Raw genomic sequence first — 72,089 nt, 5'->3', positions numbered from 1 at the left:
GTCCCACTTCCCCATTTGTGCTCTGTCTAAATAAATAAAAAATAAAAAGATTCTCTACCCACAAAAAGTCTGTCTTAATTGGTGTAGTAGTGAGCTTAAGCACTGATATGTTGTAGAAGTTCCTTACCTGTTGTTCCTACACAGCTAGGGTTGAGGACCATTGCTCTAGACTTATTTAAAAAAAAAATGTGTCTTCAATGCTCAATACTTCAATACGATTACTCTTAGAAAACTGGGAACAGGACTCAGGACTGAGTCCACAGATATGAATCAAATGGCCTCAGCTGTTGAAGAGTCAAGGAGACTAGGCTTGGCAAAGCCTGTGCTTGGTAGATCCCATTCACTTACCCTAGTTTAACATGTTTTAACTCCATTTTTTAAAAAACAATCTTAGAATTCTAGGCTATGGTTATATTAATAAGGCTGCAAAAAAGGAAAAGGAACAGAAAAAAATGAGAAATTGCAGACCTCTCATTTTTTAAACTCATTTGTTAAATAAAAAAGGGGGAAGTTTTCATTCACTGGTTCCTTTTTCTTAAAAAAAAAAAAAGAAAAGTCTGTTACCGTTTATCTTACGAGATTTCCAGTTACTGCTTGGGAACTTTAGTAGTTACTAAGAGGAACTTTGTGGTGCTCCTCAAATATTTGAAGACCGTACCATGCCTGCCTTTCCTAAATCCTACACAGAGGGGACAGTAGAAAGTTCAAGGTCAGCTTGCTGCCCAGCTCTGGAGTTTCAAGGAAGGCAAGCCTTGGCTTCTGTAGGGCTCTCCTGAGAGAGATAACCTGGAGGTAGTCTAGAGAAAGGGTTTACTTTGCTTACTTACACTGATCTTCCCAGAAACATTCTCCAAGGCATAAAACATCCCTTTTACTGTGCAAAAGGGACGTGTGGCCAGAGTATGTAAATTTAGTGCCCAGACAGGTAGCAGCAAGAGGGCATTTAAAATTAGTGATGCTTGCTAATGGCTGAGCTCCAGCCACACTGCTCTCTATCCTACAATATTTGAGCAATCCTCATATTTTATTTTTATGTCACCAAGTCCTGTTGAAATAAATGCTGGATAATAAAGTAGGACTTCATAATGAGTGATTGGTAAGAGGCTCGCTGGTCTTCAAGGGGTAAGGGTTAGTGATCACACCTGGCTTGGCCCATTTACACTAACACTCTCAGGTGGACTCTTGCGTAGGGACAACACTTTCCTTTCTCTTCTGCTACAGAAATCTTTAACATCCACTTTCATTCCACCAATGGGAAAGAATTCTAGAATGAAAACTTAGATCTCAAAGGTCTTTGAGTCCTTTTCAACTCAATAAAAGTGAGAACCAGCTGACAAAGGGTGAGGGCAGTCAGGGCTCAGGGAGAAGTCCCGGGGAGACCTAAGCCAGGGCAGTAGAGACACAGACCCCTGCAAATGCCCAATGTGCAGCCACAGGAGAGCATGTGGGCAGGAGAAAGATATTGGGGGGGGGGGGGGGGGGGAACAGAATATGATGCAAAGTCTGGTGAGAAAGAAAATTCGATCATAAGAATTTGGACCCAACAGGGCCAAGCCCCAGCCATGGAATACTGGAGATGATCAGTAAAGGGAGTCATACTTACTGGAATGAAAGAATGGGTTTTCTTAAATATTTCCCCTCCCTTTATGGAGCCTGGCATCTCCAGTATTAAAACAATTAAACGGGAGCCATTTGTCATATAACTCAACCCTGAAGAAAACACTCTGTTAGCACAATAAGCTGGAGATTACACCTCATGGTCTAAAAGGTCTGAGTGCATGTGTTAGATATTTCAATACTTCCCTGAAGCCCAGGAAAGAGGCGCCACTCTTATGTGCCTTGTGCTTTAGAGCACCTGGCATATCACAGACTTAAACAAATTCTCCAGGGAACACACAGGTGGCTCTGTCACTGGAGATCCAACGCTCAGCACCAGCATAGCAGGATCCACAACCACAAACACCTGCTTCCATGACTCACCATTCGAAGCCCCCAAGAAATGCTTCTCACATATCTTAACCCTATGACTTCAGATCAAAAGGCAAATGTACCCGAATTCTGTGAAGGTTTGTGGGTTGTTGAAATCAGAGACAAATACTGACTTAGGTAGGGAGCGTCTGAGTGGCAGAAGTGCTCAAATAAGAAAAAAGACTAATTAACTTGTCAAATCCTTCCTCTCGGATAATCCAAATACAATAGGTTCCTGAATAATGAAATACAGTTTCCCCAGGAGTACCATGAACCTGTTTTCTTGCTTCTCTTCACGTTCCGATTCATAGGTCTGGAGGTATTTATGAATTAGATCAGCTTTTGAAAATGAAACATGGTGGTTTAAGAACCTTTATAATACTGAGTGTTTCATAAATTTGTGTATGTGTAGGCTTAGGCGTAATGTGATTGAAGTATTGGCAATTAGATGGACATTGAACATGAAAAGCCCAAAAACTTTATCATCATGAAAATACTTAAGACTTTATTAAATATATAAATACTAAACTAAAATAATTCAAAACTTTATTTAAATAATTTTATTTGAAATGATTAGATTTATTATGATTTGTATGTTTTCTTTTAATTATGTTAGATAAGTTTGTCATCCAACATTTAATAAGTATATGAGGTTTTTGGAAAGACTACATGAAAAATTATTTTAGCTTAAAATTTTTATATTTAATTTTTAGATGAAAATGTCTAAATTTTATGCACATTAAATATAATTGCATTTGATGGTTTGATCCTTTAGTATTAGCTTTCCATTGTTACTGTAACAAATTACCACAGCTCAGTGGCTTAAAACAATATAAATTTGGGGCGCCTGGGTGGCGCAGTCGGTTAAGCGTCCGACTTCAGCCAGGTCACGATCTCGCGGTCCGTGAGTTCGAGCCCCGCGTCGGGCTCTGGGCTGATGGCCCAGAGCCTGGAGCCTGTTTCCGATTCTGTGTCTCCCTCTCTCTGCCCCTCCCCCGTTCATGCTCTGTCTGTCTCTCTCTGTCCCAAAAATAAATAAAAAACGTTGAAAAAAAAAAATTAAAAAAAAAAAAAAAAAACAATATAAATTTATTATCTTGCCATTCCATAGGCCAGATGTCCAACACAGCTAAGTTCAAGAACTGCATTCCCTTCTGGAGGTTCCAGGGAAGAATCCATTCCTTGCCTTTTCCAGCTTCTAGAGTCTACCCACATTCCTTGGCCCATGGCTTCCTTCCTCCATATTCAAAACCAGCAACTGCAAGTTAATTCCTCACCTCCTATCTTATTGACTGTTATTCTATGGCTTTATCTTCCTCTCTGACTGCAGCTGGGGAAGATTCCCCTTAAGGACTCATAGGATTAGATGAACCCACCTGGATACTACATCCTTAACCGTAATCACATAGGCAATGTCCTATGCATGGCAAAAGGATCCAAGGTTTAGACATGGAGATCTTTAGGGGGCAATTATTCTACCTACCAAAATAATTGAGAATGAGCACAAGTCAAGATTATAATAGCAATAGAATATATGAACATGAAGCTCAAAAAAGAAAAGTGAAATAAAAAATTACTGTAAATCTTTAAAGAGACAGCCTGCTTAAATTTTTAACAATTGAAAACAATGGGAGTGAATAGACATCTCTTGAGTATGACACACATTACAAATTCTTATATAATGGATATTTAATTACTGATCGAAACTATACCAACAGGCAATAGAATTATTCTTATCAAATCCATAACATGAAAAGGTCAAAATTCCAACTTCACATTCTTAACTAAAGGAAGACTTTCAATCCACATCAGAGACTATGTGAGACTATCCATGTGCACTCCTGCTGGGAATCTGAAAATATTGGAGGTAGGTCAGCTTCACCCTAAGGCCAGCCCTCTCCTCTCCTCCACACCCTCTCCAGCATCAGAACTGGACTCAAAGAAGGACAAAACTTAGAGAAGGGAGCAAATAGATGAAAAAGGAGCTGGCAGGGGTAGCAGGGAGGATGCAAGCAAGAAGGTGTTGGAGATAACTCTGCTCTTGGAAGGGTGGACACAGGGAATGGAGAACAAACTGAAGAGCCAAAGAGAAGCCACAGCTAATCAATGCTGTTCTGTTAAGAAATATCACCTGTCAAAAGTTCTTCTAGAATATTCTACCTGATTCCATGTAGGTGTTCGACCAGTGAATGGTAATGCCATTTTGGGGGAGTTTTTTGTTTGTTTCTGGGGTGGTTTTGTTTTGTTTTGTTTGTGTGTGTGCTGTGTGTGTGTGTGTGTTTGCCATTTTTAGATTGTACCATCCCCTGCTCCAAAACAAAGGGAGAAGTGATGGGTTTATAGTGTAAATTTCCCACCTTATTAAACATGGGGAAGTGGAAAACTAAGCCAAGAGAAGAGGAGACTTTTATCTAATTATCCTTGTCCACAGAATGTTTGCTAATTCCTTCTCAAGGAGTAAATGACGAAGCTACCTCACTTTTTGTAGGATGTGTTTAGTTAGTTACACTTTAAAATATAAGTGTTATGGGGGCTCCTGGGTGGCTCAGTCGGTTAAGCATTCCACTCTTGATATCAGGTCAGGTCTTGATCTCAGGGTTGTGAGCTGGGCTCAATGCTGCATTGGACTTCACACTAGGCATGAAACTTACTTTTAAAAAGTCTATGTATCTATATATCTATGTATCTAATCTCCATGTGTGTGTGTGTGTGTGTGTGTACAAAATCAGTTAATTATTCACTTGTAGTGGAAAATGGGCCATTCTAAGGTTAATCACTTGCTATTAAAAATTCCAGGTAAGAATCATAAAAGAACATTTATTACAGCAAAAATAACTACATCTGGATAGGACTCTAATCACCAGCTATTAATCAATGCTCAGAGAAGGATAGTTCATCTTTTATTCTAGGCTTCATTAAAAGAAGCAGCAGAAGTGCCTGTTCACATCTCTAGATCATTTGCTATTGACTTGTTTTCTTTTTGTTGAGTTATAAAAGCTTTTTATATATTCTGGATACAAAACCTTTATCAGATATGCAAATATCAGATTTTTTGCAAACATTTTCTCTCAGTCTGTGGTTTATCTTTTCATCTTCTTTAATTTTTTTAATGTTTATTTATTATTTTTGAGAGAGACAGAGACAGAATGCGAGTGGGTTAGGGGCAGAGAGAGAGGGAGACACAGAATCCAAAGTAGGCTCCAGGCTCCGAGCTGTCAGCACAGAGCCCAATGCAGGGCTTGAATTCAAAAACTGTGAGATCATGACCTGAGCTGAAGTCAGATGCTCAACCAACTGAGCCACCCAGGCGCCTCTATCTTTTCATGTTCTTGATAGTGTCTTTCAAAGACCAGTTTGTAATTTTTATGAAGCCCAATTTATAAGAGTTTTTTTTTCTTTCATAGGTTTGTGGGATTTTTTTTTGTCCTAAGAAATATTTGCTTACTTCAGGCTAAGTACACTAATCAAAAAAATTAGTTCATACATTTTCTTCCAGAAGATTTATAGTTTTAGGTTTTGATTTTAGGTCACTGATTCATTTCAGATTGCAAATAAGCACAAAAAAAAGATGTTTAAAAAAAATCATTAGTCATTAGGGGAAATGCATATTAAAATCACAAGGAAATACCACTTTACACATATTAGAAAGCCTAAATTTAAGGGGAAAAAACCCTGACCATAACAAGTACTGAAAGGGATGAAAAGCAACTGAAATTCTCATATAGTGATAGTAGAAATACAAAACGGCACAACCACTTTGGAAAACACTTTGGAAGCAGCTGTAACGACATGGAATTTTGAGCTGGAAAAATCTTAGAAAATAAATGTATTTCACCCCCTCTCCCATCTCTCCACCCTGAGGAACTTTCAGATGAGGAATATGTGCCTCAAGGAAAAACCTGTCTGTATCTTCCACCACAATTATTACCCTGAACATACCATAATCACACTCCTTACTATCATCTGTCTGGTGTGGGTATTTTTCTCTCTTCATTGGTTTTCTTATTGCACAATTATTATACATATTCTCACTGTAAAGATTTAAACAACATAAAGATAATAGAATAAATTATTAAGGTTCCTCTTCATCCTTCCCTGGCCAACTCCTGTTTCCTCATGAAAATAATTCATTATTTTAGTTTGATAAATGTTCTAGCTCTTTTTCAATGTTTTTACATATGTGCACGCATGTATATACAGAAAGACAGATGTGATTTTTGCAACATAAATGGAACTGCACTATAAATATTCTTCTATGACCTACTTTTTCAACCAAGTTACATGTCTGAGATATATATATGTGTGTGTGTGTGTGTGTGTGTGTATACATACATATATATATGTGCACACACACACACACACACACACACACACACACACACATATATATAAAATGAGGCCCAGGGAAGAACTTGTCTATAACCTCTAGTACACTTTCCTTTCTCTATATATACATATAATCCATTCTTTATAAAATTGTAGAATATTCTAAAATACGCATGGGTCATAATTTATTCTACTTATTTTCCTATTTATAAGCATTTAGATTTTTTCCCTAACTTTTCATAATTAAAAACTATACTACAATTAACACACATATATCTTTGTGCATCTTTGTGCAACGTGTACATTTCCTTAGTACGGGCTTCCAGAAAGGCAATGGCCAAGAGATCAAAGGGTTTTAATATTTTTATTTTGAGAAGTACAGTTACACTTAATGATCTACCAAAAATCTGTAATGGTTTACATCCATATCAACAGTGTAAGAACGTGTCTATTTCACTGCTTTATTACCCTCACTGGTTATAGCCAATACTTTTAATTAATGCCAATCTGAGGGATGCAAGATACTATCACATTGTTGTTTTAATCTGCATTTTCCCAATTTCTAGTGAAGTTGAACATTCTTTTGTTTTATGGATCGCTGGCTTTTCTTCTGTGAATTGACTGTTCATATCGTTTGGTTTTATACTGTTAGGTTTTTTTTTCCTTTTCATTTATATGAGCTCTATATTTATTCAGAATGTTAATCATTTGTCTTTTATATGTGTGGCAAATATTTTCTCCCAGACGAAATGCTTGTCTTTTTATCTTTGTTTTTGGTATCTTTCATCTTATAGATATTTTAATTTTTATCATAATGTTGCTTTACTCTCTAATTATGCACATCTTAATCATACCTGTTACTTTAAGGTCCTTAAAGCCAAACTGTAGACACACGTATGTTTCATTTCCATTCCCTGAGAAACACATTAAAAAAAAGAACTCTGAAACTTTGTCTAGTCCTTTATAGGATAATAGGTGATAATCAATCATTGGAGAATTTCAAAAAATCATTTAAAAGGAATTCTTCACATTAGTAACTGGCTTGAAAATGTTTCTTGGGTGAGAGTATGGACTAGTTAACATCAGGAGCAGTAGACTGGGTGGGCAGGCACTGGGTGGATGGTGGTACAGGTACTGGAAGACATTCCAGTTGGCTACGTACATAGTTCCTGAAAATGATCAAGGCAGACAACTGAAGGCAACACCAGCTTTGGGCCACCTGAGAGAACGATAACAAAGTACCGAAAGAGCTAAGCCCAATACAGTGATGGCCAATCTGGGAGCAGGCAGTACTGACAAGACAGATAAGCAGGTGGACTGGCAACCTTCATCAGGGAGATGTGTTCCCCAGGGAGGGGTTCAAGGTCACTAGGGGGGAAAGAGCAGGAATTGGGTTCTCTACCAATGCTTCTCAAACATCAGTAGGTAGATGAGTCACATGGGAGTCTGGTCAAAATGCAGATTTGGGTTCAGTGGGTCTGAGGCAGGATGTTAGATTCTACATTTCCCAACAAGATCACAGATGATGCTGACACTATTGGTCCCTGAACCATGCTCTGGGTAGCAGAGTTCTAGGAGGCCTATATCAACTAGGCATCGAGAAGCCTCACATTTCAGTGGCAAAATGGGATAAGAATGTGAAGAGTAATGTAATGCAGACATCAGAATGTGAGACAGCTACTTACGTCCCTCCTGGTGGCATTTGGGATGGCTTCCTACAATGGGGTAGGGCTGATCCTGTACAGGAGCCTTAGGCTATGGGAAGGGTAGGACAATAGGCTCCAAGATAGGCAGGGACTGAGCAGTGACATCCAATGCTTTGGAATCTGCACATGAAGAGCTACTCATTATCTGTGTTCTGAGCACCTTGAAGCCCTTTCACATATTGCTAGTTCCATTAATGCAGCTCTTTGCTATTTCTACTTTCCCTTCCAGCTGTCCACATTTTGGCTTTTCACACCTCCATCAGAAGACGGCCAGAGGAAACAAAATATTAGAATAAAAACATGCTCATTTGTCTACCTGTTGCCAAGCCTGGACAGGGTAGAAATTGAAAGTATTGAAAGTATTTTTATGAGAAAAAATTCCAAACTTTTTTTTCCATGTGGCCCATTTAGGTAAACAAAAAGATCAAAGACCCACCTACAATTTGAGCTTCTACTTTTCAGCAGAGAAAGAACTCAGTGCTTTAAAAAATTAAATTAAATTGTAAGAAGAGCAAGACAAATATAATGAAGACAGTACCAAATTTTTGTGTCTACAACACACAAATCCATCATGATGAAGTCGCTTTCAATGACACACAGGGAAAATTAAAATCTACAGAGTTCTGTATTATTTTCTTATAAAATGATTGTTTCACAGCCTGCCAGGAAGAAGACCTCATGCTAGGGGGACTGCTGGGCTCAGCTGGAAGCTTCAGGACTGCTCTGAGAAGCCTTGAAACTCCTTGGGGAGCTTGCAGCCTAGATAAGAGGAGTCTCCGCCTTCCAGCCCTCGTTTTAACAACAGAAGCTCTGTTTTCATCAGCCCACTGCACAACATTAATGACTGGTTTCCAAGGCTAATACAGAGTCTGACAATCACCAATTCAGAGCTACGATTCTATGTATTATCTCTGAATTTGACTTACACTATACCATCACTCATAAATATAGGCAATGCAGAGTTAACTATATAAGTTTATAGAGGGAATATTCTCAAATTCTTTTATGAGATAAACTTGTGCTGCACACTACTTGGATCAAGAACTACTACATAAACGCTGAGCACAGTGTAATTGGGAATAATAAAGATACTCTAATGAAGCATCTTGAAAGGGAAGAGCCTCAGGTATGCTGAGAGGTTAGGTATTTAAGTGTAATGCTCCTGGCTTTGATGGTTATTTTTAAATACAATTTCATTGCTGTGCATCTATAAATTAGTATCCAGGAGTAGGAAATGATTCTATAGTAAGAATGAGATGCTATAGATAATGGTACTGAATGAGATACTATAGGCAATGACATAGACTTTCACATCCTATTATTCATGGGAAGAGGTCAATAATGCACGGCATCATATACTAGAGCAACCGAGTTATTGAATGTTTTCCAGACCTACTTATATAATCAGCCACAATGTCAAACAAAGGATAGGTTCTCATAGTAAAATGATCCAAGTACAGTAATGGTAAAGGTGAATCTTGAAGGATTTTCCTCCCTCTTTTCTGCAGTGCAAGAGCCTAAATAGCAACTTTTGGCAGAAAGCTGGTGCTTACTAAGTTTTCGTAAGGTATCATTTTCCAAGTAAATTTATTTCACAAAGACCTACATCGCTGCCATCCTTCATAGCAAACAGTTGATTCAGCCCTGCTCTAATGGCAACAGTAAGTGAGGTTCTCACCCTCAGAATCAGCTGAGCCTTCCTGAGATCATTTTATTTTAGCTTTACTTGGTGATTATCATTTCATGCCTATCTCTCCATCAGATTGTTAGTTTGAAGAGAACTGAATTAAATCTGTCTTCACCACTGTATACTCATTACCAACACAGTGCCTAGAGCACGGTCACTGAATAAATATTTATTGAGACAATGAATGTACTTACCAGGAAAACATGTGACCTCTAAGGCCCAGTTCAAGGTCTTTAATAGCTTCGGCAGCAAAGGATCCTTCTCTATTATACATTTCCTTATTTGTGTTGTGTCTCCTTCTGGCCCTCAAAATTTGTTAGGACCTTTTTGTGTGTGAATGAATATAAACTTTAAAGCACCTAAGATGACACTTTTCACATAATAATACTCAATAAATATTTATTAAATAAACAGATGAATGAGATTACTGGATTTTCTTTTTATATATAATTTTTTTAAGTTTTCATTTATTTATTTTGAGAGAGTGACAGAGAATGAGCAGGGAAGAGGCAGAGAAAGAGGGGGACAGATGATCCAAAGCATGTGCTGACAGGAGAGAGCCTGATGCTGGGCTCAAACTCACAAACCATGAGATCATGACCCCAGCCAAAGTCAGACCCAGGTGCCCCCAGGTGCCCCCCAGGTTCCCCCAGATTATTGATGTTACAACTAAGATGTTACAACTCTTATGAAGCTACTTAGCACATTATTTGATATAATAAAACTCTGGTTAATTATGGAGGCCTGTGTAGAAAGTTGTAGTTTCATAATTTTTATTAAAAAATAATAAGCATGCATGTGTGTATCACTGTGCACAATTTACAGTGTGTGTCCGTTTTGCTTCTTGGCACATAAACCATGGAAATCCTGAAAACAAAACTGCCACCTCACAGCCACTGCCAAGCATAGGCATTTTTTAATCCTTGAGGTTTTTCAACACCTTAAGTAATGCTTTTTCAAATGCAGTAACACTGATATGCAGACCTACTTATTGTCCATGCACAAAGCCATTCCACAATACGATTACGATATGCCCTCCTGGATGTCATTAAAAATCAGTGCCTTATTTTTCTAGGAAAGGTTAGCTGAAGTCCTGCATGAAAGCAAGTGTTGTAAAATACAATTCTTCAAGCCTCCTTTGGCTTCTTGGGTCCATACAACAACCTTGACAGTCCACTTCCAAAGTCAAGGTATGCTTCTTACAAAACCCACACATCTTTGAGTAACTTGTTTTGTTCTTAACACATGTTCCCAGGAGCTTAATAAATACTATCTTTACAATTGTTCAGTGGCAAAATAATGAATCCTTGGTGTACGCTCATCCTCTGCTTTGCTATTAGAGGAGACACATGCAGACCCTTTTAACCAAAACCCAATTCAAGGGCAGAAAGCAGTTCTAAAAACTGTTAAAATTCAAATACTTAGTAATTGTATGTGCAGCACGTGCGTTGCAGAAAGGGCTATTATTTTGAAAGATAAATTGCACCTTGTTGAGGAATTTCAAATATCATCTGAATATATTTATAACTGAAATGCTCCCAAGTTTATGAAGAGCTCTCAATGAAACTGCAACCTTGTATAGACAAGTGTCCATGGAGGAACAATTTCAAAACCATCTCTTTTTTTTATTTCCTTGTGAGGTCTCTAACAATCTAGGGCATTAAAGTTGATGAGTAGGTCAGACTTCAACTCCTCCTGCCTCTCTTGCCTTTCATTTGTCCATATTTCAAGCTTCACAGAAATGACAGCTTTTACACTTTACCTCATATTGCTTCCCTTAGCTCCTCCTTTTCCTAGCGAATCTCTGTTTTACTGTTTACTTAAAAAGGTCATTATTCAGAAGGGAAATTAGTCAGCACATAATCCGAATAAGAGGAAACAATTTTAAGTTAACCCAATAAGAAGTTTGTATTTAGAGACCATTTGGTGGTTTTATCTTCACCTAACTTTTATAGATCCTGTTTTTAACTAGTTAAATGACTGTTGAGATCACCTAATTTCACTGAGCTTTCACTTCTTTGTATTGGACAAGACTGGATTGTGTGTTCCAGCTCTTAAGACTTAGATATCAATCAACCACCCTGGAAAAGTGAATTCATGCAAAGCCCATTATTATTATGTCTAGAAGGTCAACCTTCCTTCAAGCGTTCTCATGTATGCAGTGACCAGAGGCCAGCCTTGATCAACTGATGGAAGAAGTACCACTAAAAGTGCCACTAAAAGATCAGAACCATCTGGTGCTGGATAAGAGTATTAATGGAAAAACGTTTACTGAAAGAACCTTACCAAAATAGCCAATTACCTGGTGTCTGCTCAAATAAGGAATCAATTAGCAGTCAAAATCTGTAAAAACAACAATGGCTTTGGCAGGGGCAAATCTACTGGACTTCTTCATGTCTGGAAGCAAATGGACTCAGCAATAAGCCTTCAGATTTTGGGTCCAAAAGTAAGTAACAATTCACAGGAATAATTAAGGACAAAAACGAGAGCATATTTGTGAGAATTAATATAAGTCTAGGGAAAATTCATATTAAAGAAGCTTTACAGAAAACTAATATTTATACCCAATACAAGGGCATCATACTATCGAATAAAACTCTCTGGTTCTGTCCTCTCCCTTCTTCCTATTTTTTTTTTTTTCCATTTTTGAAAGAGAGAGAGAGAGAGGGAGAGAGCCCATATAAGCAGCGGAGAGGGGACGAGGGAGAGAGAGGGGTGGGGGAGAAAGGGGGAGAGAGGGAGACAGAGAGAGAGACAGAGAGAGAGAAAGAGAGAGAGAGAGAGAGAGAGACAATCTCAAGCAGGCTCCACACTGAGCATGGAGCCTGACGCGTGGCTTGGTTCCACAACCCTGGGATCATGACCTGAGCCGAAATCAAGAGTTGGACACTCAACCAACTGAGCCACCAAGGCACACTGGTTCTTCCTATTGTTTGATTCCTGGGCCTCAAAATTCAATATGGAGCACCTGGAAAACTAGAATAGTTGTAGATATTCAAATCCAAGTGAATATACTGGCAGTACTATATATCATCAAATATAATATAAAGACAAAGATTCCTAACATCCCCCAGCCAAACTTTCTTAAAGACTGTTTGGGGAGATAAAAATATAACAGTAATGAGAAAGGATGGATCTTTGAGAAGATTGGGAAAGATAATGTGAGATATCATCTAGAAAAGCTCTGTATACATTACTTTTGTTCAGATTTAAGATTTAGCTTACTCCTGCTTTGTCACGAGGCATCATAAAATCTTCAAAGATTCTTCAAGCCAGACATATCTCTGTCTCTTCTATGTTATCCTGGATCCTAAGTTATTCCACCTTTTATACTACTATTTCATCATATATAATACTACCCTCTTAATATTTCAAGTATGAGTGATGACTTATTTCCCAAAGATACTGCAAAATTCGTGAGTTCAATTTTGGAGATTTTTGTTTTTATATCATTATATTTTAGTCAGATTTTAGACAGTTAGATTCTCTGATTTCTCTAACAAGATCTCTGTCTTTTGTATTTTAAGAAATCTTTCTCTATTAAAGACAATATAAGGTAGATCAGAAGAGAACTTGACCTCAAAATATATAGAATGTGGAATGGCCACAGAAGCATTTGGAGACCCTATAGAAAGCAGGGTCTTATTATTACCTCTATTGTTAGAGGTATTGATGATAGGGTTTATGCCACAAAAAATCAGATGGTCTCTATTACAATTACTCCTTGGAATAGCAAATTAAGGGCAGAACACCCTTTGTAAATTTCTTCATAGAATCTACTGAAATAAGCTTGTATTTGCTTAAACTTTGTCTCTTTAGTAGTCTTGGTTCCTACTACCTTGGAAGAAATAAAACTGCTTAAAACATTAACAGAAACTATACACTTCTGTGGCAGAGATAATACTGTGTATTCAACAACACATTTCTTTTCCTTCCTGGATACTCAGAAAGATCTAATTTACCCTCCCTCTTGCATCTAATCAAAGTGCTGTGAGTACTTCTAGACAGGTAATGTCTAGAAGGAATGTGGTAAGGATGGTTGGGTGCCAAGTTAAAAGAGCCCAGATTTCTGATTCACTGTTTTTGAAAAGAGCTCACAAGAAGAACAGCCTGACCAAGAACATCTATCTGCATTGCATTCTATGAGAGCAAAAACTGAAGTTCTATTTTATGAGCCATGAGATGTCAATGTTCTGGTTATAGTGTCTAGCATTAATTATCCTGACTAGAACAACTTGCTTGTATCCACCAGGTAGAGTACTAAATAAATGCTTATTGAGTTTATGACATTTTTCATATTCTAATGCTTGCTAATTCCACTTTAATTCATTTCACGAGGTGACCAAGGCCTAAAGTAGTCTACCCAACACAAACCAAACATCAAAATCATCCCAAACCTTCTAAAATACAGCTTCAGAGATGCCACGCACAGAGATATTGAATCAGTAGGTTTTCAGATGGAGCCCAGAAATCTATACTTGTCATATAGTGAATCCCATGTGATTCTGAGGTACAGCAGCCAAGTTTGGAAAGCCTAGACTACAGCTTTACAAGAGGAAGATAAGGACATACACCATGTCTTTCAGCACCGAGGACAATGACTTTACCACAGAATACATTCTACATTCAATACAAGCTTGTAGTAGATTTGTTAACAGATGCAGGGGCTAACTCTGACAAAATAATGAAGGCAACAATGATTTACACTGAAACAATTTTGCTTTTTCTTTTATTCTACAGGTGTCTAGAGCTCTGTGTTTACTTTCTCCTATCTCCTATCAAAATCCACTCTATCGGGTGGGGGGGAGGGAGTGGATTCCTTCACTACTTTATACACTGAATAATAATATTGGTGTTGCTCAAACTATCCATGAAAAGGGGCCCACTGAAGCTAATACGTTCATAAAATGGAATAGAAACAAATTATGAGAAAATAAAATTTAAAAATCAAAGATATACAAAATACAAGTCCTAATTTTTTTATTATTGGCTTCAAGAGACTTAAAATTACATTTCAAAATATAAAATCAAAGCAAATATAACACAGGAGAAAATAAGTATCATGGACTGGCCCAGTCTAAAGACTAAACTTTACTGAACACTACAAATTATTAAAAAGCAAAATCTTCTACTTGTGGACATTTCCATTTCCACTGACAAAATATGTACACTGCCTTTATTTTAGAAAGCCAGCCATTGGCTAGCTACTGGTTTGGGATAGGGGTATTGAGACAGAGGTGTTTCCCAGGCCCTTCAGAAGTCAGGATAAAGACATCTAGGCCTGTGCTCAGGATTAGGGAGTTGGCTGGGGCATGGGAAGCAAGCATAGGTCCTGAGAGAAAACAGATCAGCAGCAAAATCTTAACAGAATTTTCACACTTTGGCTATGGTGAACTCCCAAGCTCCTCATTCGAAGCAATGTGGGCTCTGACTTGTACCTTTGCTTTCGTTGAGCCAGCTGTGATATTAATATCCTGTTGTCAAAATTCTACTAACATGTGAAGGTACCAAACTTTTAAAATGCGGAAATTTTGTAAATGTAAAATTAAGCTAAGTGAAGTAATTTTGTTCAGTAGGGGACATATTTGCTATCATATGGGGAGAAAGTTAACAGGGAACTGAGATTGATAATACCAACAAGAAACAGAAACAATATTTTAAAATTAAATAAATGGGTCATTTAGGGACCAACTGACAGATTCTTAATAAAGACTATAGAATGTATTAAACATTAGACTGTATGGAGAGAATGTTTGTAACTTTAATACGACAATTTTACGTGATGAGAAAAACTATGGACTTTGATTTATTGTTTATTGGCACAGTTCTAGAATTATATTCCAGCATTCTGTCTCTGAGACCTTGGACTTGAATGAAGTTGGTGACAGAGTAGAAATAGTACACATATTAGTACACTGTTCATTAAATTGTGGAATAGTTGACAATTTGCATTCCCTCCTGCTTCCCCCTCCCCATATTGGTGCCCTTGACACAGTTTGGAAGCCTCCTCATCTTATCCTCTACTTCAGGTCGTCTGTTTGTCCCCATTCTCTCTAGGGTCTCCTTCCCTACCCCACCACTTTCCCTCCCTGCAATTTTGCAAGCTATCTCTATCCTCGTGATTTGGTTTCAGCTTGTAAAACTGTGTCTTTTCCATAATGCAATCAAACCAGAGAGCCTCTGCTTCACAGGTGGGTCTTGTGATCCGCAGACTCTTGTGAGTCTTTGTCCAGTCTCTGTTAAGAAAGTAAAAAAGAACAATGGAAGCAATTATCCTATTGATTTCAGCTATAAATCCTATTTTGCCCGAGTTGTACGAATGATGAGTATTATGTGAAAATGCTGCTCTCTAGTGCAACAGAACTGCAAATAATCCCATCCAACATATCCCAAAAGGTTCAAATCGAACAAAACAGAGGTAATATGGTAGCTGAATCATAACCTAAGTATGGAGAAGAAAAGGGAAATTCCAAGCATAAGGAAGCTGTAGTGGGAATAAATGTGCTTAAGGAAATATTATTTTAGTTACTTAAACAGGGGTCACAGATAAGAATATTACCAATCCATCAATAGATAATTACTTACAGCTTACTATACACTCAGGAATGAAGTGTGAAAACAGAAGAAGTATCAACATGGGCTCCAACTTCAAATAGTTGTTTGCAATTAGGTCCAGGTGAAAAGATAAGAAACACAAAAGTACATATTTGAGAGCTGGGGAATGTGGTACAGATTCAGTAGTCATATGCCACATTGAGCACTTGAAATGTGGTTAATCCAAATTGGGATATGCTGTAAGTATAAAATATAAACCAGATTTCTGAAGCTTAGAATGAAATAACAACATCTCATGAATAATCTCAACCTGATTGCATGTAGAAATGAAAATATTTTTAAAATAACAGATGAAATAAAATATATCATTAAAATTCATTTTACCTGTTTCTAGAAAATGTAAAATTACATATATGCCTGTATTTTATTTGTTAGAGAGCATGGCTTAAAAAACTGTATTTCAAAGGAATGGGAGCTTAATAGAGAAGGGAATAATCTGGGTCCCCTAGAAGAAATGGCCCTTGAATATGTTTTGCTGAACTTGGAGACAGCAGAGAGAATAAAAGGTGTGTCAGATCTGGGAAATGGGTGCTGGGATAAAAGAGAAGGTAAGAAAAGAACAGAGAGAGAAGACCCAGTTTGGGGGCAGGGGCGGGGATTACAGAGAACACGCTGATGAGGATGGAAGAAGAACAAGATAGAGGGAGGGCAAAGAGACGGAGTCTTTAAGGCCAGCCAGAGGCTTAGAGTACCTCAGAAGTAAGGCACCCCTTGAAAGGGTTTGAGTAAGGGAATTTTTGGATGAAAGCTGCAATTAAAAAAGAAAACTCTAGCAGTCAGTTATTTAAACTCTCATCCTATTAGAAGGTTCTTATATCATTATTAAATTCAGATCCCCAAATAATAACACAAAACTAATACCACAAAAACTCAGCCACCCGATTCAATATGAAATAACAACACATTCTCACATGTCCAATTAACCTTGCCCTTCAAAGTTTGGTGGTGTGTGTGTGTGTAAGTGAGAGAGAAAGAGAGAGAGAGATTTTCAAAGGCTATCACACACAGGTGCTGTGATCTCTAACAGGGAGGGCAATAAGAGAATGGAAAGTAAATAGGAGGCCTGGAAACACTTTCAGATGATGCACCTGAATTAACAGTCCCTTCTTTCATTGTCTATAAAAGAAGCTGTCTTTTCCTGAAAGCCCTTGGAAATGATGAAGTGCTCATCGATAAATATCACTTCCCTTTAAATCATAATGTTTGCCAGTCTGTCTTCCCCTATCTCACTCTTTATGTTGGTCCAGAATGTCACTGTCACAACTATCTGGGTGAACAAGATTGTGAAATGTGGTCATAAAATCAGCGATTATTTTTAAACTCATCTTTGTCACATTGTGATGCTCCACAAAACACCTTTCCCTGGGCTACGATTCATTTTAATTGATCCCATCAGCACCATATCTATATCCTGAGTGCCTTCACAATACCCTCTATTTCCAGAGAAGCCCATCAGGTTATGGGTTTGTTAGTAATAAAAATTACCAAGAAGCAGTCTGTGGACGATAAGAGCAATACAAATTCTAAGGAGAGGTAATAAGAGAAATAATGAGCATCCTTCTCACTCCTTGGAAGTGAACAATTCCGAGCTCCCCGAAGCAACACTTAACCTATTGTATTAAACAGTAATGGACAAATATTAAAAATGTTGATGTCAGCATTTAGAATCTGTTGGCTTCAAAATGTCATTTAAAAGTTAAGTTCTCCTAAGTATTGTTTATCACGTTTCTTTCTACAGTGTTCTTTTCTTACTAGGACAGAGCCTTAAACCCCAGAAGAATAATTTTCCTCCTGTCTTAATGATTTGTTTACTGGTTCACTCCAGAGTGTGAGCTGGAAAAAAGGGAAGTGTCATAAAGTCTTTTATGTACCAGGATTTTCAACGATGTCACAGTGGTAGCACTTCCCATTGCCAAAACTATTTGCAGAGCTGGACAAATAAGCATCCAGCGAGCTGTTATGGGGACCTGATCGCTAACCAGACCACAGGCTGCACACATTTCACCTTCTCCCAATCTTCTTGGGGTGTGTACCCGCTAATCCTTTATGATATATAAGAGAGCGAGGAAAGTGATAGAACAGCCCCAATGACACAGACAGCTCTTTTTCTCTCTAAACAAGAAGAATTAGTTGGACTGAAAGGTGGGCTATTCTAGGGGAGTGAGAAAGAGGTGACAGAATCAGAAGGGCCTGAGAGGGCCATCATTTTAGACTATTTCAGGAAGGAAAATAAGTATAATGTGCTTGAAGTGACTTTGAAGCTCTCTTCTGAAGAAGTCCATGCTGAACTGGGGGCACCTTGCAAGATGCAGATTCTGGAAAGCTAAGAAGACTTGGCAAAAAGGAGGCAGGAGTTAATGTTGTCAAATAGGGAGTACCAGTCTTCTGCCCTCCCATGTTTAGGGCATACAGCCAGCATTACTCAATCACAGCACTGCTATCACAACCCTTGTCAATAAAGGGATCCAGGCACGAACTACTGATAAATGGGCATTTGCACTTGAGGTGAACTCCATTTACCATACTGTTTGGACTTTAGGCTTAAAAGTGAAAGGAACCACCATTTTCCTTTGCAACTTGATTTATCCCATGTCACTTGGAGAAAGGCAGGCAGGCAAAGCTTCAGAGCAGAGCAAAGATAAGTTGATATACAAATACCAAAGACATAATTATTAAAAAAAAAATTGTCAACTTCTGAGTCCCCACACTTAAAACGTGCCAGGTATTCTAAATGTCATTTCTAATCCCCATGATAACTCTTTTCAGGGGGCATTATTATGATTCCCACCAACCCCTCCTTTCTGTGGAGGAGACTGGGACTTGGAGAAGGGACCTTCCCCAAACCAGAGCTCTCATAAGTAGCAGAGCTGAGATGAGAACTCTGATTCTCTGATCCCAAGTCCCAAATTTACTATTCTAAGCCATTTCACAAAGTGGGAAGTGGTTTTAGAGTTATGAACTTATTTAACATTTATCTTTTATTTATAGGAAGTGATAGATGTCTATTTATAGAAGTGATATAAAATCTTCCTTTAAAATACATTGTATTTATGGGGCACCTGGGTGGCTCAGTCAGTTAAGTGTGTGACTCTTGATTTTGTCTCGGGTCATGATCTCACAGTTCGTGAGTTCGAGTGCTGCACCGGGCTCAGCACTGACAGTGCAGAGCCTGCTTGGAATTCTCCCTCTCCCCTCTCTCTACCCCTACTCTGCTCATGCTCTATCTCAAAATTAGTAAGTAAATTTTTTTAAAAATTAAATAACAAAATAAAATGAATTACATTTCAAAATCCAACACTGATTTAAAGAAAAATATAAGAAAGTTATCTCAGATATTTAGAAGGATATGGCAAAAGGCACTGTGTTAATACATCCATTTACTAGGAAATCAAAGTAAAATGGCTTGAAATAGTGATTTTTACTGATCACTCCTTAAAGCTCACACAAAAGAGTACTCAAACCTGGATACACAGGGTGAACAAATAGCTTGCTGGCCTACTGGGCTTCCTCTTCTACACTCTTGGGACACTCCTATGTTAATCAAGCACTCACAGCCTGGGAAGGAGTTTCTATTCTCAGTAAACTGAAGCTGCCGTCAGGAAATTAAGAGGTATCTATTTTGCACTTTATTCCCTTAAGGTCAGGATCTGTGCTTTTAATAGTGACAATTAGCTAACATATATAATTAAGCCATGCAAGTGAATGAAGGGAAAGCAAGGGGAGGAACCCAGGAGCTAGTTTCCTTCTCCAGACATCTTACATAAACAGTACTCAAAGACTGACCCCCAAAGGTGATTTCTTAAAGTGTCAGGAAGGAAGTGCCGACAATAGGGCAAATGTTTTGAGGACAAGTAGAGTTTCTGTAGAACTCCTGAAATAACATGATGTACAAATGTTCTCATTACCTCCAAAGGGTAACCCATTCATAACTCCAGTAACAGCTGATGTTTGTCAATATAAATTTCCAGAGTGACTTCCTAATTTTTTTTCCATTTTGTTTACTTTGAGAGAAAACTCTTAACAACATCAAACCACCTCTGGCCAATATCATCCACTGATATCAGCAAATAGCACTAATATGACTCCTCAATTCTAATTCCCCCCCACATTTCAACATTTCTGAAATTACATTATACCTTACACCTGAGTGACTATACATTCAGTGTGGTCTTTCTTTTTCCTTCCTCATCACATCTCACACTTCATTTTCCCCTTGGCATTGAGTAAATATAATGCGTTAGTGGGAATTACGCTCAGTCATAATTTTAGAAGTATGTCTAGACAAATTATAGACAAATATAAGCCTCTCTACATATTATTGGCTTTGAAGTCATTTCTTTTTTAAACCATTAAACACTAAAACACGTTGTTAGGGAAAACGCATTTGAACAAGAGACCAAGCTGGTAGAAAGAAAGAAAAAATTATATAATCAAAAGAATGCCACTATGTCCCAAAGATTAGAGTCACCTTACTATCAAGAAAGTCTAGAGCAAGGAGAACCACATAATTCATAAATTAAAATTTCCAGTACTCATTTATCTTTATTTTTAATAATTCCATTTGTGTTCATGTGTTAGATCACAAGGTCATGTGTTACTCTTCATCCTGGCTTCTCATGTAAACTACAAGTAAGTTTTTATGATAATGATGTGTGGGGTTAGCTATTTATCTTCCCGACAAAGAGATACCTACAAAGAAAAAATTATTCTGCCTCTGAGATGGGATGGCATTAAAGGAATGTTTTCCAGATGCTTTTATAAAAAAAAAAAAAGCTTAAAGAATATATGCAACATAAAATTTCAATGTAGGCAAAAAACTGTCAAAAAAAAAAAAAAGTCAAAACAAAGGCTACTTTTGGTGGGAAGGGAGGGGATTGTGATAGAGAAGGGGCTTGAAGATTTCTTCTAGGCACAGGGAGGCTGGCAGTGTACTTTTTCTTGACCTGGATGGTGATTACACAGGTGTGTTTACTTTTTGATAATTCACTGAGCTGTGCCTTCTTCCATATATGTGCCATATTCTTCAAATGAAAAAGAAGTTTACAAAATAAATGCAACAGATACAGGATTTCCTATAATATATTATTTGTTGACCAAAAAAAAGGGGAGAGGATTTATTCTGCCTTCAGGTAAACTGAACTAGGGGCTTTAATATTACATTGACTACAGGGTAAATGTTGACACTAAGGACATTAATCTTGATGCTCTCCCAAGTCATTATCTGTTCCCTAGCATTATCAGAATAAAATATATCTCTATAGAAATAACAATTTCTGGTCAATCTCAAAGAGTAACACTAAGCATGGAAATCAGAAATATTGATCTTGTGTTGGTATAAAGATGTTTCTATTGAAGTGAAATCATTTCTGTAAAATTGTACACTTGCTGTTCTAACACACATAACTGGTCCTGGAATTGCACTGTTCAGGAGACACTCACAAGTGAAAATTACTTCTTTCAATAAGCAGGTTCCAACAGGATCGTTTTGGGGTATGGATGCTAGATTCCTCTATCTCAGGTTACCCAGGTTACTGAGGACTGAGAGTGGCTCAGTAAGTACTAACTCTTCCTGCCCCCAGCACAAAACAGGAATGATTCCATGAATGGGTGCAGCTTTGGACAGGGGTGATGACAAAAGGATGGAGCACAAGAGGTCTTATGTCCCTGGGGACCAAAACTGGGAGCACCAAAAACATGTGTCTATTCTAACCACCAACAATACGTATGGGACATTAAATTGATTCACATGCCAAATTTGCTGGCTCCATCACTGACTTTGGGTGGTGTCTGTTACAGAGCAAACAAAGACATTGAGGGTGCAGTGTCTCTTCCCACTCCCAGCCTGACTCATGTTAGAGGGAAAGGGTTGGAATTTCCCCTGAAGGTTTTGCACTCCTGTTGAATAATGCCCCCGCAAAAGGTGCATCCATGTCCAAATCTCTAGAAGCTACGAAAGTCACTCTATTTGAAAAAAGGGTCTTTGCAGATGTAATTAAGGATCTTGAGAGGAGATTATCCTGGATTACGGGAGTGGACCGTAAATTCAACGACAAATGTCCTTATAAGAGACAGAAGAAGAGAAGGAAAGGTGAGACTGGTGTGGCAGAGGTAGTAGTGACATGGCCGGGAGCCAAGGAAGCCAAGGAATGCACCCAGCCACCTGAAGCTGGGAAAGACAAGAAAGGCCTCTCCCCTTGAGCCTTCAGAGGGAATAGAGCCCTGCATTCTGGGCTTCTGCCCTCCAGAACTATGAGGAAATAGCGTTCTGTTACTTTAAGTCATCCAGGTTGTGGTACTTTGTTATGGCAGCCCTAGAAAACTAACCCAACTCCCAAATACACACCTAGAGATGCTGCTCGTCAAGAAGCACACAATTCCCTCCTGAATGAAAAATACTCATCCTTTGGTAACTTGCAGGCATTTAGTGTTTCTCTGGGTGGCAAGTGGTAGAATATCTTCCCAGAGGAACCCAAGAGACAGGGTGTACCAGGGACAAGTCACCGCCCCCGCTCTCCTCGTGCACGGATGCCTCTGATGGACAGGGTGTGAGTGCACGCTTGCACTTTTTTATGTCTAAACTATTTCACTGGATGAATCATTATGCAAATCTGATCAATTCAAATACCCAAGAGTAGATGATACTGTTTTCTGGCTGCTGAAAGGAGCCTAGCTATTACTGGCAGTTACCAAGTAATGTCTTTCAACTCAGTTTTACTGAAAAAAATAATTAATTATCAGGAATTAGGTGCTTTCTGCATCTGCATCATTCTTACTCACTTATCTCAGGCAACACCTGCAGGCTCTTCCCTGTTTCTCTGTTCACTCAGCTCATTCTGGTCCTTATCACTCATAGAAACTTCTGCATCTGCTAGGTACCTGGAAAGGTTAAGCCTGTATCTCTCTTCTCTCCCTGCTTGACTGGGCCCATGCCTTTCCCATCCCCTCCTCAACACTGCCTGAGTCCCACTCATCTCCCTTACCCTAGTTCACAGCATAAAACCTTTTCAAAAAGATACAGAAGCAGCAGGTAAATACAAATGCAAACAATGAGATATCACTTTACATACATCAGAATAGCTACTATCCAAAAAAAAAAACCCAGAAAATAACAAGCATTGGCAAAAATACAGAGAAACTGGAACCCTTGTCCACTATTGGTGGGAATGTAAAATGATGCAGACATAGCAGAATACAAAAAAAAAAAAATTTGAAAATAGAATTACCATATGATCCAGCAATTTTCTGGGGATATACCCAGGATAATTGAAAGCAAGGTCTCAAAGAGATCTTTAAGCCATGTTCATACCAGCATTGTTCACAACAGCCCAAAGGAGGAGGCAGCACAATGTCCATCAATGGATGAATGGATAAACAATGTATGGTTTACACATACAATGGAGTACTATTCAGCCTTCAAAAGGAAACAAATTCTACATGCTACAACATACATGAACCTTGAGAAGTGACTAAGTGCTAAATGAAATAAGCCAGTCATAAAAAGGCAAATAGGTATGATTCCACTTACACGAGGTATCTAGAGTAATTAATAGAAACAGAAGGTAGAATGATGGCTGGGAAGAATGGCAAGTGGGGAGCTGTGGTTTAATGTGTACAGAGTTTCAGTTGCACAAGATGAAAAGATTCTGGAGATTGGTTGCACAGCAATATGAATATACTCAATGATACTGAATTGTACACTTAACAGTGGTAAATTTTGTTATGAGTATTTTACCACAAATAAAAATTAGAAGAGATATAAAATATTTCAATTAGATAATAATACAAGCACCTACCCAGACTTGGAGCTCTTCTCCCACTGTCTGTATCCCTATCCCTTCCACCTTCCAAAGTTGGTGTGCATCTGGGTCAAGCATTATTTCTCTACTTTTACTTTCCTTCTACTTACCCCCAACCCATATGTAGTATCATCCTGATACATCTCAAAAACACAATGTTGCCTGGAAAACAGCAAGTTGCAAAATACCACTAATGTAAATGTTAAAGTCACACAAACACAAAAGGTAACTTTGAGAAGAAGTGACTGTCCCCACACCTACAGACTAGACACTACTAGAGCGAACTTTCCTCAGACTTAACTTTCTAAAACATTTGAAACAATCTGCCTGCTTCTTGATGAGCAGTGTCTGTACCTCACATTCAAGGTCCTATTTTTGTTCCCTTGCCTACTTGGTCAGATCGCTCACTGGATGCCCCTCCCATTTAGCCTGGCTAAGACCTCAGTCTTTCCAGTTATGGCTTCACCTCCTGGGCAACACCGTCATAGACAACTTATGGATTCAATACCTAGCCCTGGGATCCTCCTGCCTGTGTGTTCATTGCCACACATGCCCCTACCAGATCCCAATGGGTGGGCCTCAGAAGCTTCAGTGATTAACAGATGATGTTGAAAATATGCATTTTTATTTTAGGTTTATGTTAAGATTGGCTTTATGCATTATGGAAATACCTGAACAATTAATTAAACTATCAGAGAAAAAAATCGAATCAAACACTGACGCCGAGACACAAAGCTGAGTGTTTGAGCCCTTTTTATGGCAAGAAACTAGCAAGTTATCTGATCATAAACACTTTACTTTTTCATATTCATCCTCAAGTCCATGTGTGACTTGGATGACCCACTCCCAGGGATGGAAAAATTATTTCACTTTTGTATAGAAAAGATCTTCGGTTTTTAATGAAGGCTTCATGGTCCAGTAATCTGACCTAAAAATCAGAAAGCCAGAAAGATGTGTGACAAGCTTAAATGCTTTCGCTCTTTACTTTTCTGCATAAGGTAAGTAATTTTTATAAGAGACTACAGTGCACTCTGTATATCAGCATTTTTGGTTTTGCAATTGAACTACATGAATGCAATGGCGCTGGTAAGCAAAAGCAGGGCTGATGTGGTTTTATAAGTGTCTAACAAATCCATCATTTTGCTCCCAAGTGTCCTTATTTCCCTTACATAGATCTCAGACAATGTAGTTCACTGTCTTCAGAAACTATGAAGACCTCTGACTTTATAATCTTACACCTGAATCAAAACTCTGCTCCAACACTCTTTAGTAATGGGCCCTGAGAAAATTGCTTTACTTCTCTGAGGCTTGATGTGTCACGGGTATAATGAGGTTAATAAAAGCCACCTGACACGGACTGACCACATTAGTGGTAACCTAGCTGAAGCATGTAGCACAGTGTCAGGCATATCATATCATGACCAAGGTTTAACACAACTCTTTTGACGCCATTTCATGAAGATCAAATAAAGGTTAAGGATAAATGCAAAGAATCTGTTAATTTGGTTTTTTGTTGCTTTTGTGCGTGTTCATTGGTTTGTTCCTGTTGTGGCTGATTTGATCAGTTGTTTCTCTAAATTAGTGAAATCGATCTACTGGTTTGGCTATTAACGTGAATCACAGCCATTTACAATTAATCCATATTTACAGTATCGCGATGGAAAAAATTCCCTTTCTTCCCTCTAGGTTCTGTGGCTGACCTAATAATTAAATTGACATAGGACAGATTACCAGGGGAAAAACAAATTTAATTTCATATGTACCGGAGCCACAAAGATATGAGACCCAAGGGCAAGTCAGGCCGTTGAGGAGGCTTATACGCCATCCTAAGCTGGGAAATCAGGTAGGGGCCTGGGACTTCAAAAGGGAGAAGGGTATTCACAGAACGGCAAGAAGAGCAGGTGTTTGGTAACTGATGTTTGCCCTGCCATCTCAAGAGGTCATTCAGATAAAAAGCTATCTCTGGTAATAGCTCTTTCTAGGCCAGACCCCCTATCTAAATTCTTTTAGGTAGTTAAGGGAGAAGTAAAGGTTTTTCTTAAGTCTGCTCAGTCTTGATGGACTTCGGTTCAAGATAATCCTCATACCAAAGTGGTGGATTTGGGGGTGGCAATACCTGCTCCCCTTCAATGGGTTACTACTAGATAACTTTCTAGGGAAAAAAAAGATGGCAGCTGGATCCCCAGTTCACACGTACACCAGGATAAACTCCAAATGGATCAAACACTTATAACGAAACAAGAAAGAACTACAAGAAATATGGAGAATTTTTTATAAACTTAGAGTAGAGAAGGCCTTTCCAACTATGACTCACAATTAAGGTGTCATAAAACAAAAAAAGATCAACCAAACAACTACAAAAAAAAAATACCAAAGCAAAAACAAAAACAAAAACCATGTGGCAAAATCAAAAGACAAATATAATACTAGAAATTAATTGCAACTCATTCTCCAAAGGGCTAATCTCCATAGTTGTAATAAATTGCTAGAAATAAAAAAAAAAAAAACCCACAGACCAATAATCCAGTAGAAAAAACTGGGCAAAATATAAATCAGGGGGAACAAGGAAATACAAATGATCCTGGGGAAACATATTAAAAGATTTCAGTTGTAATCACAATAAAAGGCAATGCAAATAAAAACAAAGCAACAATATAGCACACCAAGTTACAATATTTTGCCTATCACATCCTCAAATATCCAAGCTCAGTTAAACATCTGGCGAATTTGTGGGAAATAGGGACTCTTCATTCACTATCAGGGGGAGTGAAATAATACAACACCTACAGAGGGAAAATTGGGAATCTATTTAAAAATTATAATTGCATTTATTCTAGCAACCCTACTTTTGGGGATTTATCTTAAGGATATACCTGTGCACTTAGAAAATCATGTACATTATTCACTTTGTAGTAAAATTGTAAAAGCATGACCTGGAAGCAATTCATACAGCCATCTAAAGGTGACTGGTTATATAACTATCATTCAGCCACAGAATGGAATATTCTGCAGCTCTTACATGAGGAAGACCTCTGTACACTGACATGGAAGAAAAACAGATGGTTGAATGAAAAAAATACAAAACTGGCCACAGAGTATGAGAATGTTGTCTAAGAAAGGAAGGTGATATGGAAACATATGTATATTTTCCTGCATTTTCATAATGAGATACCAGATGAACACAAAAAAATGAATAGAAGAAAGTGGTTTCCTACAAAGGGCAGGAGGAACAGAGCAGATGAGGACTAGGGTGGAGCAAGATTTGCCAGTGTATTAATTTTAACATCATTTGGATTTTTTAACATGTGAATATGTTATCTATTCATAAGATTAATCTTGATTTATTGACTGATTACCCGCTACATAGAAAGCCTGGTGAGTGGCACTATAGTCACACTTTCAAACCAGCTAGCATGAATATTTGTAAGCATCTATGTGCTAGACATGATGTGCTGTACACACTCATGGGAGGTTGGGGAGGAAGAGAACTCATGGTTTATAAATTACATGCGAGTAAAGGTCCCATCCTTGACTTTGTACTGCTTTTCCTCAGGGCCTACCATGGATATCATCTGAGGTGACACAAAACATATATAAGGATAACTATCAACAGTACAGAACAGTGCTAAACAAATACCGAAGGAAAAATGTTCTAGACCAGAAGAGGGAAAAGTCCCAGTGGCCGAACTGGTCCAGAAAGGCTTCAGAGGAAGAAAAACTTGAAGTGGGCCTTGTGTATCATATAAATTAAATCTTTCTCACAAAAGTTCTTCAGTAGAAAAAGTTTTTTTCAGAACCGTTCTGATTATGTTGATTTTCCTGAAGCAGGTGAGAGAGGAGCAAGGAGATAGGAAGCACATGCCCCATCATTTCTACTCAGTTCTCAAAAAAGTGAGTAACATTGCAACATTAGCTTTTCCTGGTCATGTTAGTCCTTCCTCAAAACGAAATTAGTACACGGAAATGAGAGTTGGATTGCAAGTCACAATTTTAAAAATCTCACTTCTTCATTTTATTCCTTTCCAATTTAAAAGTTTCCATCATCTCAGGGAAGCTTTTCTCCTTGACAGCTTTCACAGTCATTTTCTCTGAATGGGTTGGCCAGAATCAAGAGAGGAATCTTAAGTTTCCATTCCTGTCCTACACCTACAAAGTGGTTTTACTTTGTAAATGCTCTTCAAGCTGCAGCAATTAAAAGAGGGAATGCCATCTTGAAGGAGTCATTTGTCAAGACTCTCAGGATCATACTGTCCATCTATTACCTGAATGGCCTCTTTGGCACAGCTTAGCTCACCCCTGAATGCTTCCCAGGAGAGGAACTCTCTACCAATGTCATCTTGGTGCAACTCTGTCAGAAGTTCTTATGCTGAGATGGAAAAACTCTCCTTTCTTCAACTGCCTGGTTCTACTGCTAGCCCCAGAACCCTACAGACAAGACAGATTCATCTCACAGGAGTTAAACTAGGCACGCCAGAAGAATCACCCCTCTTACATTAGCCTGGAGTCAGCGTATTGAGGTGGCATAGGGAAGGGCAGTAAATAATGTCTTGTTGTAGGGGCACCTGGGTGGCTCAGTCGGTTAAGCATCCGACTTCAGCTCAGGTCATGATTTCACTGTTCGTGGGTTCAAGACCCTGTCTGTGCTGACAGCTCAGAGCCTGAAGCATGCTTCGGATTCTATGTCTCCCTCTCTCTCTCTGCCCCTCTCCTGCTTGTACTCTGTCTCTCTCTGTCTCTCAAAAATAAATAAATGTTCAAAAACAATTTTTTTAATTAAAAAAATAATAATAATGTCTTGTTGCTGTTGTTCCTGTATGGTTCTAAACAAACCTGTATCGGGTATGCATTTAAGTTAATTAGGTAACAATATTTTGATTAATTGCAAAATAGGGTATGTTGAATGTACTAGTTAGTCATCTAGTTAACCAAATTCACTTGAAAAATAATGTTTTCAGAAGTGTATCTTAAACATGTAAAATAAGTAGAATAAATGTCTTCCGAGCACACACTCCCAAATATTTCAGTAGTTCCCCGTTAGTTTAGGTCCAAGGTACTCAAGGAAACAATTCAGAAGTGATAATCAACAGACAAGCCGCCTTCTCTTCCACCAAAGTAACGGCCACATAGAAATGAGGTCTTTGAACACATTCCTGGAGAAGAAGACTTATTTTGAATAAAGTGCTATCACCTAGGTTAGTAATACCCCAAGCAAGTTTTATGGCTCTCTAAGGAAAGAATTAGCCTACTCATTTGGGAATTTAGTGGTGTTTGGAATGCAGAAAGTGACAAGGAGGTTGGAAATGGATTGGCTTTGGGGCTTGTTCTGCTATATAAATAATAATGAACCTTTTCCGACATGAAGTAATATGAAATGAAAAAAAATAAAATAAAATCTGTCCCTAGAGTATAAAATTACCTCATAACCCAATTTGCATTTCTCTACTCCAAGCATATTTTCTGGGAGTTCTACTTAGAGAGAGAAAGCTGCTGAATGATAATTAATTTTAACAAGCACTTGGCACACAGAGCTGGACAGTACACAGGCTGCCTGCCCTAGAGCGAGTAGGAATTTGAACTCTACTTTTTACGGTGTTTTTTTTTTTTCCATAATGACAATATTTAGGCATGAAAATGATCAGGACTTCAACTTTACTTTGTTCTTTCTTTTTTTTCTTCATTTGGATTTGTCATCCATTTAATTCAACTTAAATGCACAAGCAGTTTGTAAACACTGTTAAGAAATGTGGGAGATAATTGGATCATGGTGCAGCAACACCAGAAGGGCATTAGGTATTTGCTACTCATCAAAGAGACCATTCGTTTTTCTTTTCTTTTTCCCCCTGTGTTCAGAAAAGAAGGAAAAAAAAGTGCACATCTCCTGACTTATAACTTATAGTTCATTGGTGAAAAAAGTGCTTTAGAATGAGATCTTTATATCATTTCCCATGCAGTATTTTCATTCTTTCCTGAAGCACTATTTGGTAAAAGCAAGTGATAGTCTTGAGATGTGATCATCAACGTTCCAGCACTATTTCTCGTTTATACCCCTGCACGTGGAATACTGGCAAGCAAATAAGGAGTCGTTTCTGAAGAGGATATTAATTTTGAGAGAACTAACACTTTGATTTGATAGTAATAACTCACCTCTCATCTATCCATCTAGCTTACTGTTCTATACTAAATTACGCGTGTCTACAGGTTTATAATGTATATGAAAAATTGCAAAATCTTAATTTTGACAGAAAAGACATTCTTTAATTTCCCAGGCAAGCTACTAAAAAGATGAATATCTCTCTATGTATTTTCAGATGAAAAATAATGACATACTAATCCATGCCTTCTTATAGTTTCGAAAACAGACTCACTACCTGTGACTCAGTTCCTTGCTCTCACAAAGGGAACTAATTAACCTTCATGATTAACAACTCATCAAATTCCATTGCTTCTATAAAGGCAATATTTTTTATCTTTCATAATCACATTTAAACTCATAATTAGTGCCATGGATAAAACTGTAGGTTAAAAATAATGTCTGAATTTCTTAACCTCTTCCTTTGGAAGTTCATGAAATGTTTATCTAGAAATCTTGACGCTTAAGTGGTCTGTTATTTTTGTCACCTACAAACACAATAATGTTCAAATTAAGCTTTTCCTTATCAGGATCCCTTGATCTTGTGCCATATTTGGAGCTTAGCAAAATTCTGCAAAGTCAAATCTATGTATAGATTAAAACAATTTTCTTAATTTATTCTTGATTCTGATGGGAACTTTCTTAAATTGCACTCAATATTTACTGAGAATCTAATACAATCAAGGCACTATGCCTAGAAACAAGGGGAAGACAAAGGTGAATAAGAAAAGGTCCCCGCCCTCAGGAAGATTTCAATCTGGTGAGGACATAGATTATATTCATTTTACATTGTTAGTTATAGATCTGCCCCAAACTAAAGGTATGACCTTGAGAGAGGCCTTCTTGTTCTTGCCTTCTCAATCTCTTCATCTATAAACTAGGGATCAGGCTTAGATTTATTCTAGAAACACCAACTGAGCATCTACCATGGGATAATAGTGGCTAACCCTAATGAGCAATTACCATGGGGCAGGTTGCAGGGTAAACATTTTATGTGTATTATCTCATTTAATCTTCAAAGCAATCCCAGTTTTCAAGGGGAGGAAATTGAGGCTCAAAGATGTTAAGTGACTTGCCCAAAGATACAAAGTAGCTAAGCCAGGATTCAAACCTAGGCTAGCCTGACTTCAAAGCTGATGATGCCTTTAAACAGTATATTGTGTTTTTGCCACTATCTTTAATGGTTTCTAATTTCTTTACTGTTAAGTTTTTTATTTTAATTTCACTGTAGCTAACATACAGTGTTACGTTAGTTTCAGTTGTGCAATAAGTGATTCAACAATTCTATACATTACTCAGTACTCATCATGATAAGTGTGCAAATAGTGTCTAATTTGAATATTATATGATCATTATTTGCCCTAAAATTGTAAAATGTAAATACAAAGAGTTTGATTTTAATATTAATAGCAAGAGGAGTGGAGGTTAAGGGTGCATAACTGAATGTCACATTGATTCCAACCAAGGAAATCCAAGGAGACTTCCTGGAGGAGGCAACATGGGGCTGCAATTTCCTCTCACACACACACACAGAATGAACTGGAGCAGTAAGGGCATTCCAGGCCAGTGTATTATGTGAGTGGTCACAAAGCTGTAAACGCTCATGGATCTGCAAGCAACTAGTAGAAAGGGCAGTAAGAATGAGGCCTTGAAAACTCAGCTAGAGACAGACTGTGGACAGCCTTTAGTCATGCTAAGGACCCTGAACACTATGGGAAATAGGGAGCAACTGAAAGTTGTGCATGAGAGTGAAATGATTGATACCTTTTTGTTTTGAGTTTATTTCTTTGGTTTGTTGTTTTCAAATATTTACACCCAATAAGAACAGTGAGCAAAACTGCCAAACACAAAATGAACATCCAAAACTAGTGATACTAAACACTAGCAACAAAATATTTAAAATGTCATTTTCAGGGGCACCTGGGTGGCTCAGTCGGTTAAGTATCCAACTCTTGATTTTGGCTCAGGCCATGATCTCACAGTGGCAAGATTGGGCTCTGTGCTGGGCATAAGGCCTGCTTAAGACTTTCTTTCTCTCTCTCTCTCTCTCTCTCTCTCTCTCTCTCTTTCTCTCTTTCTGTCTCTCCCTCTCCTCTTCCCCTACTTGCTCACTCTCTCTCTAAAAAAAAAAGTAAATAAAAAAGTAAAATGTCATTTCCAGAAGAAAAAATTTTAATAGAAACACAAAATATAACTTGGGGAAAATGTCAAAAAATATGTGAAGCATCTTTTCCATGAAACTTATATAACCTCATTAAAGAATATATGAGGAGTTGTAAGTAGAGCGATACGCCACGCTTATAAATGTAAGGACAATAAATTGACCTATAAGTTCAGTACAACTCCAATGAAAACCTCACAAAGGTTACTTGTGGAAGGTTAGAGGCCAGTCATTACAGTCATATGGAAAACAAAGGGTCAAGTTTGTCAAGAAAATTTTGAAGAAGAAAAAGGGTAGATGTTAAAACTTCACAGATGTCTGATTAAGAGGTACAAATTTCCACTTATAAAACAAATAAGTCACAGAGATGAAAAGTACAGCAGAGGGAACATGGTCAACAATATTGTAATAACTCTGTAAAGCGACAGATGGTGACTTCATTTATCGTGGTCAGCAATGAGTAATATATACAATTGTCCAATCACTATGGTGTACTCCTAAAACTAATACAGCATTGTATGCCAACTGGACTTCAATTAAAAAAAAAAAAAAAAAAAGATGTCAAAACATTTTAAAACTAAGTGACCTGAGATTGCTCCCAAGGACAGTTATTGTTTTGTTTCTTTTTTGTGCTAACAAAATTGTGTGGGAAAGGAGGTAGGAAAGATGACATTGATGACACAAAAGACATGAACTCTGGAGCGCCTGGGTGGCTCTGTAGGTTAAGCATCTGACTTTGGCTCAGGTCATGATCTTGTGGTTCGTGGGTCTGAGACATGCATCGGACTTTGTGCTGACAGCTCAGAGCCTGGAGCCTGCTTCAGATTTTGTCTCTGTTCCTCCCCCACTCATGCTCTGTCTCCCTCTCTCAAAAAATGAGTAAATGTTAAAAAAAATTAAGAACAAAAAAACGACATGAGCTCCTCACCCACTTCAAATCAAAGTGATCCTGAACCTGAAACACTATCACTCTGGCCCTTGAATAAGGACAAAGGCCTTTTTCAAAAGAAGCCCTTGCCTGACAGGAGCCTGGCCTAAGGATAACAATTCTTAGTAGGAATCAAGTTGCAGTTAGCCAGCTGGCATTTATATCTGATATGTACCAAAAACAAAGGAGTCATAAGATGAAATTGTAAGCCCACCTATGGGCCTGGGTCATATAGCCTGTGACAAAGTTGAGAGGCAGAAGCCACACATGAAGTAACTAAAGAACTTACTTAAAAGCAACATACGAGTAAGTGTAGTGAAGTACAAGCATAAATGAAAAAAATGCTGAGAGCTGCAAGTGAGGGTTCCGACAGGCAGATGGACTCAGGGAGACATTCTGAAATGGGCCTGGGAAGGGTCTGGCTATAGAGGGAGTCACTGCCACTTATCTGCCACTACTCCACTGTGACTCAGGCATTACAGGACAGCACCAAAACTATCCCCCTGCACTATCCACTGCATCTAAATTCTGTCAAATTATGACAAACTTACCAAGATATAACTTCAAAATCTGTCTTCCTCTACAAGAAATTGGCTAATGAACTTGTCTAAGATTTTTTTAAATGTTTATTTTTGAGAGAGAAAGTGCAAGTGGGGGAGGGGCAGAGAGGGAGACACAGAATCTGAAGCAGGCTCCAGGCTCTGAGCTGTGCGCACAGAACCCTGCATGGGGCTCAAACCCACCAACTGTGAGATCATGACCTGAGCAAGAGTCAGATGCTTAATCAACTGAGCCCCCCGGGGGCACCTTATCTAAGATTTAAGAAATCAGTAGGCTTGTCTTCCAACTTGTTCTCTTTCTTGTTATGGGTTCTAGGATGCTGCAATTAACTAGGAATTTCTTCTCCCTGGGAACTCTTTATTTTGGGCCTTAGATCTTTCACACCTGTTGCTTGTGAGGTGCACAGCACCAGCACAGAAGGAACAGAGGTTAGTACCTCGTGGAGGATGTGATTCTCCTCATTGAGAAGTTTATCATTTATACAATGGTGAATCCCAGAAGGACATGAAAATACACATGGGATCCTAATGTTCTCTCACAGGGTGTTGCCTACAATGTGCATCATTAGAGCCGTTGTGGACCCATTAGAGCTTTCTAAACCATTTATATCACACTAGATCACAGAACTAACTTAATAGATCGTAACTGGAAGTACCTCGGCTGGGTGCTGGCTCATTTATATTGCAACCAAAAGGCAATGCACCATAAAGTACATATCGATAAGTCTGCAATGAATAAGGCAACCACATAAAATCTCATTACTTAAAAGAAATTAAACTCACTGTGGTTTATATAGCAATATTCCTCATCCATGTCGACATCAGATAGTTCCCATGCCAGTCACAGTTAAATCTAATTTGCTGTAATCCTGGTAAATGGGAGGTAATCAACAAATCCTCAGCTCCGGCTCCAAAGCAGCACATAAGACATTTCTGAAATACATTAGTAAAGAGAGGATGGGGAGGCTTCCTGCCAATAACTGACATTTGTTATGTACCAATAATATTCCCTGGGTTCTGATACTCTATTTATTGGAATTATAAATATGTACACAGTTTAAGAGATTTACAAGTCATTTCTTATTTCTTCTGTTATCCTTGCATGATTACTAAAACCAAAATTAAAGCCACCCTTGTGTGAATGTGCTATTCTAAATTCTTAGCTTACTTGATCTCAGGTTAGCCTCACAACAACCTGGTGAGAAATTACTCTGCTTGCCATTTTGTAGCTAAGGAAACTGAGGTAAGAGAAGGTACATACCTCAAAAAACAACCAAACAAACAAAAGAGAGAGAGGGAGAAGTTACATGCTGCCCAGTCTCACAACTGATCAAAGGCAAAGACAGAATTTATACCAGATCTGATTCTAGAGCCCAACCTCTTAACATCTGCTTCACTGCTCTCCTAGTTGAGCCTTTTTGTATGATTGCTAATTAATTACACGTGGATAGGAGGATAGCTCAAAATTTCTAAACAGGATCTTGGAATATTAGTCGAATTGGAAATGGAGGACTAAGTCTCTTACTTGAAGAAACATTTCAATAACAAAACGTATTTTCACTAGATGGCTGAGTTATTTGGGGTGGTTTATTTGGGCTGATTGACAGAGTCTGGAGGAAATAAGGGTTAAAGCCAGATTCCCAAGCCATCCTTCGGTTCTGCTAACATGGATCACATTACTATGTATTTAGTATCATTTTCTCTTTGGTTCCCTGAAGAAGGAATGGACGCTAGGATATCTGTCCTATTTTACACCTTCCAATGTAAAATTTTACACCATACAAGTACTGTGGATCACAGTACTAAGTCACAACTACCTTCTCCCTCTTGAGTTTTTTGCTCTAATCCACTGAAACACATTGACTAAGGAGCACAGTACCGAACACACAATAGGAACTAAATGAATGGTACTTATTTGGTGCTATGATATAAGCATACAGCACTGACTGGGTAAGGGATCTAATTCTGCAAAGGGTGTTAAGTTTGAGGGAGTCATTTGTGTATTTATTCCTTCTTTTCTTCCTCAATGATAAAGATGTGCTGTATGCTTTTTTAAATATTTTTTTAATATTTATTTATTTTTGACAGAGAGAGAGAGAGACAGAGAGAGAGAGCGCGAGCGCATGAGTTGGGCAGGGGCAGAGAGAGAGGGAGGCACAGAATCCAAAGCAGGCTCCAGGCTCTGAGCTGTCAGCACAGAGTCCAACGCGGGGCTCAAACTCACAGGCCGTGAGATCATGACCTCAGCCCAAGTCAGACGCTCAACGGACTGAGCCACCCCAGGCGCCTCTGTGCTGTATGCTTTTTAAAGATGAAAAATGTTAAGTGCTGTTCCTCTGTACCATGGATATATACACCTGCATACCAAAGGCTAATCAACTCGAGGTTTAGAAACAAATCATACGGCACATCAAATAGAATGGTGAAGTACATTATCGAAGGCCAAAAAACCCCAACATCTCCACGTTGCGCAACTAGCAAAAATGACGTTTAAAAGTGTGAAAATCAAGCTTAAGAAAATGCTTGTACGTAAGGAAGACAAAACTGTGGTGACTAGGTTTTGCGGGAAAAGGAAATTACCTAATCAGACTTGAAGTGAAGTTACAGCACACTTAATAGTGTCATAAGGAAAAAATAAATCCATTAATTCAACACACTTATTGAGCGCCCACTACCTGTCAAAGCACAAACCATTCACAACTATCAACTCTGCTTTCTCGGGTCTAAGCAGCTTTCCTCACTAATGACACCACTATCTCGGCTAACACCTTACCCCCCATTTTCACCGCACGCGTCATCGAACAAAGGCAGGGAACAAATGGAGCCCGCCCTCTTCCACATGCCTCCCGCCTTCACGTAAATGCAAATCGAAAACTTCAAGACGCACCTACGGCGTCCCACGAGGAAAACGAAATTAAGCAGCGACTTCTTCCGCCCACGTAAAAGATGGCGTTTGAAGCGTCAACCGTCCCCGCTGCCCGGTTTCTTCCCTTCGGGGGCGGGGTCCAGGGAGATCAGGAGGTGTGTGCTTCGGAGGTGTGTGCTTTTGTTTTCCTCATCCTTTCTCCCCTCCGCTTGCTTTCACAATATTCGCTGAAGATGACGAGCGAAAGATTGGGTAAAATCTACTCAGAGGAGCACCAGGCGGGAAACAACTGCGGCGTGAAGGGGTTTTTGGGGCCGGAACGCGAGCGAGGGGCGGGGCCCTGGGGCGGGGCGGGGGGCGGGGCGGGGCGGAGGCCGGGCTGCGGTTGCGGTCCCTGCGCCCGCGGCGGCTGAGTCGATGGTGGTGGCGAGTGGGTGAGTGAGAAGCCGGCGGGCCGGCGATTGTTTGGGGTCCGGGTCCTGGGACCGCGCGGGGGCGGTCGCGGCGGCACCTATCCTCCGGGCTCGGTTGGTCCTCCCTGACCGAAACCCGGCATCAGGTTTTCCAGCTGGTGACTAGTGGAGTTGCCTCCATCCGGGCCCCCGCCTTCCCGGCAGCGGCGGCAGGGAGACCAGGGCTGCAGACCGGGCCTCTAGCCGGCTTTCCCGCCCGCAGCTCCCGAGCCGGCCCCTTTCCGGAATCCTATGTGAGACCCAGAGGGGCCCGCCGCACCACCTGCACCGCGGGTTCGAGGGAAAGGCGCCTCCGGCACTGGGAGGCCTGGTCCTGGGAAAGGCCAGGGGCAGGTGTTGCGCGGTGAACCCCGAGTCGGGGTCCGAGAGGAGATAACTGCGGGGTGGGATGGTGGCCCGGGTTATACCACATAGCTACCCAATTCGAATCGAAGTTTCTAGAGATTGCTGATGCCTTGTAAATTTGGGGAGCGATTCTAGACTGGGCTGTGCTCCCACTGTGTGGGTCATGACTTGCTTCACAGCTCCGAGGTTACACAGACTTACTTAAAGGAAGTGACCTTTGACTTGAGCATCACTTGGCTGATGGTATCTTTTGCAGAAAGAAGTGCCCTGATTACATGACTACTGTGCCCACACGGGGTCTGAGTCACCCCGTGAACTCACCAGTCTTCTGTATTCAGCAGAGGGAGGTCATGAACTTGCCCAAGAGAGATGGCCCTTTGAGAAACACTGGAGATTGCTAGCTGGGCTCTAGCAAAGTAACAGCCTGGTTGTGGCCAGTGGATAATTTTCGATTCCGACTGTTCCCATCCCTCACCTGTGATGCAAAGCAAGGGGACACAACACGTATGGCATTACTTTTAATTTGTACTTTTAACTTGAAAAATACTGATACCATCTTTCTCAGGCTTAAGGAAACTTTTAACATAATGGGAAGAAATATCACAGAAGCTAGAGTATATTATATGAAAGCTTAATAATACAGAGTCAGAATACTTGGAATACGATGGTGTTATGTGATGCAGATACCTTTGGCCAGCACCTCCGCCAAAACCTGCTGCTTTGGGAAAGCCCTCAATTAGTTGGAAAATCACCTGGTGATGTCTGCTTTTTATACATCCAAAACAAAAATGAGAGAAATTCTAGACAACGTTGCTGATGGTGCACTAAGCCAGCACTAACCTGCTCCAGGAAACAGTGCATTGGAGCTAAAGATTTTTTTTTTCCCTCTTTATAAAGTTGATAAAATAGTCTCTTTATTTGGCTCTGTTAGCAGTCCAAAATTTGCTTTGGGGGGGAAAGAACTTAAAAAAAAAAAAACAAAAAAAACAAAAAAAAAAAACAATGAAGACTCCTGTCTTTCAAGCCTGCCCTAGGGCCCTATGGTAATTAAGTAGTTCTAAGGAGCTGTGTGGGTTAGGCTTCCTATTATGTGAGAAACTTGGATCTGTCAGAGATAGCCTGATAGTGATATCCTAAACTTCATTTACGAGTCTAGCCTGATAAAAGTTTAGAAAGTGTTGCCCACAGTCTGGTGTTAACAAACAGTTCTCTGTCATTAAAGCTGGCCTGAGCATCATCTGTTTTAGGAAGTGGGCTGGTTAAGGATCCTGCTTCTTTTAGGGCTGGGAGAAAATAAACTGAAAGCATGGTCACAAGAAATGTGAGCCTTATGATGGCACAATTCTGATTTACAACAGCAGTGGGCCAGCCAACTTTGTAAATACCAGTGAGAGAAGAGACGGCTGATTTTTAGCAAAAGTTTAAGAAAAAGCAAAGCTTCAAACCTACTACTCTGCCAGAAGTTTTACAGATGGTAATTAATATAATCTTTATGCCTGCATATGTTGGATGATTTTCAGTAAGTATATTGGTACATCCTCATGAACCCTATTCTTTGTTTACAGGAGTGGCAAGCCACCGTGTCACCCAATTTGGATCCTGGCTTCCCTCAAAAGACTCTTATGGCTATTGCTTGATTACCTTCTGGAGTAGCCAACTACATATAGATATATAGATAAAAGACTATTGGTTTTGGCCTGATTTTTTGCAGCCACCTTTATATATATGGATTTTCCTTACCAAGGATGATGACTTTAAGTGTTAGTAAAAGTATTTTTACAGCTCTCCTAACTATTCTTCTCTGTAACATTTCATTTCTCAAAATTATTAATTTTGAAAGGATTTTAAGCTAAACAATTCAGCATGGACCTTGTCCTTTCTTTTCTTTCTAATGAGACTAGCAATGAGACTAAATGTAATTAATGGTCTGTGATAGTTGAATTTTCACAATCTGGTAAAAATCTCCCCATCCCCATAATCCAACCAGATTTTGCTCTAGGGCTCAGTTCGGTTTTAGGAAATGCTTCTATTTTCAACGTAACGATGAAATGTTTGAGGTAAAGGTTTGTTCTTATGATTATTCATCTTTTTAAAAAAAATTTTTTTAAGGTTTATTTATTTTGGGGAGAGTGTGAGAGGGGGAGGAGCAGAGAGAGGAGGGGGGAAGACATAGAATCTGAAGCAGGCTCCAGGCTCTGAGCTGTCAGCACAGACAGGGTCTTGAACCCACGAACATGGGATCATGACCTGCACTGAAGTCAGATGCTTAACGGACTGAGCCCGGGGTTCACGTGCCCCAAATATTCACCTTTTTTATTCAAAACAGAAGAACAAAAGAAAAATGTTACAATACAATTTGGTGGCTATGTGTTAACCCATCTCCTTGGCCTCCAGTTTGTTGTTACTAATGATGACAAATAACATCATTACAGTTTTAATTCAAATTACATTCCTGTATTCTGTCATTGTAAACTGTTGAAATTGTATCCAAAACAGTAGATATTGTAAATAAACTAGACAGTGTATGTCCAGTATAGTCTTTTGAGACTATTAAGTTGATATGACACATTAAAAAGTAAACATTGCCTAAATGAATTACGGAACTAAAAGATACATACATAAACTGCCTATTTGTTAAATCATTTCTACACATGCATACAATAAAGTGTTTTTGCAAAAATCCGTATACCTATCCTTGACATGCATGATAAAAATGCTCGTCTAATACTCTAAAAATAGAAGCTACTGCTTTTCAACAGTCTCTGAACTCTCTTGACAAGATGCAGATAAAATTCTTTAAGTAAATGAATTGTAGTTACAGATCAAATGTACCTCCCAAAGCAGTCCTGCAATCAAAGATAGGTATATCATAACCAACCTATTAATTGCTATCCTTTATCATTATGATGAACACATTCCACAATTTTAGACTTGCTTAAATGGTTCTTTTGGTTTAAATGGTTTCTTATGGTTCTTTTCATTTTGGGTCTTTAAATATATGCATTCAATTGTTTTTAAAGATTTTGTTTTTAGGGGTGCCTGGGTGGCTCAGTTGGTTGGGCAACTGACGTCGGCTCAGGTTATGATCTCACAGATCGTGAGTTCGAGCCCCACATCGGGCTCTGTGCTGACAGCTCAGAGCCTGGAGCCTACTTCACATTCTGTGCCTCCCCCTCTCTCTACCACTCCCCTGCTCACTCTCTGTGTCTCTCTGTCTCTCAATAATAAATAAATGTAAAAAAAAAAAAAAATTTGTTTTTAAGTAATTTCTTTACCTGGGATTCAGACCCACAACCTCAAGATCAAAAGTCACATGCTCCACCAACTGAGCCAGCCAGGTGCCCCTCAGTTTTAATATTAGGCAAGAATTATTCATTTTACACTAATATCACATAGAGTATATACTTTAAGAGTGTTATATTTCAGTGGGTTAAGATGTTATGAGACCTCGATTCTTGCCTGACTCTGTGACCTTGGGCAGTTTGCTTTTGTCTCTGTGTGTATTATCTCAGTGGTTTGAAAGGCTTGGCCAGTATCCCATCCAGTCACTGTGCTCTTTACATGTTCTAAATAGCTAAATTTTTTTTTTTTTTTTTTAATTTTAGCCATTTAGCATAGAACTCTCTTTGTAATGAACTCAGTGCAATGCTATGCTGCTTCCTTAAATTTAAGTAGCATATTAAATGTACTTATCTTCCTCTTGATGTTTCAATGTCATGTTAAACACTGAATTGGGCTTCAGTACCCTGAGAGCTTGTTGAGAATAACAGGACTTTTTGCTCATTTTTGTTATGGTCCCAGATTGTTGTGTTTTTGTTTCTTGTTTGCTTTCCTTCCTCCCTTCTTCCCTGTCCCCCCTGCCTCCAACAGCTTTAGGATGTTTTTATTGACAGGTGTCTTTACTTGTTTCTAAGACTGCCATAACAAAGTACCACAAACTGGGTAATATAAAACAACAACAATTTATTCTCACAGTATTGGAAGCTGGAAGCCCAAAATAAGGTGTCTGTAGGGACATGCCCCTCTGAAGGCTGTAGGGAAGTATCCTTCCTTGCCCCTTAGCTCATAGCAGTTACCAGCCATGTTTGGCTTTCCTTGGCTTGTAGCCATATCATTCCAATTCCTACATCTGTCTTTACACAGCCCCATTTCCTCTTTGTCTGTGTGTCTCTAAATCTTTCTCTCTAAGGACACCAATCATTGGATTAGGATCCACCCTCATCCAATATGACCCCATCTTAATTTGATTACATTTATTTTCAAATAAGGTCACACTTACAAATACAGAGGGGTAGGACTTGAACATATATTTTGTGGCAGACATGGTTCAACCCACAACAAGTGTGGTGGTCTGTAGCAGAACCCTCCCTTGCCCAATTTGCTCCTCTTTAGTTGCTGTGGTTTAGGGAGCAAATATCCAGTGATAATAGAATTGCACATAGACTAGATATTTGGGAACAGTGAGAGTCTATTCCATTAGCTGTAGTGTATAGTATTTCATATTAATGTTCAAAGGCCCTTTTTTTTAGGTCATTATTATTTTGGATATCTAAGTATATTCTCTGAATATAGGTGACAATTTACTATGTATCAAGGTTATCATATTCACAGGCATTTAATGTGCACTTGCCATGCTAGCTGGTGGGACATGTTTTCAAATCCTTTTTGACCGAAGAGGAGAAAACCACATAGGCCTTTATCATTTGAGTTTCTGAGCTATGACTTTAAAATTGCTGAACCTAATTATTGGTTTTGTATGTCATTGTTTAGATATCCCTGGAGCATTTGGATAATGTGATAGTTGGGATGCAGTGATGTCGAATCTCTGTCCACCACCATCTCCAGCTGTTGCCAAGACAGAGATTGCTCTAAGTGGTGAATCACCTCTATTAGCAGCTACCTTTGCTTACTGGGACAATATTCTTGGTCCTAGAGTAAGACACATTTGGGCTCCTAAGACAGAACAGCTACTTCTCAGCGATGGAGAAATAACTTTTCTTGCCAACCACACCTTAAATGGAGAAATCCTTCGAAACGCAGAGAGTGGGGCTATAGATGTGAAGTTTTTTGTCCTTTCTGAAAAAGGAGTCATTATTGTTTCATTGATCTTTGATGGAAACTGGAATGGAGATAGGAGCACATATGGTCTATCAATTATACTTCCACAGACCGAACTTAGCTTCTACCTCCCGCTTCACAGAGTGTGTGTTGATAGACTAACACATATTATCAGAAAAGGAAGGATATGGATGCACAAGGTGAGTGATTTTTGAGCGTATTAATCATGCTAATCTAGCCATTGAATGTTTATCTTCTGATACATTTATATCTAATTTTTAGAAATTATATGCAATTAATTTCAAACAATAGCTATTATTTGCATCTGCCCTATTAAATTTTTTTTTAGTGTTTATTTATTTTTGAGAGAGAGAAAGAGACAGAGCACGAACAGAGGAGGGGCAGAGAGAGATGGAGACACAGAATCTAAAGCAGGCTCAAGGCTCTGAGCCATTAGCACAGAGCTCGACGCGGGGCTTGAACCCACAAGCCGTGAGATCATGACATGAGCTGAAGTCCAATGCTTAACCCACTGAGCCACCCAGGTGCCCCTGCATCTGCCCTATTAGATAGATAGGTCTAGTAGTCTGACGTCAGTGATCTTCATAATAACCCTTAAAGGCAGGGGATGATAGCTCTCTGTTATAAGTAAAAAGCGAGAACAGAGAAATTAAGAATATCGTAATAAGTTTTAGAGTATGGGTTTGTCTTGGGAACCTTTAACCATAAAACCTTTTTTTCTTTTTGCGTTGCATGACCCTGTTTTTCACTTAGTACTGTGTGTAGGTACAAGCAGTTCAAAACAAGTGTTTCATAAGCAGCCCGCCATGTAGCCTTTGGTCTCTTTAACTTTACCAAGTTCTGAAATTTGTAAAATGAGATTGGACGAAATGGTTTCTAGGAGATGCTCCTTTTAATTTTGCAGATTGAGCCAGAGGAAATTACTGTCATCCCCTAAATCCTGCAGTTTAATATTTAGTGGTATTTATATTTTCGTGTATTTTTGGCAGATCCGAAGAATAAGTTTAACTCTCTTCTGCTCTACGGTTTTGATACTATTGTGGAAGTCTGTTAAAGCATTATTAATCTTCCAAGGCTTTTACCAAATAGTGAAGAGAAATAGCGTCTTTCAAAAGAATAGTGTTTTATTATGTTTGCATACATGTTTTCTTATTTTAAATGTTCATGAAAATCATTTAAAATCAGGAAGCCCCAGATTCAACTTGATCTTATTTAATTTGAAAAGTACAAATCATTAGTTTCCTTTGTGAAACTATGCAGATGTTACATTGACTGTTTTCTGACAATTTATCTTTTTTTAACTGCAGAAAAAAGGGTGTTTTTATTTTTTGTATTGTTTATAAGAGAAGGAATTTGTTGGATTAATTTCCTGCCCCCTCCCTTTTTTTCCTGCCCTAATGTGGAAAGTATTTTTCCCATGAACTAAATTACACAACAGCATGTCTGCCATTTAACTGTATTGTGAAAACTAAACAAGTATCAAGATGGTTTTTTTAATTTTAACTTTAATAAATTTTCTCTTGCTTAGGAAAGGCAAGAAAATGTCCAGAAAATAGTCTTAGAAGGCACAGAAAGAATGGAAGATCAGGTAAGATACAGAATGCTTACTATCAAAAAGTACAACCTCATGACATGTATCTATATAAGGCTGAGGGCTACTTTTCTTTTTTCTTTCTTTTTAATTTTTTTTTTAATGTTTATAAATTTTTGAGAAAGAGAGAGAATGTGAGCAGAGGAGGGGCAGAGAGAGTGGGAGACCCAGAACCCGAAGCAGGCTCCAGGCTTTGAGCTGTGAGCATAGATGCAGGCTTGAACTCATGAACCACAGGATCATGACCTAAGCTGAAGTCAGACACTTAACTGACTGAGCCACCCAGGCACCCCTGAGGGCTACTTTTCTTAAGGCCTTTAAGCCATACTATTTTGACAGAGTGAATCTGAAAATGAACAGAGCCTTTGTGGAATTATATGGAATAAACTAAATGAAAATTTCCATATCTTAGATCTGAAGAGTTAAATAAGTGGAGAATAATAGCAATTTTGCTACCTTTTTTCTGTTTGTATAGAGTAAGTTTTGAATAACTTGTTCATACTAAAAATTTTAAGTTTTATATGAGATTTTCTTTAAGGCGTTGCTTCTCAGACATTTCCACAGAAGTTATTATAACGGGAGGGAAGTGAGTATACTCCTAAGATATCTGGGGGTACAGGCACAGTTCTAAGCATAATATTTATTTGAAGTCTCACATTGTATTTTTAAAAGTCATGCAGTTTATATTTTATATCTATTTAATATTACAGTCTGCCAGTGATATTCCTCACCTAATTCTGGTAATAAGTCTCTAGGGAAGCATGCCATGTTTATCCCATGGCTTTTAATGTCCTTAGGGCACAGGCACCAGTATTTGAGATATTTGATTGCAAGGGTACACTTTCCCTTATGGAAATTAAATGCGAACCATTTTAGTGCAGGGCAGAGATGTTCTGAAGGGGAATCTCTAATGGAGAAAGGGTTCTTTGCTTTTACTCCCATTGCTGCTGGCTGGCCACCCTCAGTGTTCCTTCTGTTTGAACTCCAGTCTGTGGCTGGGTTGTCCTTACTGTGGTTTTCCTTAGCATACCTAAGACATAATAGTACTTTGAACAGTAACTTTTCTAAAAATTTGAATATATAGGGACTTAAACCAGGAAAATACAAAACCCTGTAGAATGACCTACTTTACAAAATTGTTATGTCTGTACTTTTGTAAATAGCTTCCCAGGCCAGAGGAGAGGTAATCCTGGGGAAAGATCTGACACTTAGAAGATGTTTCCGTTTACCCAGAAAAGCCTGGCCTTTACTTACTGGTATTGAGCAGGGTGCCAAGTGCTGGGGGGACTTTTACCAACCTGTAGATGTACCTGCTAGTTATGGAGTAGTTAGTAGGGTTTCCTCAAGATAAAGATATTTAGGACCCAGTAAAATTCTGCTTTTCCTGGGATTTTTTTTTTCAAACTAGAAACCTATACTTAAGAAATTTACCACTATTAATTTTTAAGTTTTATTTCTTTTTTTAAAAAAGTTTGTTTATAAATTTGTTTATTTATTTGCACTCTTGTTACATGCAAACGCAAGTAGGGGAGGGGCAGAGATGGAGAGAGAAAGAATCCCAAGCAGGCTCCACAGTGTCAGCACAGAGCCCTATGGGGGGCTTGATCCCATGCACCAAGATCATGACCTGAGCTGAGATCCAAGTCAGATCTGAGTTGAAGTCAACCGAGTCACCCAGGTGCCCCAGTTTTATTTCTCTCTTAAGGGCTCTTCTTGAAAATGTTATTGTGTCCCTTCTGTGTATTTGGACCAACAGAAGGTTTTTAAAGGGGAAACATTCTTCTGCTGAGAAGTTCAAGTTAGAGAAGTCAAAGGAGGAAAAGAAACTTGAGGGATTTACTTTAGAGTCTCTTCTGCGTTCAGGCTCGTAGAATTTTTTTTGTTAAGCTTTGATGAAGATATCCATTCACTTAGGATAAATATCTGAGATACGGTTTATGGCACTATATATATGCCTACACTGAAGGGAAAGTATTTTCCTACAGTTTTCCTTTCTGAAAAGAAGCTGCTTGATAACTGAATCCCTGTGAATCTCCCATCATGTGCTTAAAATGACTTTATTTTGAACAAATAAATACTATTTGGGGATGACACATGAGTCTGGAATCAATCACTGACTTCATTCAGTGCAAGTTTTGGATACTTATAGCTATCATCTGATAAAATCACTTTATGAGAAAATCCCTTTATAGCTTGTCATTATTCTTGTTGAATTGCCTGTGTTGATTGTAATTGTAAACAAGAATTTTAAAAATTCTTTTAAAAAACAGAAACAGTGAGTGGTTATGTTTGGAGGCTACTACAGGATGAATTCTTTTTTTTTTTTTTTTTTAAATAAAACCTATATCTTGCAAGGAGGCTTAGGACTTAGCATAAAATTCCCACAGACAGCATCACATTTAAAGCCCAAGTTTCTGAAAAACTGGGTATAGTCACTCAAAAAATGACTCTTGGAATGACTGAGATTTAAAGACACATTTGAAAAGTTTGAGTAAGATAGTTTCATGAGATGTGAGTGAGGAAAAAGCTGTTAGATTGATCTTATTTATGTGTTTTGAAAACATATTTAGCTAAAATTTAATGGACATGTGACAGTTTATCTACCTCTCTAAAAGTTTACATATTCAGGATGGTCCAGAAATTTGGGGGCAGGGGTGATGGTAATGAATAAATGAGAGATCATCCATTTGAGACACTCTGCGTTTGTGATGTTCTATATTGAACTTGGAATTTCACTCTAGAAACTACAGATTTCAAAATTGCATTTTTGATACATAATTCAAATTTTATCTTGAATTCTAAAGGAAACTTGTCTGTTTTATTGATTGTTAAAATATATGTGATGATTTCAGTTTGCATTTGAGTACTAAACCTTATTGTGAATGTAGACGTTGAGTGTTGAGTTATTTGCTATTTCTAAGCCTTTTTGTGCTTGTTTTTCCTCATTTTTTTTAATGTTTATTTATTTTTGAGACAGAGACAGAGCATGAGCAGGGGAGGGGCAGAGATAGAGAGGGAGACACAGAATCTGAAACAGGCTCCAGGCTCTGAGCTGTCAGCACAGAGCCCGACGCAGGGCTCAAATCCACAAACTGTGAGATCATGACCTGAGCCGAAGTCAGACGCTTAACCAACTGAGCCACCCAGGCTCCAAGTTTTTCCTCATTTTTAAATATAAAATGCATCAATGACCTTTAATTAACAAGAATTTTTATATCTCAAATAAATATCAAAGGAAATCCTTTCTAAATTTGGCATGGCAATTTAATTATAGCATGTAACAGTAAATGATAAGCCAGTGATTCCACTCTGACTAAAGAAAGTCATTCCCAGAAGAATGAAAATGAGTTTATTTATTTTTTCCTATCAAGCAAATCTTTTATTAATTTATCAATTTCTTATAAACTACTTTTCTCTTATTTTTTAAGTTGTGGTAAAGGACCCTCCCCTGCTAATGCTCTGTCTCTCTCTCAAAAATAAACCTTAAAAAAAAAAGTTTAAAAAATAAAGTGGGGGGTGCCTGGGTGACTCAGTCAGTTAAGCATCCGACTTTGGCTCAGGTCATGATTTCTTGGTCTGTGCATTCAAGCCCCACGTTGGGCTCTGTGCCGACAGCTCAGAGCCTGGAGCCTGCTTTGGATTCTGTGTCTTCCTCTCTCTCTGACCCTCCCCTGCTCATGTTCTGTCTCTGTCTCTGTCTCTCTCTCAAAAATAAATAAACATTAAAAAAAGTTTAAAAAAATAAATTGTGGAAAAGGACACTTAACATGAAATCTATCCTCAACAAAACTTGAAGTGTACTGTGTAATATTGCTAACTACATGTACATTATCATACAGCAGATCTCTACAGCTTCTTCATCTTGTATGACTGAAACCATATACCCATTGAACAGTAACCTCCCATTTTTCCCTCCCTCCAGCCTCTAGCAACCACCGTTATTCGTTTGACTTCTGTGGGTTTGACTACTTAGATACCTCATATAAATGGAATAATGCACTATTTATCCTTCTGTGACTGGCATATTTCATTTAGCATAGTGTCCTCAAGATTTATCCATGTTGTGTATGGCAGCATTTCCTTCTTTTTAAGGTCCGTTGTATGTATACACCAAATCTTCTTCATGCATGCTCCCATAGATGGACATTTAGGTTGTTTCCATACCTTGGGTATTATGAATAATGCTGCATTGAACACGGAAGTACAAATATCTCTTTGAGAGCCTGTCTCCAATTCTTTTGGATAAATATACAGAAGTAGGATTTCTGGATTATATGCTAGTTCTATTTTTAATTTTTTGAAAAACCGCCAGAGTGTTTTGGGTAGTCGCTGCACCATTTTATATTTCTTCCAACAGTGCACAGGGATCCAATTTCTCCATATCTTCACCAATACTTGTTATTTTCTGGGTTTTCTTTTTGTTTTTGTTTTATATTGGCCATCCTAACAGGTATGAGGTGATATCTCATAGTAATTGTGATTTGCATTTTCCCGATGATGAGTGATGAAAATCAGTTTTAAATAGTACATACATCTTTTAGAAATGCTTTGAAATAGTAGACATGTTTGGGGTTGTGTTCTAACAAGCTATCGAGTGTTTCTATCAAAGGGTGTCATTCTTGGTTTCGGTTCTTAATATTTTATTGTCCTGTTGGTCCTATACAGGTTTTCCCCGCTATCCAAAAGTAGAGTCTTCCTATAGAACATTTCATACACTGAAATGGCCGTAAAGTGAGGAAGCAATTACCATTAATTTACATGGAAAAGTTCTTGAGCATTCCCAGACCCAAAACATAACCCGTCTTACACATCTCAGATACCTTAGAACACACCCTGCTAAGGAATGCACAAAATAAATCGAGACAGATGCTCACCACCGTCCAAAGCTAAGGCAGCTTGATGCTGAGATGCCTAGGGTAGTTCCTGGGGAAGGAGCTTGGCAGGGCCTCTCCTGCGCTCAGGGTATGTGCTGCCTCTTAGAGGGGTTCATTGCAAAACAGGTGCTCAACCCCTTTTAGCTTTTTACCTTTTTTTTTGGTGAAAGCAAAAATCTTCTTTGGATTCCTTTTGGTTACTGAAAACAGGTACTAATGTAGGTCTTTGATAAAAGCAAAGTGGTGTAACTCGAACTTTGGAAAAGCAGGGGATACCTTCATTGTGTAATTTTTTTTTTTTTTTTTTCCGCTTCATTTTGCTTTTTTTGTACAGGGTCAGAGTATTATTCCAATGCTTACTGGTGAAGTAATTCCTGTAATGGAGCTGCTTTCATCCATGAAATCACACAGTGTTCCTGAAGAAATAGATGTAAGCCATGACTTGTATTATTAAATAAGAACAATGGTACCACCTCTTATCAATTCCCTTGAGTTCTATTACTATTATGTATATTAGTAGCATTCTAATTTTACTAGTGTGCATTTTTTGTCATACATGCTATTCCTATGAAGTGTTAACCACTTTAATAACACACACATAAAATACTAAGTTTTATGGCCAAAAAGAGGCTTTTTTGGTCAGTGACAGTTGTGACAGAATTACACCTATTTAGTTTAGAAGTAGGAGAATTCCAGACCTTAAAGAAGCAGTCAGTATTTAATGCAGTACTTTTGGTAAAAAAGCAGTGTACAAGTCAGTGGTGATAAACACAAGTTTACTTATATTCCATAATCTAGTTTCTTAATCACATGTTGACATTTTGAATCACACGGTAAGAGTGCGTAGAGAAATCTTTAGGAAACTTTTCTGTTTTCTTTCTGACTGTGTCATTAAGATTCGTCTCCTGATTCTGACAGCAAAGAATAGGAAGTTGTTCTCATAAAAATTGTTGTTTAACCTGCCTGACAAGTTTTCACATTTGTTCTCCTGAAAGTTTATAGAAGCGCAGAGATGGCTTTATTGGGATTCTTGATGCTTAGAAATGAGGGCAATGTTTTCATTTGAACTGAGACTTGAGAGTGTTATTTCACTGCCGTATTATAACCAGAATAACTTCTTTTTTTTGTGGTACATTTTAGATAGCTGATACAGTTCTCAATGATGATGACATTGGTGACAGTTGTCATGAAGGCTTCCTTCTCAAGTAAGAATTTTGTTTCCTTCATAAAAGGTGGATAAAGGACATAGAAATCTTATGCTCACCAATGACATGATTTGGAAGGAAGAAAGTAATAGAATAGCTACCCAAACTATTCTAGGAACATTGGTTCATATTTGAACTATTACTTAGCTTTGTGTTATTTTTTCATTTGTTACATGTCTGTGATATATTTGATGTTACTCTTTTTAATACTGAAGCCGAGTTTCCATAGTGCCCAGACAGAAAATCTTGTTGGTTCTGGTTTCTTGTTTTACTTCTCATTAAATCTGAAACTAAGAACAAAAGGGGTTCTTAGACCCATTTCTAATGTTGGTGGGGTTCCTCACACCAACAAACAATGCTTTAGATACCAAGTGGGTCCTACGATTTAATTCATTTCTGGCACTTTCTGCCTAGAGATAATGTCAGATTCCCCAGATTAAGGGTTCAATCCCACAAGACTGTGTCCCACCTACCCTCCAGACACTAGTCACAAGCCCAGGTTTTCACCTGTGCTTCTGACTGGCTAGATATTAGAGATCCCAACCACCCATCCGTGGACTTCAGACATCAGTGACAAGTCCAGGATGTTACCTGTTCTTCTCACCAACTGGCTATAAATCCTATGACTCTCTCCTTGTGTTCCATTAATTTACTGGAGCAGCTCACAGAACTCAGAGAAACATTTTATTTACTGGATTACTGGTTTATTGTAAAGGATAGAATCTAACATACAGATGAACATCTATATGGAAGAGATGCATAGGATAAGGTTTGGGGAAAGGGTGAAGAGCTTCCATAGCATCTCTGAGCACACATCTTTCCCCAGATCTCCACGTGTTCACCAACCCAGAAGCTCTCCAAATCCCTTCCTTTTGGGTTTTCATGGAGGCTTCGTTACATAGGCATGGTTGATCAAATCATTGGCCGTTGGTGATAACTTCCATCCCCTCTCCCCTACCCAGAAGTCAGCGGGAGGGACTGAAAGTTCTAATCTTTAGTGGTTGGCTCCATTGGCAATCAGCCCCCATCCTTAGATGTTTTCCAAAAGTCGCTCCATTAACATAACAAAAGGCATCTTTATCTTTTCCTGCACTTAGGAAATTCTAAGTGTTATGGGAGCTGTGAGCCAGGAAATGTGGATAAAAAACAAATACGTATTTCTTAAAATCACAGTATCACAGAACCCTTACAAATTGAATTGCATTGTGGATGCATTTAAGTTGTTTAGGCCTAGAAAAGAAAATTATTTGTTATTTTTACTTATCCTTTCCATCTTATAGTAGATTTTAGTACTTAAGAGTGTGGGCTCTAAAACCAGACTTCCTGGGTTATTGCTGTGTGTAAACTGGGGCAAGATACCTGAAGCCTCTGTGCCCCCATCTCCTCATCTGTAAAATGGGAATAATAGTAGTACCTACTTAATAGGATTGTTGTAAGAATTGAGTGAGATAAATCATACCAAGCCCTTAAAACAGCACCCGGAACATATAAGCACGCAAGAGCTAATGGCTAACATTTTCTACTTCTGTCTCTTCTAAGGAAAATGTTAATGACTGTTAATGACAGTAATATCAGCCAACATTTATCCCTCTCCTAAGTGCGCTCTCTGCACTTAGGATCTCATCTTCTACCTCAGTGATTCTTTATGATTGCAGATTATCGTGAAGTTTTATTTTGTTTTTGATGAGAAGTGACAGGATAAAGTATTTGCTTTTATGTCCGTAGTCTTTTCCTTTAGGTTCATGATGGAAACTCAGAGGTGTGAGTGTTTTGAACCCGGAAGCTTTACATAGTATGAATCAGAAGGACTTTAGTCCCCCTTCCACTCACTGTCAGCCGTTCATATCCTTGTTTTTAATCCCATTTGACTTTAAGTAAATCACTTAACCTCTCAACACCTCAGTTTCTTTCGTTATAAAATGGTGATATTTTACTAACTGGGTTTTAAGTTCAAATGGGAGGATCTGTGTGAAAGGCCTGTGGAAAAAAGGTAAAGTACCGTGGAAATAAAAGGTGGCATTTTACTTACAGTTTGTCATTCATCATGTAAAGCTAGTCTGTTACTTGAAGTTCGCATGCCCTTTTTTTGTTTAGTTTGTGGAATTGCTTTACAGCCAATGTTTTTCGTCTTTTTTCTCCACCTTGCAGTGCCATTAGCTCACACCTGCAGACCTGTGGCTGTTCAGTCGTAGTAGGTAGCAGTGCAGAGAAAGTAAATAAGGTAATTTATCTTATAATCCAGCACATAATCTCACTTCTTAATACTGCTAACATATCATGGATTGTGATTTAAAAGTTAGGTTGTAGTCAAGCAAAATTACTGTGACACCCTGTGCAGAAGTAAGTCGAAGTAAACTGCTTAAATAGGAAATATTTATCAGTTTCATTTTGATAATTCATTAATAATATTCATAAATATGATACAGTTCTCAGTATTGTATAAATGGTTTTGAGAATTTCATTAAAATAAGGTATTTTTTAAAAAATTTGTCTTCTATTTTCTGATGTCACTTAATAAGTATGAAGATAACCATGTACTTGTGATACTAATTCCAAAGAAATGTTATCTAATTATTCATTTTGATTTCTTACATTATTTTCCTCCTAAATCTGTTTCTTTTAGGGACCTATCGCTGTTCAGTGGTCAGTGGAAATTATGTTTTACTCAGTAACGTCTGTGACCACTTCCTTCAGTGCTCTATGAGTTACTAAAGAATTAATGAAGTTAACTTACTTTTCCAAACGTTAGGCACTAAACTAAGGGATTTTGTACTTTACTTCACTGACTGTTAACTAGAAAGAGAGAAATTGCACATATCTATCAGTTTAAGCAAACCTGACTTCTCTTTTTATGTTTTATATAGGAAATATGTTAGCAATAATTATTTCCTTGACAAATAATATTTGTAATTTTTTTCTCACGTTACCTACCCTGTATGCTTGCATGACCCTTAATTTACCAAAATTATATTTTTCCATACATCCATTTGTGAAAGGTTAATGCATCTCTGTTGTTATGCTGGTCTAGTGATTTATTATTACATCTGTTACCCCAAGAAGGTAACTTTCCCTCTGTGTCACCCAGAGCCTTCAGGGTCACAGAAGGACTTCCCAGTAGCTTTCTGGAAGGAGAGAGGCTCTGTGGTTGGGGCCCTGTGTATTTTAAAACATTTTTTCCATTCCACATCCTCTTCTGGCATGATCACTTCTCTTTTATCTTTTTAATTTGAGAAAAGGGATGCCATCACTCTATATTGAAAGCTAGTACTTTAATCTAAAAACTCTGAATATAGTCTGAATTCCAACATACTTACATGGCTTTTTACTTTTCCTAATAGAGCTATAGATCAAATCCTGTTAGAATCCTAGATTTCTAAACCCCAACCAAAGTTTTGCTTATTTTAAATCAAATTTGATAGAATTAATTCTCATTCTGTTGAAGGATTTGGACACTCCTGATATTCATTATAATGAGATTTCATATGTCGAACTGTTCAACCGAAGCCATAATTCTTCCTAATTCAACTGCATTTAGTTTTCTTATCCAAAATTGTTTATTTTCATTTGAAAAATACTTGCTGCTGGGTGGAGGTAGAATTAATAATTATATTAAGTCATTAGTTCTTACTGAAATATAAAAGTTCCATGGTCAAAGAGTTGGATAAAGTATGCATATTATATCAACACCTGGAAAGTCAATATGTATTCCAATGCTAAAGGTTTTGAGATACCATACATTTACCACCATTTGCCAAACTTACTTGACCACAGGATTCCTATTTTAGGCAACAACTGTTATGTCCCATGGACTACTCCAGGTGACTAAGGAAAACTTTTTTCTTAGGATGTATTTTATCGACAGTAATGGTTGAAGTTTCTTTTCAGATTTCTTTCATAAGCAGACCAGTGGCCTTTTAATTTCCTATTTTAATGCTAAAATATTTTCTCTTACAGATAGTGAGAACATTATGCCTTTTTCTGACTCCAGCAGAGAGAAAATGTTCCAGATTATGTGAAGCAGAATCATCATTTAAATACGAGTCAGGGCTCTTTGTACAAGGCCTGCTAAAGGTATAGTTTCTATTTGTCACATGTGAAAGCAATTTTTTAAAATCATTTTTGACATTCTGTATAAATACACTGTGAATATTAGCATGTGGTGCATCTCATGTTTGTATGCCAAGGAGCTGACTGTTATGCACAAGTCTGAGCACAGAGTATATATCTTACAGATTTATAATTAGTATGAGTGAAACAGCTTAGAGTATCTTTTTGTGTGTGTGTCTGTTTGGTTTCCTATAGCTGCCTGTCTGGCTCCAGGATTATTTGTTTTTTAATATGCGGTTGAATCTGGGGTGCCTGGGTGGCTCAGTCGGATAAGCATCTGACTTCAGCTCAGGTCCTGTTCTCGTGGTTCCTGCATTCGAGCCCCACGCGTCGGGCTCTGTGCTGACAGCTCAGAGCCTGGAGTCTGCTTCGGATTCTGTGTGTCTCTCTCTCTCTGCTCCTTCCCCGCTTGCACTCTGTCTCTCTCTCAAAAATAAATAAAACATTAAAAAAAATATATGTGGTTGAATCAGATTGCACATCTAAAATAGTTACTTTTTTTTCTGAAAAGGATTTGAATTTTTGTGTTAGCATTTTTTATGTACTGTATTCATTTATTGAAAAAAAATTTGAAGCTGCTTCCTGTCTTCAAAATTGTGTATAGGATTTGAACAATGCATATATATTTTCACATGTAGGTAATTTTAAATTATTTTACATTTTTCTTTTATTTATTTTCTTTTTCTTTTTAATTCCAGTATGGTTAACATACAGCTTTATATTCGTTTCAGGTGTATAATACAGTGTTCCAGTAATTCTGTACATTCAGTGTTCATCGTGATAGGTGTACTCTTAATCCCCATCACCTGTTTTACCCATCCTCCCATCCCCTTCTAATAACCATAAGTTTGTTCTCTATAGTTTTTGTTCATTTGTTTTGTTTCTTAAATTCTTAGACGGGTGAAATCATATGGTACTTGTCTTTCTCTGACTGCTTGAATCTGCTTTTCAAGGAGCAAGGCAGATAAATGTAAATTAGAAATTGTTTTCAATAATTACAGGGAAGACAGTTTATTCATTTTATTGAAATTATCATTGATGTTTCAATTACAGTCAAAAGATGGGAGAAGGTAGATTTCCTAATGGTTATGTGATTCTCATAGCGAATGCTTTCTTGAGGATCTATGCATAGCAAAATGAAACAAAACATATTAAAAGTTGTGGCAAATAAAAATTATATTCAGCTTTTGCATTTTTAACAGTGTGCATGCTTTGAGCTCAGAATAATACAGAAACTACCTAAGGGATGTAACTATTTCCAATTTGAATTTTACAAGTCTGAAAATTAGAACTTTTTATCAAAGGCATGATAAGGTACTGAGTACTTTTATTTTCTTAGTACCCTCTCATTTAGTTATGTAATTTTATCCCTAAAAGGGACCTATACCAGATGCATAGAGGAAAACTTGAAACTATAATCTAATGAAAAATATTTGTTAAGAGTTTTCCATATAAGTATAAATTGTTAAGCCTTTCAGAAATATTTTAACATTCTTTGTCAAGAGCCTTAAAGATGTTCAAAAATTGGGGTGCCTGGATGGCTTAGTCAGTTGAGTGTCTGACTCTTGATTTCAGCTCAGATCATGATCTGAGGGTTGTGGGATTAAGCCCTGCATCCAGTTCCACACTGAGCATGGATCCTGCTTAAGATTCTGTCTCTGTCTCTGTCTCTCTCCCCCTTCCTCTCCCCCCTCCCCCACTCAAGTGCATGCATGTGTGCAGGCACTCTCCCTCTCTCTTGGTCTCTAAAATAAAAAATAAAAATGTTCAAAGACTTAGCTTACTATCTATATTTCTGGAAATCTTAGGGAAGCAGTTGTATAAGAAGAAAGATTTACTTGTGAAAGTGTTTATTATAGCATTATAAGAGTGAAAAATTGAAAGTAGCCTCTATATTGTATTCATAACATATACCAGTGTTTCATACACAGATATTTGTTACATGGCAGTTGACTACCCAACTGACAATACTTGGAAAGAAGTACATTTTTTTACTTACAAAAATTGTATATTCATTGAGATTTAAAAGAACATTAGGAATAATCAAGAACAAAATAAAAAGTTACCCATACTCATAATCCAATGTATAACCACCGTTAATATTTGGCATCTATCTTTCTGGTCTTTTTTTCTTCTGTATGTATCTTTTACATAGTTCCCTGTCCCTATCCCTGCATATTTTAACCTCCTTTTTCCATAATATGTTGTGAATATCTTTCTGTATCAACACAAATTGATAGCTTCAGTTGTTCTGCAAATTCATTTTTAGTAGCTAAATAATAAGCCATTTTTTGTTTAATCAGTTCTCGTTTTGGATGCTTACTTGTTTTCTAGTGTTCACTGTTTCAGCCAGTGCTTTAGTGCACACATCACTAAAACTTCGTATACGATGGATTTGTTAAAGCCAGTTTTTCTGGTTAAAAAATAATTCTTCGTGTCTTTTGACATATAAGACAATGAATTTTCTTTTCATTATGACAGGATTCAACCGGAAGCTTTGTGCTCCCGTTCCGGCAAGTCATGTACGCTCCCTATCCCACCACACACATAGATGTGGATGTCAACACTGTCAAGCAGATGCCACCATGTCACGAGCATATTTACAATCAGCGCAGATACATGAGATCTGAGCTGACAGCATTCTGGAGAGCCACTTCAGAAGAAGACATGGCTCAGGATACAATCATCTATACAGACGAAAGCTTCACTCCTGATTTGTACGTAATAATGTTATTGTTAAACAGTATTGTGCAGTTGTATCTTTTATGAGTAAAATCAAGTGTGTATTTGAAAGGAATGAACTATTACTAAGAGAATTATGCTTGAAGAAAAATTTGGTTAGTCATACCTTTTTTCTTAAATGTCTGTTTTTCTTAATGTAATTATGTTTTGCATAGAGAGATTAGATTAGTGCTTAAAAGTAAATATTTAAGGGGCACCTGGGTGGCTCAGTGGATTAAGCGTCCAACTTCGGCTCAGGTCATGATCTGTGCTGACAGCTCCGAGCCTGGAGCCTGCTTCAGATTCTGTGCCTCCCTCTCTCTCTGCCCCTCCCCCTCTCATAGTCTGTCTCTCTCAAAAATAAACAAAAAAAAATTTTTTTAAGTAACTATTTAAGTATTTATTTAACAAATATATATTGAGGCCCTAGGCACCGTAATAGGTGCTAAGGCTGGTAGTGACCAACTGGGGGCACCTTTGTGGCTCAGTCAGTTAAGCGTCCGATTCTTGATTTTGGCTCAGGTCATGATCTCACAGTTCATGGGATTGAGCCCTGTTGTATTATGCACTGACAGCACAGAGCCTGCTTGGGATTCTCTCTCTCTGCTTCATCCTGCTCACACTCTCTCTTTCTCTCTCAAAATAAATATTTAAAAAAAATAGTGACCAACCAGATAGCCTCAACCCTTGGCATTGCTTATTAGTCTAGTGTATAAGACTCATTAGAAGGCATTTTAACTTAACTAAAGAAGTAATTCTAAGTCTTTTTTTCTTGATATGTGAATATAAAATACAGTAGAACTACAAAAATACATTTACAGAGCATTCTTTTATTTGCATTTCACATTGTGTTACTCATTTTTTACCATAAAGTGTGATCACTAAATAAAAAAAGAGGAAAAGTAGTGATAAAATGTTGAAAGTGGACCTAATGAGAGGAGAAAAAATTATAAATTTGTATTATAAACCCCAAGAAAATACTTAAGTTCTACATCAGGAAAAGAAATGGAGTATAGTATAATGGTTCTCTTTAATCAGTGTAAAGTACCTGGCATATATAATGTGCTCAATATATGTTAACTGTGATAATCCAGTTCTGAGTGTACAAAGCAGCAGTAAAATTGGAGCATGCAACTCTGTCCTGTGTTTCTAAGAAAGATTTTGAGCTGAGACAGGGGACATGTGGAGCACCAGTAGTCACACAGAAGATGGTGACCAAAGCAGAGAAAAGGAGCACCCATGTCCAAGGGATCCCCAGCCTCACGTGTCTCTAAAAGATGGCATCATTAGGACCCATCTTTTCTCAGCTGTGCGTGCACCGATCTTGTTGGTTCCTTAGAAAGTTTTAAGAGAATTGGTTTAGAAAATGAATTGGTCAAGGGGCACGTGGGTGACTCCATCCGTGAAGCGTCCGACTTTTGGTTTTGACCCAGGTCATGATCTCACGGTTTGTGAGATGGAACCCCGCATCCGGCTCTGCACTGACAGCACAGAGCCTGCTTGGGATTCTCTCTCTCCCTCCCTTCAGGCCTCTCTTCAGCAGGCCCCAGCCCTGCTCATTCACTCTGTCTCTTCCAAAATAAATAAAATAAACTTTCAAAAGAAAAAAGAAGGAAAATGAGTTGGTCAAAATCGGAATTCCAGGTGATGACTATGTTTTCAAGTATTGGTAATTTTGGTACATGTGTAGTAATTCTCAAAATTAATCTGTGCTTTCAAGCATTTTCTTCTTAACTAAAGTGTTTAGTATTTTTTCTGGTTTTTTTTGGGGGTTTTTTTTTTGTTTTGTTTTGTTTGTTTTTTTTTTTTTTTGTTACTTCAGATATCCTTTTTGGGGAATTTAGTGAACTTTAGGATGGATTTACCACCTATATTTTTATTTTTATTTTTTTAGAGAAAGTGTATGTATGCTTTTAACATTTCTTACTCATTTTAGCCAGTTATATTTGAATGCTTCACTGATTTGACAGATGTTGATTAGCCATCTAGTCTTATTTTTGTTGGTGATAAAATAAAAAACCATAATGTCATGAATTTTTAAAATTTGTTTACAACTCTAAGTAAATTTTCTGAGCATCAAATGGGCCCAAAATGATATTTTCTACCATTAGATTGTGTATTAACTTTTATATGTTACAGATACTGTATTTTTTAGTTTTCTTTAAATAATATTACTTAATTTTAAGATATTTTTAATTTTAATTCTTTTTTTTTAATTTTTATTTTTTTAACGTTTATTTACTTTTTTGAGACAGGCTCCGAGCTGTCAGCACAAGCCCGACGCGGGTCTTGAACTCAGACCGTGAGATCATGACCTGAGCCGAAGTTGGATGCTCAACCGACTGAGCCACCCAGGCGCCCCTATTAAAAATAGTTACACTCTTAAAAATAGTTACACTCACTGCCACTACATGAAAAATCAGTCACTAGAAATATTCTTTTTTAACACTTGCTTCATCTGATTTACTTATTACTGAGACAGTCAGTGAAACAGTATATTCAGAACACTAGACTTACATAATTTAGCCTTATTCTCTCTCCAAAGCCAGAAAAGGGGTACTGTTACTACCAAATTGGACACCAGTTGGACAGCCAGTAATGACGAAATGCTGATTTTTTTTTTTTTTCCTTCTGAATTTCCTTCTTCTGTAATTTGGTATACCCATCTCCTTAACTAGGAAATTTTAGGTACTTTCCTATTTATTTATGCATACACACCTCTTTGCCAGTCTTGTCAGTTCAATGATGATCCCTACTATTTTCAGTTAAAAATTGCTTACTTTATGGTATGTTAGATATACACTATCTCAAGTGTGCACATTATCTCAAGTGTGAGTTAACGTCTTAGTTTCTTACTCCGATCATTACCAAGTAGCTTATACTTTCCTAAGTAATTGGTTCTTGTTACTTGCCTGATAATAGGTTTGTTGATGCAACTCAGTGGTCAAGATGTTCATTAATCCCATTTGAATGTTTCTTAGTGTTCACCCTTTTACCTTTTTCTTCCTGAACAGCTTATTACAAGTTATTATAAGGTTAACCTTTTATTTTATTTTGGGTTTTGATGGTAGTAATATGTGTTTATTTTTGTTGCTTTTATTTTTTTTACATGGCAGGAATTGGTATTTATTAATTCTCTGAGGCTCTCAAATTTTTTTTATAAGGTGAGGGTACAAAAATAGATTGATAGGTACTTACATGCCCTTGGGACTGCTTATATCTTTAAGAGAAAAATAATTACATACTGTCTTGACAAACTCCAGTAATATACAAGTGTATCCTTGCGTTAAAATGAATATGTATTTTATATCTCCAAATATATACATCTAATTTTTATAAATATGTTTATATGTAATATTCCATTTCTAAGAATTAATTTGACTGGAGTGAGGGATTTGGGAAAGTAGCGTTGTACAGACATTTCAACATTTGGACTGTTTTCTTTGTAGGAATATTTTTCAAGATGTCTTACACAGAGACACTCTAGTAAAAGCCTTCCTGGATCAGGTAAATGTTAAACCTAAGATTGTCAAAATGAATAGTATGACATATTATCTTTTTTAATATATACTACATTGCCTGTGCGCATGCGCTCTCTCTCGCTCTCTCTCTCTCTCTCTATATATATATATATCATCATAGAATTAAGTTACTATCTTTTCGTAGTGTCTCATGTCTTTCCAAAGTGTCTACATGATTTTTCTTTTGAATTGTTAATGGCCATGGGCTGTATATTAACAATTAAAGATGCAGTATTCCCCAGTTAAAATAATAAATGTTTTAATTCCAACCACTAACATATAACTCCAGGTGTTTTCTTTTGGGGAGGGGAGAATGGTTTTTATTTGCCTTAATTGGGCCAAAATATCTTTAAAACTTGTATACTTCTACTGAAATAATAACATCTTTATTGTCTTATTCTTTTCAAAAATAATCTGCTTAATTAACATTTTAAGAAAATTATAGATTACATGGGACTTATTTCCTAATATAACAGAGCTGTGTCATAATATCATTCTGGGGATCAGGCCAGGAACAGGGTCATAGAAGTAGCTTTGAAATAATGAGGTCCTTAAGTTAACTCAAAATTTTGGAACCAGATCTGTGTGGTCTGTGACATATTGCAAAGTTCAGAGATAATTCACAATCATGCAATGAATTCCATGCTTCTCAAGCTGAATAAAATCATTCTATCATTACACATGTACCCTCAACACCCCAAGAGTAGAGAGAGAGAAGAAGACCTCAAAACCCTAGCCTATAAGCGTGGCTCAACTTCTGAGAGCTTGGATTTTATTTGGAGATATGGGCAGAAAAAGTTAAGTACACATCAGGATGCACATTACATCATGGTTCTTAATAAAGTAAATAGGGATATATATTTGAGGTAGAATGCAAAATTAGAGTCCATTTTCAAAGATAAAATAGAAAACTTCAGAAAAACATGATCGCCTCTAAATTCCGTACTTCCTGTCTGTTAGGGGCATCAGTAGGAATGGCTGTGGAGAGCTGCTCTAATGTGTGTTAGCTGCCAGACGTTGTCAACACTGTGATAGAAATATGCTGCATAAGAAGATTTGGAGCAAATTATTTATTAAAATGTTTGATTTTCCTGTAGGTCTTTCATTTGAAGCCTGGTTTATCTCTCAGGAGTACTTTCCTGGCACAGTTTCTACTCGTCCTTCACAGAAAAGCCTTGACGCTAATAAAGTATATAGAAGATGATACGTAAGTAAAGCTATATGGAATAAAAACCTTTGTGCATTGTGCTTTGTTTTGTTCCTTTTGGACGTTTTCTATATATTTTTATGTATTTATATGTAAAAACGTTTTTTCTTCATTATTTATAGGCAGAAGGGGAAAAAGCCCTTTAAGTCTCTTCGGAACCTGAAGATAGACCTTGATTTAACAGCAGAGGGCGACCTTAACATAATAATGGCTCTAGCTGAGAAAATTAAACCAGGCCTCCACTCATTTATCTTTGGAAGACCTTTCTATACTAGTGTACAAGAACGAGATGTTCTAATGACTTTTTAAATGTGTAACTTATTAAATATATTTTGTCACCATGATGATTGCTGCTGAAGTAGCTCAGTGGTGTAGGAAACATCATTCCCTTGGGTCATGTCCCAGACTCCTACTTGGCAATGCAGTTAAAGTTAGTTACACTACACTTGTCACAAGTCTGTCAAGGGATGTCCGGTGCATTGTTACAATGGATGCATCTTTTCCTAGGTGTGCTGTCTTGAGATACAGACTTATGTTTACAGTTAGAGTAAATGTTCCTGCTATCTTTTAAAGATACAATAATAAGATATGAATTTGACCACAACTACTGTTTTTGAAATTTACAATTCATGGTTTACATGTATCAAAGTGAAATCTGAGTTACTTTTCACAGATATAATACTAGTTGACTTTTCATCTCTTGGTATTCCTTGGTATGTAAGATTACTGTAATACTTTTATAATCAGCTGAAAATTAGAGCATCTGAATCATTTCAGTTCCACAAAAGGAACTTAGTTGGAACATAGGTTAAGTATTAGAAAGAATGTATTGATCAAGCAGATGTTTAATTCAAATTAATTATTAGATCCTCCTTTGTAGACTGGGCAGTCCTTAGGATTCAGTCTGTGTAGAAATATCACGCAGTATGTATAGTCCGGATTATGGCAAACCAGTCAGGGTATATGTGTGTGTGTGTGTGTGTGTGTGTGTGTGTGTGTGTGTGTGTGTGTTGAGCTCTGTCAAAGACAATAGAGGAAATTGGATTTTATGTTTTAGTAGTTATTGCAAACTATTTAAATTAATTTTTATTATTTTTGAGCCAAATTGAAATGTGTACCTCCTGTGCCTTTTTTTTTTCTTGGAAAATATAATTACTTGGAAGAAGTTCAGATTACACTAGTCAGTCATTTTTATCTTGTTTTCCTCCTGCGTAGTCTTACCCTCATTTGGCAGTTGTAACTCCAAGATTATGAAATGCAATGGAGAATATACTAACTAGTAAGATCCTTTTACAGGAACAGAGAACAATATCTCGTCCTTTTCCTTCTCAAATTTCTGCCCTTACTTTTGAGGTTATTGCCAGGTCTATTTGCCTCTGCATCACGTGAGGAAAACAGGAGAAACTTTATTGATGTGCTATTTTACTAGGTGCTACTTTGGCGGAACTAAGTGGTCAATTTCTTTTGTTTCCTTAATGTCTTTGGACCATTGTGCTAGCTGTAAACTGATTAATATAATTCTTTGCTAGAACCGTTTTGACATAATAGTATATACAAGCATAAAAATTATTTTTATTTAAAACTGTGGAAGTTACACAAAAGGGAAAAGTATTTATAAGAAAGGGATAAAAGTGACAGAGCCCCTCTGCCATTGCTCACCAAATGGAACCAAAACTAACATGTTATGTTCTGAAAGGTCCTAATTACCTTTCACATCACTAATAAGAAGAGTGTAGACATCTTGATTTTTAGACACAAACCGAATGAGATGACTGGTGCTCTGTGGTGCACTCATGAAAGAATTTACAGATACCACCTTATTGTACCCCTTACTCAGTGCTTCTTATGTGATTGATTATTAAAGAGTGCTGACTGATTATTTTCTTTTGCTGGTTTATTGTACTGTTACATGGAATGCAAGTTGTACAGTGAACTAAGTTATTAAAGCATGTGTAAACATTGTTATATATCTTTTCTCCTAGGTGGAGAATTTTGAATAAACTGTCTTTGAAATTTTGTGTCCAACATTTATTTGTTCAGAAAAGCAGTATTATGACAATGAAGACTGATTGGTTTCCTGTTTAGCTGACAGTCTGTGTTGTATCTAAATTGTTTTTTTAATTGTTGTCTCTTTTGAAAGAAAATGAATTTGAAGGTTCTATATAATGCTGGAATCTTATGTTGTTTTTATTACTTTTTTAACTTTCTGCTTAACTCCCAGGATTGCATTTTGATTTTTAAAGTCATGTATTAATATTTCAAATGTAAGGTAATGCTTGAGTAATTTTTCTAATTCTTTTCTAAGATGAAGTTATTTCTTCTAGGTGTCCAAAATGAAAACACAAGGAATCTAAATTTTGTAATCTGGAGAAAAAGTGACATTGACAGTTTTACTCCGGGGGGGGAGAAAAAAAAGGATTTGATAAACATAATAGTTGAGTTGGAAGTTTCCTTTAAAAGAAGGCTGATTCATTGCACGCTAAGATTCTCAAAGAAAAATCGTCAAGTTCATATAATGCTGTAAAGTAAAAATGAGACAGTAACTCCTATGCTCTATTTCTGTAATGCTGCAGGTTGAGCAGGAGGGTAGTGATGGTTACTCTTAGCAAGCACTGTTTTGGTTTTGAAGTGGAATTGTACAATTGATGTTTGTCTTGTGATCTGCAGGGGATGGCCTAAAGTATCAGGACCATCCCCAGTTAATACACACTGCCCACTGGACTTTCTCAGTGTATCGTCACAACACTCTAAGGCGGCTATTATTATTTCTACTTTACAAATGAGGAAACATATCTTTTTTTTTTTTTAATATATGAAATTTATTGTCAAATTGGTTTCCATACAACACCCAGTGCTCATCCCAAAAGGTGCCCTCCTCAATACCCATCACCCACCCTGCCCTCCCTCCCACCCCCCATCAACCCTCAGTTTGTTCTGTTTTTAACAGTCTCTTATGCTTTGGCTCTCTCCCACTCTAACCTCTTTTTTTTTTTTTTCCTTCCCCTCCCCCATGGGTTTCTGTTAAGTTTCTCAGGATCCACATAAGAGTGAAACCATATGGTATCTGTCTTTCTCTGTATGGCTTATTTCACTTAGCATCACACTCTCCAGTTCCATCCACGTTGCTACAAAAGGCCATATTTCATTCTTTCTCATTGCCACGTAGTATTCCATTGTGTATATAAACCACAATTTCTGTATCCATTCATCAGTTGATGGACATTTAGGCTCTTTCCATAATTTGGCTATTGTTGAGAGTGCTGCTATAAACATTAGGGTACAAGTGCCATATCTTAAAGAAATATATGCAGCCCATGGTCATCAGCTAGTTAAGTTGGATTTCATCCTAAACAGTACATATTGCCATGCAGCACAGCACCTAATGCAGTTCCCCTGCATTGAAGGGAAGGGAAGGAAGCAAGTACTATGGGTGTCCCAGCCCTCCGCAGTGCCCAAGAGTGATTACCTGCTGGGTTGCTTGGAAAAGTTACATAACCTCTCTGAGGATCATTTTTTTTTTTAAATATTTGAAATTGAAGGCATGATTGATACCTCCTGATTGTTACAAGAGGATTTAACGAGATTATCTAAGGTGCTTAGGTCAGTACCTGACCAGAGCTCCAGTGCTTTTTTATCTAATCTGAAAATCTCTACCTTTTAATTACCTAATTAATCATGTTTTAGAACATTTACATTTAACATGATTTTGATATGGTTTAGGTTAAATCTATCATCTTTGTTTATTTTTTAAATTTTGATCCATTTGTTCTTTGTCTTTTTTTTTCTGTTTTGTGTTATTTTTTATGATTCCTTTTTATCTCTTCTTGGCTTATTGTAACTCTGCTTTTAAGTGATTGCTAGTGTAGTATACTAACCTATATATACACATATATATGGATGTATATAAAGGTCTATACTATACTATACATACATTTTTAACTTCTTTTTTTTATTTTATTTTTTATTATTTAAAATTTACATCCAAATTAGCATATAAGTGCAACAATGATTTCAGGAGTAGATTCCTTAGTGCCCTTTACCCATTTAGCGCATCCCCCTCCCACAACCCCTCTAGTAACCCTCAGTTTGTATTGTGTATTTATGAGTCTCTTATGTTTTGTCCCCTCCCTGTTTTTATATTATTTTTGTTTCCCTTCCCTTATGTTCATCTGTTTTGTCTCTTAAAGTCCTCATATGAGTGAAGTCATAGGATTTTTCTCTTCTCTGACTGACTAATTTCACTTAGCATAATACCCTCCAGTTCCATCCACATAGTTGCAAATGGCAAAATGTCATTCTTTTTGATTGCCGAGTAATACTCCATTGTATATATATACCATATCTTCTTCATTCATCCACAGATGGACATTTGGGCTCTTTCCATACTTTGGCTATTGTTGATAGTGCTGCTATAAACATGGGGGTGCATGTGTCCCTTCGAAACAGCACACCAATATCCCTTGGATAAATACTTAGTAGTGCAGTTGCTGGGTCATAGGGTAGTTCTCTATTTTTAGTTTTTTGAGGAAGCTCCATACTGTTTTCCAGAGTGGCTACACCAGCTTGCATTCCCACATTAATGCAAAAGAGATCCTCTTTTTCCGCATCCTTGCCAGCATCTTTTGTTGCATGAGTTGTTGATGTTAGCCATTCTGACAGGTGTAAGGTGGTATCTCATTGTGGTTTTGATTTGTAATTCTCTGATGAGTGATGTTGAGCATTTTCTCATGTGTCAGTTGACCATCTGGATGTCTTTGGAGAAGTGTCTATTCATGTCTTTTGCCCATTTCTTCAGTGGATTATTTGTTTTTTGGGTGTTGAGTTTGATAAGTTCTTTATAGATTTTGGATACTAACCCTTTATCTGATAATGTCATTTACAAATATCATCTCCCATTCTGTTGGTTGCCTTTTAGTTTTGCTGATTGTTTCCTTTGCTGTGCAAAAGCTTTTTATTTTGATGAGGTCCCAGTAGTTCATTTTTGCTTTTGTTTCCCTTGCCTATGGAGACGTGTTGAGTAAGAAGTTGCTGTGGCCAAGATCAGAGACGTTTTTGCCTGCTTTCTCCTCAAGGATTTTGATGGCTTCCTGTCTTACATTGAGGTCTTTCATCCATTTTGAGTTTATTTTTGTGTATGGTGTGAGAAAGTGGTCCAAGTTCATTCTTCTGCATGTCGCTGTCCAGTTTTCCCAGCACCACTTGCTGAAGAGACTGTCTTTATTCCATTGGATATTCTTTCCTGCTTTGTCAAAGATTAGTTGGCCATACGTTTGTGGGTCCAATTCTGGGTTCTCTATTCTGTTCCATTGATCTGAGTGTCTGTACTTATGCCAGTACCATACTGTCTTGATGATTACAGCTTTGTAGTGTAGCTTGAAGTCTGATTGTGGTGCCTCCTGCTTTGGTTTTCTTTTTCAAGATCGCTTTGGCTATTCGGGGTCTTTTCTGGTTCCATACAAATTTTAGGATTATTTGTTCTAGCTCTGTGAAGAATGCTAGTGTTATTTTGATAGGGATTGCATTGAGTATGTAGATTGCTTTGGGTAGTATCGACATTTTAACAATATTTGTTCTTCCTATCCAGGAGCATAGAATCTTTTTCCATTTTTTTGTGTCTTCAATTTCTTTCATAAGCTTTCTATCGTTTTCAGTGTATAGATTTTTCACCTCTTTGGTTAGATTTATTCCTAGGTATTGTATGGTTTTTTGTGCAACTGTAAATGGGATCGATTCCTTGATTTCTCTTTCTGTCACTTCATTGTTGGCCTATAGGAATGCAACCGATTTCTGTGCATTGATTTTATATCCTGCAACTTTGCTGAATTCATGAATCAATTCTAGCAGTTTTTTGGTGGAATCTTTTGGGTTTTAGATAGAGAGTATCATGTCATCTGCAAAGAGTGAAAGTTTGACCTCCTCCTGGCCGATTTCGATGCCTTTTATTTCTTTGTGTTGTCTGATTGCAGAGGCTAAGACGTCCAATACTATGTTGAATAACAGTGGCAAGAGTAGACATCCCTGTGTTGTTCCTGACATTAGGGAGAAAGCTCTCAGTTTTTCCCCATTGAGGATGATATTAGAGTGGGTCATTCATATATGGCTTTTATGATCTCTAGGTATGCTCCTTCTATCCCTACTTTCTTGAGGGTTTTTATCAAGAAAGGATGTTATATTTTGTCAAATGCTTTCTCTACATCTATTGAAAGGACCATATGGTTCTTGTCCTTTCTTTTATTGATGTGATGAATCACGTCAATTGTTTTGCGGATATTGAACCATCCCTGCATCCCATGTATAAATCCCATTTGGTCGTGGTGAATGATTTTTTTAATGTATTGTTGGATCCTATTGGCTAATATCCTATTGAGGATTTTTGCATCCATGTTCATCAGGGAAATTGGTCTATAGTTCTCCTTAGTGGGTTCTCTGTCTGGTTTTGGAATTAAGGTAATGCTGACTTCATAGAAAGAGTTTGGAAGTTTTCCTTCCATTTCTATTTTTTGGAACACCTTCAAGAGAATAGGTGTTAACTTTTCCGTAAATGTTTGGTAGAATTCCCCTGGAAAGCCATCTGGCCCTGAGTCTTGTCTTTTGGCAGATTTTTGATTACTAATTCAGTTTCCTTACTGGTTATGGGTCTGTTCAAATTTTCTATTTCTTCCTGTTTCAGTTTTGGTAGTATATATGTTTCTAGGAACTTGTCTATTTCTTCCAGATTGCTCATTTTATTGGCGTATAATTGCTCATAATATTCTCTTATTATTGTTTTTATTTCTGCTGTGTTGGTTGTGATCCCTCCTCTTTCATTCTTGATTTTATTTATTTGGGTCCTTTCCTTTTTCTTTTTGATCAAACTGGCTAGTGGTTTATCAATTTTGTTAATTCTTTCAAAGAACCAGCTCCTGGTTTCATTGATCTGTTCTACTGTTTTTTTGGTTTTGACAGCCTTAATTTATGCTCTAATCTTTATTATTTCCTGTCTTCTGCTGGCTTTGGGTTTTATTTGCTGTTCTTTCCCAGCTCCCTAAGGCATAAGGTTAGGTTGTGTATCTGAGATCTTTCTTCCTTCTTTAGGAAGGCCTGGATTGCTATATACTTTCCTCTTGTGATTGCCTTTGCTGTGTCCCAGAGGTTTTGGGTTGTGGTGTTATCATTTTCATTGACTTCCCTATACTTTTTAATTTCCTCTTTAACTGCTTGGTTAGCCCATTCATTCTTTAGTAGGATGTTCTTCAGTCTTCAAGTGTTTGTTACCTTTCCAAATTTTTTCTTGTGGTTGATTTCGAGTTTCATAGCGTTGTGGTCTGAAAATATACACAGTATGATCTTGATCTTTTTGTACTTACTTAGGATTAATTTGTGTCCCAGTATATGGTCTATTCTGGAGAACGTTCCATGTGTACTGGAGAAGAATGTGTAATCTGCTACTTTACGATGAAATGTTCTGAATATATCTGTTAAGTCCATCAGGTCCAGTGTGTCATTCAAAGCCATTGTTTCCTTGTTGATTTTTTGATTAGATGATCTGTCCATTGTTGTGAGTGGGGTGTTGAAGTCTCCTACTATTATGGTATTACTATCGATGAGTTTATGTTTGTGATTAATTGATTTATGTATTTGTGTGCTACCACATTTGGCGCATAAATCTTTATAACTGTTAGGTCTTCTTGGTAGATAGATCCCTTGATTATGATATAATGCCCGTCTGCATCCCTTGATACAGTCTTTATTTTAAAGTCTAGATTGTCTGATATAAGTATGGCTACTCCGGCTTTCTTTTCTTGACCATTAGCATGATAGATGTTCTCCATCCCCTTATTTTCAATCTGAAAGTGTCTTTAGGTCTAAAGTGGGTCTCTTGTAAACAGCATATAGATGGATCTTGTTTTCTTATCCATTCTCCTACCCTATGTCTTTTGATTGGAGCATTGAGTCCATTGACGTTTAGAGTGAGTACTGAAAGATATGAATTTAATGCCATTATGATGCTTATAGAGTTGGAGTTTTGGGTGGTGTTCTCTGATCCTTTCTAATCTTTGTTGCTTTTGGTATTTATTTGTTTTTATCCATATGTTTTCATCTTTTCTCCCCTCAGAAAGTCCCCCTTAAAATTTCTCGCAGGGCTGGTTTCGTGGTCACAAACTCCTTTAATTTTTGTTTGTCTGGGAAACTTTTTATTTTTCCTATTTTGAATGACAGCCTTGCTGGATAAAGAATTCTTGGCTGCATATTTTTCTGATTCAGCACATTGAATATATCCTGCCACTCCTTTCTGACCTGCCAAGTTTCTGTGAATAGGTCTGCTACAAACCTATCTGTCTTCCCTTGTAGGTTAAGGACTTTTTTTCCCTTGCTGCTTTCATGATTCTCTCCTTGCCTGTGTATTTTGTGAATTTGACTATAATATGCCTTGTTGATGCTCGGTTTTTCTTGAATCTAATGGGAGTCCACTGTGCTTCCTGGATTTTGATGTCTGTGTCTCTCCCCAGGTTAGGAAAGTTTTCTGCTTTGATTTGCTCACATAACCCTTCTATCCCTATTTCTCTGTCTTCCTCTTCTGGGACCCCTGTGATTCTGATGTTGTTCCTTTTTAATGAGTCACTGATTTCTCTAATTCTTAAATCATGCTCTTTTGCCTTAATCTCCCTCTTTTTTTCTGCTTCATTATTCTCTATAAGTTTGTCCTCTATATCACTGATTTGCTGTTCTGCCTCATCCACCCTTGCCGCCGCTGCATCCATCCGAGATTGCAGCTCAGTTACATTTTTAATTTTTCAATTTTTTACTTTTTTTATCTCTGCAGAAAGGGATTCTAACCTATTTTCAACACCACCTAGTATTCTTATTATCATAATTCTAAATTCTGGTTCAGACATCATGCTTGTATCTGTGTTGGTTAAGTCCCTGGCTATCGTTTCTTCCTGCTCTTTCCTTTCAGGTGAATTCCTTTGTTTTGTCATTTTGAAGGGAGAAAAGGAATTAATGAGGTAAAAAAATTAAAATTAAATAAAAGTAAAATTTTTAAAATATTAAAATTTAAAAATTAAAAACGCACACAAAAGATAATCAAATAAATGATGCTATATCCTAGGTGTGTTTTGGTCTGGGTGTTGAAAGTGGCTTGATAGATGAGAGAAAAAGGGAAAATAAAAAAAGAAATCATTTAAAAATTTGAGAAAATGAATACACTGAAGTAGACGAAAATGGAATTATGGAAGTAAAATAGAATTTGAAAAAATTTACACAAAAGTAAAAAATATAGTAGAAAAAAATTAAAAATATTCTTAATAAAAACTGAAAATAAAAATGACTTTTTCCTCTTTCTGTATTCAAGAAAAAAACAAAACAAAAAAGAGAAAAAAGAAAGAAAATTGAATAGATGGACTGGCTAACAGACTGAAATACGACTGAAATTACTTCGTTTTCCCCTAGAAGTCAAACTATGAAGCACTTTATAGTCCAGAAACTAAGCAGGCTGTGAGACTTGTATTCTTGAAGAGTGAGGTTGGCCCATTTGGGCAGGGCTTAGTGTAACGACTCCGTTCTCCACTGGATGGTGCTGCTTAGCTTACTGGGGTGGATTTTTGTGGCACTTGTAGGTGGGTATACGCATAAGTGGAAGTGGTGAAAGTGGTGTCACCCAGCTACCCAGTCTCTAGTATCAGAACTCTGTTCTCCCCAGTCAGTAAACGCACACCTGTCCTTTGTCTTCGGCTTCCATCCACTCCCCACTTTTACACAGTCCGTGACCAAGCCCCATGCAGCACCTCCCTCCCGAGTTTTGTCTCAGATGCGGCTGTTTTTCCCGGTACGTTACTTCTGAGGGACTGTGGCCTTGACCCGTTCCGCCCCTTTGTGGAGGATCTCACCAAGCAATGGCTTAGTGCTGGCCACACCTAGGAACGTTTGCGGGACCATGCTGCTGCTGATGCCCAGAGACCGGCCAGCTGCCAGCCCTCCCCAGAAAAAGTTCGCAAGATAGTGTAGGAGCAGCATTTCAGGGATTATGGAAAATCACAACACACATCTGGCACCAGGCTTCACCCTTAATGACCTTGTTCCAGCACCAGCGTATGTGGTTGTTCTCTGGGGTCTGCTGGGACCACGTGGCCTCACAGCCTCTACCAAATGTCCTTCCAGCAGTGGAACCACTTATCCTGGTGTGGACCAAGAACCCCTTGGACCCCACTCTGCTCCTGGGGATTCGCCCTTCCCACCAGAGC

General features: G+C 37.8%; 1 protein-coding gene and 1 long non-coding RNA gene across 11 annotated transcripts; one reads left to right on the top strand and one right to left on the bottom strand.

Moving 5' to 3' along the window:
* Nucleotides 1–15,428: 15,428 nt before the first annotated feature.
* On the bottom strand, nt 15,429–36,862 carry LOC132663361 (uncharacterized). 2 transcript variants are annotated; one of them, XR_009603028.3, is made up of 3 exons: nt 36,765–36,862; nt 34,661–34,810; nt 15,429–15,923 (listed from the first exon to the last, which is right to left on the bottom strand). It is a non-coding gene; the product is annotated as an uncharacterized LOC132663361 (long non-coding RNA). The 2 variants fall into 2 exon arrangements; XR_009603029.3 differs by lacking the exon at nt 36,765–36,862 and adding an exon at nt 36,651–36,752.
* C9orf72 (C9orf72-SMCR8 complex subunit) lies at nt 36,826–63,879 on the top strand. 9 transcript variants are annotated; one of them, XM_078436744.1, is made up of 13 exons: nt 36,826–36,913; nt 37,900–38,065; nt 39,127–39,321; nt 42,332–42,819; nt 44,169–44,228; nt 49,440–49,535; nt 50,246–50,310; nt 52,459–52,531; nt 54,265–54,381; nt 56,899–57,134; nt 60,588–60,645; nt 61,757–61,866; nt 61,989–63,879. In XM_078436744.1, the coding sequence occupies exons 4-13, from the start codon at nt 42,376–42,378 to the stop codon at nt 62,173–62,175; spliced, it is 1,446 nt and encodes a 481-aa protein (XP_078292870.1). In that variant the 5' UTR covers nt 36,826–36,913; nt 37,900–38,065; nt 39,127–39,321; nt 42,332–42,375; the 3' UTR covers nt 62,176–63,879. The 9 variants fall into 9 exon arrangements, with proteins under 9 accessions (XP_078292870.1, XP_060465572.1, XP_060465565.1 ...); XM_060609582.2 differs by lacking the exon at nt 36,826–36,913 and adding an exon at nt 37,073–37,177; XM_060609581.3 differs by lacking the exon at nt 36,826–36,913 and adding an exon at nt 38,920–39,035 and having other exon boundaries at nt 37,420–38,065.
* Nucleotides 63,880–72,089: the final 8,210 nt, after the last annotated feature.

The sequence above is a fragment of the Panthera onca genome, chromosome D4 (assembly GCF_046562875.1).
Source record: "Panthera onca isolate mPanOnc1 chromosome D4, mPanOnc1 haplotype 2, whole genome shotgun sequence".
Taxonomy (NCBI): Eukaryota; Metazoa; Chordata; class Mammalia; order Carnivora; family Felidae; genus Panthera; species Panthera onca.
Note: the sequence above shows the minus strand (reverse complement) of the source record. Positions and strands in the feature narration are given on the sequence as shown.

What these genes read in the sequence shown, in the direction of transcription:
- C9orf72 (XM_060609589.2), top strand. Translation starts at nt 42,376, where the DNA reads ATGTCGAATCTCTGTCCACCACCATCTCCAGCTGTTGCCAAGACAGAG. An exon ending in GAAGGATATGGATGCACAAG is followed by an intron (nt 42,820 to 44,168) that starts GTGAGTGATTTT and finishes TCTCTTGCTTAG; the next exon opens with GAAAGGCAAGAAAATGTCCA. An exon ending in GTGTTCCTGAAGAAATAGAT is followed by an intron (nt 49,536 to 50,245) that starts GTAAGCCATGAC and finishes GGTACATTTTAG; the next exon opens with ATAGCTGATACAGTTCTCAA.